The following is a 71,471-nucleotide window of genomic DNA, read 5'->3' on the forward strand; positions in this document are numbered from 1 at the left end:
CCCCGTCATACTGCAAAACAGGTTAAGCAGTTCCTTCAAGCTAAGAATATTGAAAGCCCAGAGTCCAGATCTAAACCCAGAAGAGAATCTCTGGAAAATTCTCTGCAACAAAGTAATGTCTAAGGAACCCACTACAGTTACTGAACTGTGGAAGAGACTGAAGAAGAATGAACCAAGATCAAACCAGAGCAGTGTGAGAAATGAGTGATGTCCTGTAGGCGCAGATGTGCTGAAGTCATTCAAAACAAAGACCTTTACACTTCCTATTATTTTTTAATCCTATAGCCCCAAGAAAACATTGTTTAAATAGTCTCCTCTGACACAATGATTATTGTTCTCCAATTGTGCTCACTGTTTTTTTCACATAATTAAGGTTTTGTTTGTCTTGGTTATTTAAAAAAAAAAACATGCTAGTCCAGCAGCGTTAGAGCCACAGTGGATATTCTATCATATGCTGGACAATAAAAAAAACACAACAGTATTTCAGAATTAATCAAGTATTAAAGAGTTGTTCTGTAATGTTTTTAAAGATTATTTTTTGGCAGTTTTTCAAAACTTATTTTATAGGATAGACAGGAAATTGGGTGAGAGAGGGGGGGGGGCATACAGCAAAGGGCTGCAGGTCAGAGTCGAACTCGTAGCCACTTCCTCGAGGACCATCAGCCTCTCTACATTGGGCAACTTCTCTAGCCACTGTGCCACCGGCCACCCCTGAGTTGTTCTCTGATTTTGATCTCCACTGTATTTAGGGAGGTAGGGATGACATGAAGAGTTCAAGGATATTCCCACTGGAGTGTAGACACTGATGGTGATGAAGAGAGGTGAAGGTCGGATGAAGATCTGGATGATGGGGTGGGGATTTAAAGATTTAAAGTCATGGGAGGCCGTTGCAAAATCTGGTTGGTTTAACATGAGTGAAAGCCCATATTCAGCTGATGGAGAAGAAGCCAGAGAGCAGGAGAGAGAAAGACTGTGAATGGAAAAGAGAACTTGTTTATTGAACTTTGGCTGAACCTCAGCGAATGCAAGACAAGAGATAAAAATACATTTAAGCTGCACAACCAGCAAGGACTGCATGAAGCATAAAGGAGAAGTTGTAGCAGTCCTTGACCTTGTCTTCTTATTCTTTCTCCATCAGACTCTCGAGGGTTGCTGTGAGATTTACAACCTTAATTTATTCAGTCTAGGCAGTTGCATGTTTCAGAGAGGGGTATTGTTTAGGTGCAATCAATATAAAACCCCGGTGGATGTAAATGACACGTCAGTCCTACACTCTGGCCTCAACTCTTTCCATTTCCATAATGAGTCCTCCAACGGTGCAGTGAATCTGTCACCTTACACCACTCCAGTCAGCTCACTGAACTCGGGTACTGTTGCAGACTGCAAAGAGCCTGTTGCTGGTGATGCTAATGGGCGACACACAGCGTGGAGACCATTGAGACTCTTTGAAGAGCCTGAAAATGTTTTCCATTTACAGTCAAGAGGGGTGGAATAATTTTGTTTCAGAAATTCAATTCGCATCAAGTTTTCAGTAAGTAGTACATGGAAAATGGCTGTATCACTTTTGTAGTCGTTTCAACACCTGCATACCTTCTGTAAATGTGAATTCAAGATTGAGCTTTCCCGCAGGCTCCACAGCACCTCAGACATCGTGTCCAGTCAAGGACCAGAGTATCAAGATGTGTCTTGAATTACCTCATTCTTAATCAGCTTATAGAGAAGCCTGTAAGTGGGGCTCCGTCTACGTGCTGTTACTGCCTTAAGTATATGGTTGAGTGCTTTAATTAAAAACCCTGTAATCCACATTCATTTTTAACGGTTTACTAAAAGGTGTTTTTCTGATACTAAATAAACTAAAAAAATAACGACAAAACACATACACAAAAATAGCTTAGGCGGTCAAAAACTAGTGTCTTTCAACTACAAATAGAACATGCACTGGTAGACTGATTCACTTAACCAGTCAGAAGCCAGGGCCAGTTTCAGCCACAAAAGGTTCTAACTCAGCACACTGTAGTAAAACTACTTGCCTATCTTAAGCAAACCACACACTCATCTTCAACCTCTTACCGAGGATCGGGTCGCAGGGGCAGCAGCTCTAGCAGGGGACCCCAAACTTCCCTTTCCCGGGACACATTAACCAGCTCTGACTGAGGCATCCTGAGGCGTTCCCAGGCCAGTGTGGAGATATCTCTCCACCTAGCAAACCAAGCACCCAAAAATGTGAATTATACAGTTATTTTATCTCAAAATGGCTCCAACAGGCTCATTGTAAACTGGTCAGTATCTAAAAGGGATCAACCAGCTATGACGAAAGGAAGAGCAACATGGCAAAGCAATGGAAGGCCGGATAAATAAATGAACAAGGATGAGTCAAACAGTTACTTTATTTATGTTCAGGTAAAAACATGAACCTGATGCAGTAAATTATTGCAGATCTTAGAAACCAGCACATGAACGATTGGGCCAGGAGAACATACAGTGGCGCCCTCCCCTGGCCACTGACTGCAGGTGCACACCACGGTTTGTTCCAAGCCAGCAGTGCAAAGAAAAAAATAATAATCAACTACAGCAAGAAATAAAGACAATATAGAAAATTAAAATTAAAAAAAGGTAAAGCAGACATTCTCACCTCAAACAGGGTGTGAAACTGCATATAAACTTTATTCCATAAATGAACTTGAAATGCTATCTGGCCATGAAACAATAAAATGAGACCAGCCAAATTTTGTGCCCAGCTACATCATGTGTTGAGGGTTGCTCAGAGCTTGGACTACCAAGATAACCTTACACATCAGGTAGGGCTCAACAGAAAGACACTAACTCTATCAAAATAAGAGCAAAGACAAAATTTACCTGATCAACACATTGGTTACACCTCTTCATTTGAGCTGAAGCTCTCTATAATAAAGGAGGCCAGAACACAATCTCAACTTGGGTAGAGGGGAGAGAAAAAAAAGATAATATGCGATCATCACTACCCGCATTCAACCAACTGCAACTCTCGTTTTCCACAACTTGAAGCAAAGACACACGGAGGGGGGGAAGCCGAACCAAAATGCAACACACAAACTGGGGCCAATATAATAAGAACAAAATGCGAACAGACGAACTGAGGGGAAGAGACGTGAGAACAAAGAGCTATTCTATCAAATGTGTAGAATGAGCAAAGTCTGCAAATTTGTCTGTACAAATGATCTTTGGAGCTAAAGTAAACCTAGCTTGCTCAATGGACCCCCTGTCCCCCACCCTCCCTCCCCATCCTCCCCGACACCCAGTGATGTTGTCCACCACTCAGGAGAGGAGACATCCCTTTTTTAAATATCACATAGCAATGCAATTTAAAATGTCACCCAGATGTTTTCATCTTTTTTTTAACATTACTCAACTACTGATATAAGTTTTACTCTCTCTTTTTTTATATTTTAAGTTCTGTGAGTCATGGAACACTTCCATTTTTTTTAACTTTTTTTTTTGAGAGACCGGGGCAGCAAATATATATTTAAAGTCTTATTTTTTTCTGCAAGCTGCTTTCTCTAACAAGAAGGCTGTACATGTAGCCTTAATGTATGTGGTTACAAAAAAACTAAGAAGGAAGTCATGATTTCATCAGTCGCTGTAGAAGGCATTTGAATGTGAGATGTGGAGAGATCAGGAAAGGTGGAAAGACTGCTGGCCCTCACGGGCCGCAATCAACAGTTTCTCTCGCATTATCTCAATGCTGGAGTAGTCAGGCAGCTTCAGGTAGTTGACACAGGTCATAACTGATGGGAGGAAGTCATCCGGGTTCTCTGTCGACTCAAATGTCTTCCTCACAATCGTCAGAGGGGGGTTCAGGCTCCGGAAACCTAGAGAGACACAAGAGCAGCACAAGGTTTCAGGCGCAGATAGACACGGTTTCACATTTTATACATTCAAATAAGCTCAGAAAATATCTATTCTGGCTAAAGCGTGATGATATTAAGCCAGGGATCTCATTGTGTGTTTAGACATGGCTGTTTAGCAATTTGACCTTCTTTGATGCATTTGTGTTTGTGTGCGTGAGGTGACTCACCACCGACAGGCAGTCTGGGGCTTCCTGTGACAAACTGTAGAAAGAGTCTCTGCTGCTCGGCATCGAAGCTGCTCAACACCTCAAACAGGAACCGGACGGCACGACTGCAAACACATTAGAGGAAAAATACACATCAAACACGTTTTTTTGAGGCGCACGTTTACTAACACCAATAATGTGTTATTAGGGAGTCAGAAAAGGGAGCCTGAACATTTCACAACATTACGAAGGAAGCAACTCCAGGTCCATGGACCTCAGCTAAGTTACAGCTAGCTGGCTAACATTAGCTTGCTTGCTAGGTTAGCTCACTGAAACCTAAGCTGGCTGTGCGGCAAGAACCTGCCGTCGGTTGGTCTGTGGCGTTCGCTGATGCTACCGTTGTTGTAAATAGGATTGTAACTAATTTTACAGCGTTCTACCAAGATGGTGCCGGTCACCAATTCAGTATCCACCCAAATGTCTCCCCCTCGGTTCCTGAGTTATGTTGTTGAATAATAGACAGAAACATGATGTCACAGTGAAGCTGCCATTTAACCTTTGGGTATAAAATGTCATCACTTCATTATTTTGTCCTTTTAGATATTTGTGTGAAGTTATGTCAAAATCAGTGGAGGAGTTCTGGAGCTATGGCCAAAAATGCATTTTGTAAAGTCACAGTGACCTTTGACGTCAAAGTTAAATCTGTGCCCTGCAGGGATTATCGTGCGTGTCCACAAAAACGGGACGGAGGGGAACTTTCACTGGTGCGGAGACATAATAAAATGGAGTTTGGTCTCACCTGTCATGTGTGTAGCCATGGTCCGGTCGACAGCACTCCATCAGCGTCTTGACGTCCCACGTCTCAGATTTACTACCACAAAGCAACTGGTCAAGCTATGGGAGGAAAAGAGAGACAAGGGAAAAAAAACAAAGAATCAGACTTTGCTGGGGCAGGAGATGCAACCCTAAAAAAAATGCCTACTCGTTTACCAGCAAAAACATGGTGGTTAAATGCTACTGACTTGTGAATCAGATATTTCTATTGAATTTAGAGTGATTATTCAAAACTTCATGAAGTTGTAAATGTTTTATTGACATGCATCATATAGTCAATTGCCATGAAGGACTTGGAGGAACGAACATAAAATGTGCTTACCTCCTCTGGATAGAAATACTGCAGGTGGTGCAAGGGGAAGACTGACTCAAATCCCTCCCTAAATGACTCAAACTGTCTGGACACTCCTTCATTTAGAGTCCAGTACACGACCAACTGGGGGGGAGGAGAAAAAGATTAATCTTAAGAAGAACAATATTAAGACAAACAAAGTATGAAACGGAGTGTGAGCTGTGAGAACAATTTCACATACCCTGAGGTACTCCTCCAGGTTGTAGATTGTGACTGCGAAGTCTTTGCCGCCCTTTTTCAGCTCAATGTTGGGGAATCCGGGCAGGGTGAAGTCCAGACCCAGGTCCTCCACTGAGCACCCGTTCATGTTGAGGCTCTCCAGAGCCTGCTGTAGGGTCTCCCTCGTCTGTTAACAAAGAGACAGAGGGCGAAACATTGGGACAGTATTAGGGGAATATATTGAGCTACAACTAAGCCCTATGTCATTACATGATTGCTGTTGCTGCTCATGGCAGAGATGTTTGGTCTCTGGTTTTTACCTACTCTATTGTGTAAATGTCTTGAGATACCATATTGTTATGATTTAGCACTATAAATAACATTTAATTGCATTGAATTGAGTGGCTTTTTAATTTGTGATGTGTAGAGGACTACAATGGAGACTGATGATGGACTTTGTCGGAGTGCATTAAAGCAGAAGTCCTCTGTGCTGTGCTTCACCTGTGATCGGTCCTGTTCCAGCCTCTTTTTCTGGCGGATAATATCCTCCAAGTGTTGGATGGACTTCGCCACACTGGGGTCAATGTTCACCAGGTCATGGGAGCTTATAGACATCTCGTGCCGCAGCATCCACTTATAAAATGGCAGCCCAAGGGGCAGGTCCAGCTGGGAAAAGGAGCAGGTGGAAAAGTGGTTCAGAAAGTCAGTTAAAATAAAACACATTTGGCAACACATGTACATTAAAAGGTATGTGATGTTTAATGCTGCATGTGTCAGATGTCAAGGACCAATATTTGAAATATCAACAATGTGTTTACAACTTGATGATGCCTAAAAGCTATTACTGCAGCAGGTCTAATAAGAATATTTCACCACTGGCAGAAGAGAATTCCTAAATGCCAAGGCTCTTTTGAAAACGTTTTAAAAAAAAATAATATAAAAATCAAGGTTGTTACCAATCTGAAGTCCATAATGGCTTTGGCCATCAGCTTTCCCAAGAAACGGAACTTCATTTTGATTTTGGCTATGTGTGCTGGTTTGGTTGTCCTGCCAAAGGGAACAGCAAACAGTCCTCTGGAGCTGAACATGTACTTAGTTGCCTCTTGGCTTCCTGTTGGGGAAGAGACAAGTAAAATTACTACATATACTTTCACACAAGCATTCATTTTAACATTCAGTGCAATCTTATTTAGAGTGGAAATTGTCTAATCATGGGCCCATCAATGAGGTAATCCCTGAATTAAAAATGTCTAACCAAATAGTGTGGGAAAAATAATACTTTTAGTTAATTTTACTGTGGCAGTGTCATGTTGTAAAAAGTCATCAAATACTGCTTCTCATATTCTGTGTGTGTGTCTCTGGGGTTTATACCTTTAGGATTGGCCAGCGTGACCTCTTCACCCCTCCACAGGCCAAGATCAGCCCGTTGGAGCTCCTGAGACACCAGAGCGTAGAACTCCAGAGTGGGGCCAAGACCTGTGCCAACCTGGAAAAAGATTAAAATTAGATCACCTCTGTACCATCTTTGTATTTAATTAGTTTATATTCTTAGGTGAAAGAGCTGTTGCAAATCGGTGGACCAACACATTTGCTGAACAGAGAGTTGGGTCGCACAACACAGATTTCTTTGAGGGGGAGAAGAGTGGCACAGCATGGTTTGGATCCATTGCTAAGCAGCAGCCTGTGTAACTTCCTGTCAGCTGATGTCATTCACATACACTGCTACAGGAAATAAACACGGACTGTTTTGGAACGTTTATGTTTACATCTTTGAAAAGGTCCATTAGAGACGCTACAGGTACCTCGTTTTCATACTGGATCTCCAGCATTGCCCTGGAGCTACCGAGGTCCTGCATCACAGACTCAGCTTGTTTTAGCAGCTCATCACGGTTTATCGTCCTCTGAAAACACAAGACAAGAGGGGAGAGAAATGAGGTTTAAGCCAGGTATGGGGAAAAAAAGCTTATGGAGCTATTCTTAAAAACAAAAATCTGCACCAAAATATGAACATTTCAAAAAGAAAAAAACTATTCTATTACCAACAATTATAATAATTCTACTTCCATTCAGATACACTGTGTGTACAGGTGATGGAATTCCATAAGATGCGACAGAATAAGTACATGTCAAATATGGCAACACAATGTACCTTCTTCCTGTCAAGACGTGGTGCAACTCTACTGTCCTGAGAATCTGATTGGTTGATCTCAGGGTTTGTGTCCAGTAGGCGTTGCATTGCTCTGTCACGATCAAAGGCAGTTACGTAGAATAACATCTGCCGGGTGTCGAAGGGAAAGAAGAAAGGACTGTAGAGAGAGAGTAATGTGTGAGAACCAAGTCGTATCAGCCAAAAACTAACATACAAATACAGGTGAAATATCAAATTCTAATTCTTCGTTTTTGGTTTAAAGTTTAAAAAATTTACCAAGTCTTTCCAAGCTCAATGAGCCAAGTAGGGATGTTCCCCGTCATGATGACCAGCGGGTCTTGTAGCTGACGGTTAGCTTTGGCTGTCAGCTTACTGTTTATGAACTCACTGGTAGGGATGATTTCCTTACACGCAGCATTCTGCAAAATAACCAAAAACACTCATGTTACTTTTATTTCTATAAATATACACACACTTGTGAAGAACTGACTACAAGCCACTGCCATCTCATTGTTATTGTTTAGGAAGGAGACTTACATCATACAAGTAGAACCAGTATCTACTGATAGAGTGCAGGACCCTCAGCAGCAGGTTGACCTCTAAAGAAGGGTCATCAAAGGTTATGGTCTCTGGTGGCTCCGAAGTGAGGTATGTCTCTAAGGGATTAATGACACTGGGACACACGCCATCTGGAAGTGACAGGAATAAACAGTAGTAATGAAGTTGACTGTACAGATTCAGACGTGGAAGAAATAGATGATGTTTGACTAAAACAATGATCACATGCTTGTTTACTTGACCTGGTCACTGAACTACTGCTTTTTGATTCGGAAATCAAACTCAAAACCATTACTAGGAATTCCCCAGTTAAAAATATAAAGTTATTAAAACAGTTTATGTAAAGCACCAACAGTTGTAATGTTTCAGAGCTAGTTAGCAATCTTGAACTTCGTTTGAGAAATCCTCCGCTATGAGATATTTTAGATTCTCACCATGCCACAGCTCATCCTGCTTCTTGGCGTTGCGAGGTGAGGTTTTGGTGGGAGCAGTCTGGGCTCGGCCCCTCTTTCCACCCACAGCGTCTTTGCTGCCGTCCTCATCCTCTCTCACAGGCTTATACCTGTCAGGAAAGAAGGCGGGCCATTTTGTCTCTGTATGCTTTGATGAGCATGTACATATCAGTGTTTACACCATAAACAACGCCTCGTTTCAATTCTTCACCTTTGTGACAAGACTCTGGGTACCTGGACATTTTATGGAGTAACTGCACTAAGGCAATTCAACTATGGGTGTGTACATGTGTGTAATTCACTGTAGAGTATATCTAAAAACATAGCAAATAAATCTGCATGGCTAGGCACTGCTAGTGTAAATGAGGAGACTGCTTTTCTTTTACATATCTGACATTTCAAGGTCTGGCTAATGAGATTCAAACACCCAAAAATGTTGCTCCTGAAGGGGCAGCGGAGGTTAAGGAAGTTGCAAAATGTAGAACAAACTAATTTTTAGACACAAGACATCTTCTGTAGTATACCACAGGGCTCCAGACTGCGACCAAATGGTCGCATTTTGCAACCAAAATGTTGTGTGACTAATGTAATTGGCTAGTGGGGTTATACTTTACCGTAGGGCCTAAGGCCATGGCTAAAACAAGTACTATGCAAAGACACCTGCAGTACCACCACATCTCTCTGCTAAAATTAACCCCCCTGTAATGAAAAAACTGACATTTTAAAATAGTGCTTAAAATCTCGTCTCGTCTTGTGAACAAAGGGTCTCGTCACACCCCTTATCTGAATGTAGGTTTTTTTTTTAAATATATTGTACTGTAATGACAGCGATGGCTCTGTCGGTTTTCCTTCTATGTTGCATCTTCAAAAGTACACAATAAAAATATGACACTGAATTTGAAACAGCACATTGTAATTTCTTAATCTACAATTGATTTACCGTGTGTGCCCCTAAAACTTTCAGTTGGGGGCCACAGTGCTCCTAGTGAAAAGTCTGGTGCCTTGTAACATACAGAACCAGTTAAAAAACTTAACATAGCAGTTACCATATCGTGTGCGTTTTGGTCCAGATGCCAGCTCGCCCAAGTGGGTTTGCTTCATCGTCTGTTGACTCCCTTTCTTCTTCTGCCTGAAGACTGTACTGCCGTACGGCCTGGTATACGGTCATGTTGTATGGTAACAGGTGGTCACCAATGTAGAACTGTAGTCTGTGACGCACACTGCCAGAGTTCAGGAACTGCGCCGCCTGGGTAACAAATGAATGTCATATATGGTTTTTGTTGATAGTACAGAAGTGATGGCAGAATCCAGCTCTCAATACAGATGATAAAGTGTGTATAGATTTCAGAACTAGCCTTATTTGGCACAAACAATATCACATACCAATGACTCATCGATTTCATCGTCTGAACCATCGTCATCACTGTCTTCATCCTCTTCTCTGATTCGGCCGTACCCTGTACAAACAAGATTTTTAAGTTAGCAAACCAATTAAAGAAAGACTATATCCCATATCCCGATTTAAAAGCGGTTAAAAATGCCAAAAGTCGTCATTTGGTCAGAAAAAAACAAGTGCCATAGGAGAATTCCTTGTTAATAAAGCTACTGGTGGCCGCATCTGTATTAAAGGAGGCACATGGTAGTCTGAGACAGTCCCCCACCTCTGACAACAAGATATCTCTCAATGGCTTGCACCAGGGCCAGCGGGTCTATCTTCACAGGGCCGCCTTTCCACTGTTTAACATTAGTGCAATCTGGGTGTCTCTGCAGCTGACACTTGAGCTGATGTGTGTTGAAGAACTTCAGTGCCTGAGAGCCCCTGGAAAGAGGCATTTAAAAACACAATTTTAAACACATATAAAACCGTACAGTTTCATAACTGATCATAAACGTTTAAATATAAAATTAGGTTAATAAAAACATGAACAATAAAAGCTACAGACCTGCTGCCATTGCCGTTGCCACTGGGGAAATCATGTACTTTGACGGGGAACTGCTCCATTTGGCTCAGGCAGCTGTTCATTTTGTGCACCAGTGCCAGGTATGGACCATTCTCTGTTGGGTCCAGACGACCTACAGGCTCCAATCCTGGAACCTGCTTACAGGAAGAAAAATATATTAAGACTGCCAAAGTCATACATTCTTTGACAATGGTAATATAACATGTTCTAGTCACTCACCGGACAGCCAGCGAACACATGGAAGAACCTCTTAAGTCGCACGTCGCGGCTGAGCAAGTCCCTGTCGGTGTTGGAGGTCAGGTAAACAAGGAGCTGTTTCACCAGCCCACTGTGCTGGATCTCAAAAGACGACACATCAGACTCTGATACAATGCTGGAGATCTCCACCAGACACTCCATACCACCGTCCACCTGGGAAACGGGCACACGAACACATCATCTTCACAACAACTTCTACAACAATTTCAACTTTAAGGACAACATTTAAAGCAACAGTATGTTGTTATGCTAAGCTTGCTGTTCAATAATGGGGGGGTGGATGTTTTACCTGCAGGCTGAGCTGCTCGGTGGCTGTGCAAAGTCTCTGGAGTACATTCAGTGCAGGGTTGCTGCCATCCACATTTTCAGAGTTGAAGTAGCGCTCCACAAACTTACTTGCCTGTTCTTTGATCCAGGCTTTTATTTTGTCTCTATAAACCAATAGCAAAAAAACACTTTGCATCAATCACAAGAAAGAGAGGGCTGATGTGGATAGTAAAGGGGTGAAAGACAGTAGACGTTCATCATTAACTCTCATCATCGTACCTGTTATTTGAAATTGAGTCCTTGGGAGGTGCCCTTGCGAGGCCACTCACCCCTGCTGTGCGTGAGGGCTCTGAGTTAGCATTGTTGGTCTGGGCACCCAGTTTGCCCCAGGTCTTCGGATTAAGACTGGCCAAGAAGGATGATTTGGGTGACTGAGTACTTGTAGGGCTCTTGGCTATAAAGAACCCAAAAGGTAGATGAGGACAATTATCTATGGGTTAGGAAAATTATATCCACAACCACAAAACCTGGTAGAATTACAAACGTACATCTAAATAGTAGGCCATGTGCATTTTTCATGTCTCAAAAGGCGTCTACTTACCCTGATTGTCTACTTTATCGTCATCTCTTGGGGGAGAGTATTTGGGTCTTCTGGGCCCTCTTTTAGGTAGTCGTTTCCTCTTTAGGACATCACTTAACCGTCTTGATGGAGGAGAAAAAAATTATTATAATAATGCTCTTGGGTGCGTAAAGAAAATGATGTCTGCCCATCAATTACAATAACAACTGACAAGCATACATACACCAGTATACAGTGATCAAATTAGAAGTTGTTAGTGGTTTATTAAGCAATTCGTGTATGCTAACATTTATCAGTTTCTAAGAATTTGTAAAGCTAGTTGTCAGGCCCACAATAAGCTGTTTTTAGGTGATTCAACACAGGATGCAAGGGCAATTTGTTTTTATGAGGATAATTTCCTGTGTGACACTAGCGCCGGGCCTGTTTTAGAAACATATTTTTAAAATGTGTCTGTAAACAGCCAAACCAAAGCCACACATGGCCACATACTCACCCCTGTGGGCTGAGGTCCAGTGAGTCGTCCATGCTGTGCTGGAAGCTGGGTGAGCCCAGATCAGGAGTTGCATTATTAGCCAATGTTGTAGATGCAGTGCTGATGGTGGTAGTGCACAAACTGGCAGTACCACTAGGGCAAGCCTTTGGGGGACTAGTGACTAGAAAGCTCTCAGACTCGGAGAGGTTCTTAACTTGGTGCATCACACCTGGAATAGAAAGGAGAAAGATGGGCATTAGAAATTTCCTTCAAAAATAGCACAATACCCAGCAACGTCTTGCCAGTTAGAGTTTCTGCCAAGAATTACACAGCTTCAACAGCGCCTCAAGACAGACATATTGGCAGAAGCATACGGCAGAGCCGCAACCGGGGAACACAAACTTGCTGCTTAACTGCAAACAGCTCAGTTCAGTTCCGACTTAAAAAAGACAATATGGCTGTCAGACTTGGACAGTATATGCGTTACAAACCGCTCTAGTGGAGTGTGAGAGGGTGTAAAAAGAAGTATGATTATTCACTTCTTACCTTCTCTTCTGAAATAGACACTGAAGACATCAGGCAGCTTCTGCATGAGGATCTCAGCCATTTGCAGAGAACCCACTACAATCTTCAGGTCCTGGCTGGATAGCATGGAGGCAATGTGACTGAAAAAAAAGATAGGTCAAATTACTTTCAAATCATGCTTTTGAATTACTATATCTTTTTAAAATAAGCTATTAAACTTCTTTAAAGAAACCTTCCAATCCTGCTTTAATGTCAATGTAAAAAGTAGGCCACAGCGCGGGCACTGATACCTGGACACAGAATGATTCCTCAGCACATCCTTCAGCAGCTCTGCATCAGCAAAGTAAATGATCCTGAGGATGGCTCTAAGGCACTTGTGTCTGACAGCAGGGCCGGCCGATGAGCTGTACACCTCATACAAGACCCCAAACAGAGTTTTGATAAAGCACTTTGCCAGCTCAGGGTCCTCCTTCATCAACTGGGCACGTGCATCTTCTCGACGAACCTCCTGGTGACTCCCTGGAGACAGACAGTAAAAAGGTCAGGTTTATTTTCTCAGCCACGCTTCGTCTGTCACAGCTCAGCTGTCAGATTCTGGAGAAGCCATGTTACACACATCAGGTAGACACATGCACACTATTGGAAAGACACAGAAATACAACCTACTGCAGCTTGCTGCTGACTTCTCTATCTTAGATATAATCAGCTGTAATTCTGCTTTAACACAGAAAAAACTGACATCAACTTATCAAAGTGGGAGAAATGGGCAAATTAGCAAGAATCTGGGTGACTGTCCATCGACTTGCACTTAGTAAATATATAGCAGTAAAAATACCAACAAAATACTGCAGCTAAAAAATTTTTTTTTTTTTTTTTCCATGGAACCAGGTCACTGTTGGAGTGGTAACTGATTCCAAGCCGATTACAGCTGCCATTCCACTCATTCAGTTACCATTTAAGGCATCAGCCACAGAGTGCTTCTGGTTTCTCATTAGTTTTAAGATAAAATACAATACAATACACTGTCATCTTCACACAAATCTCTGTAATTTGAAAATATCTGCATTACCTGTATTAGGGTTGGCAAGAGGATTTGGTTTCCTCTGGATACCACGTGCTGTTCCTGTGTCTTCATTTATCTGCTGCATAGAGTTAAAGTCAATTGTGTACACACGGCCCAGGGTTGACAAGCTGATCTCATCCTCCCCGTTCTGGTGTGCTGTCTGCAGGGCAAGATAATCACCAGATACGCCCAACATCAGTATCTCATATGGATAAGCCCCGCATATTGGTGTGTGTAAATGTATTGAGTGATGCTAACACAATGTAAATAGACTGGATGTTGTCAAGTAATGTGATGCAACATTTTAATAGATTAAGTCCATTGTTCATATTTCAAATGGTTATCTTGTAGTGTGACAAGAGGTCCAGAATGACTGATCTGAATACGTTTTAATAATTTAACACTGATTATATGCATTGGGAAATAACCCATCCTGGTGCATACCTCCAGCAGTGACACATTTTGAGATTTCAACGATACAGAAAGCAGGTGATAAATACATACCTCAATGATGCGGCTGTCAATGCGGTTGTAAGGATGCCACAGTCCCCGGTCATCCCTCCACTGCCAGATTGCTCCCTCTGTCGTCTGGGCACTGCCCTTCTTCAGCATTACATCAACTGCAAAGATGCCCTCTCTAGGCAGACAGGGCATCAGCTCACTGAAAGAAGAAGAGTGGTTTGAGAATGCTAAAAAGATGTTTGATGTAAATTCAGTTTACCTGTCATCAAGTGAGATGGGTTTGAGAGGTCTTTAAATAATTTTACTCAAATCACAATTATCATTGTCAGTTGACTACTGTGGAAAAACAATTGTAACTGTGGTTCAAGGTCTGAGAGAAGTAAGAGAAAAATTTGACACTGATATGATGGAACATTTTGTAGATCTCCAAGTCTTTTCATAAGTCAGCTATTAGAATTTTCTATCTTCCTCAGTTTTTAAAAAAAATAACCCTGTTAACTGTAGCCAGCAAAATGTACAGGGTTATGCCCCCAAACCCCAAAAACCTTAATATTTTCAGCGTATTCAGGATATTGTCCAGTTTGTTCTTAACCCAAACCATAGAGAAAAGAAGTCAGGCAAATAGATGTTACCATATGAGGGAGGTCAGTTCATAGAGCTCCTGGGGGCTCCGGGGTACCAGTTCAATCTGCTCCTGGCAGCTGCCATTTGACGCACCACACAAGAGGAAACGCAGAGTTTCTGCTATGTCTGTTTAGAAAAGGTAACAAAAATATTTCTGCTGTCAGCTGCCCTGTTGTAACACATTATATAATTTCACTACTCCTAAAAGTCCGTTCAGAATGAATACAAAACACATTTTAGAGGCAGTCAATGAGATGCAAGTTGATGTGAACAGAAATGGATTTAGTCTAGATGGTTAAAACAAAGGCAAAGGTCTGCTCAATATACAGCATGTCTCAACTATAGCATGTGTACCTGCAGACAAAAATCACAAATACACACAGTTGGGTGGGTGTAGTTTGCTAGCTACAAGCTAAATGTTGTACTGTCACAGATCCTCATCAGTCCACACGTTTGCCTAGAAATTGCTACAAAATGCATTTTATTAGAATTGTGAAGATGTAAAATCTTAGCTCACACCAGGGCTCAACTGATCAGTGTACTTTATATCAAATTAGACAATGTCACTGACATCTCTGTAATGCCTAATTTCCCCTAAGGGAGAATGGGACACATCCAAAAGTAATGCTCGAGTGTTGCTTGGGTTGCAGTAACACACAACAAGGGGTTACAACCGAGTGTGGTAGTTGATTGACAGGAGATAAGAGCTGTTCGTGTCCAAAGCTTATTTAATCAGTGAGACCAGGTTCCTGTAGTGGAAGTCTCAGATATATATTGGTAAACAAAATGTTGTTGTGTCTGAATTAATAACATCACCTGGAGAAACATACAGCTGTGAATTTCACTGCCTATATGAAGTAACATTACGCCTAGATGAGTGCTGGTTCCAATGCTGAGGTACAGTTTTTGCTGTGATTTAATTGCAATAAATGGATAGAAAGCATGCTGAAAAAACAGGTTTGTATCGACTTTTAAATTGTTGTTTTCTGAATTTAGTTGGGATCAAACATCACATCAATTTCAGAATTTACAGGGTGCAGGTCATAAGTGAGTGGCAAGGCTATGACCTATGGGTGGGTGTGTGTGTGTGTGTGTGTGTGTGTGTGTGTGTGTGTGTGTTACTCACTCTGTTTCATAAGCTGGACTGCCAGGCAGGGACAGTTAGAGCACATCAGGGAAAACATGCGCACAACCATGATAAACATCCCCGAACTGAGCACAGGTGGGGTCACTACCAGCAGCTGCTGAATGTTGGTCAACAGGTCCCGTGATGCCACCTCCTGCAGCAGGTTCTGTTGATTTAAAGATACACATTATCTGGGAAGTTGGATATCAAATTGAGAAGACAATAGCAATATGTCAAACACAAAAATGGCAAACATGGTGTTAATTCTTAAAAACAGTTGAGGTACAAACCTCCTCATGTTGAAAGTTGTCCACCAGTCTGGCGAAACAGAGGCAAGTGCTCTCGACTGATTTTTTATCCTGAAAGAGAGGTTAATGAATACAGCTATTAGTTTAGCAAATGTTACAATGATAGAAATTCAAAAATATTTGAAGAAACAGTATATGGAAGTTATGAAATAGTGAACTCTACATGGCAAAACTACTATTTTGTGCCTACAAAACTCATTATTAGGCTGTTGCAACCACTACTGCTATGCACGTGCCGGGGGCATGCCCATTGTGTGAGTCTAGTCTCCAAACTGGAGCACTTTCTCTGATATCTAGTAGCACAGCAGATGGGTTTACAGTTGAAAGCCTGGTGTGTTTGAAACCAAACACCGAGGGCCGTGACAACGCAGCCAGAAGAGGTGGCTTCTTCTCCGGCCAGGAGCTAGGCTTCACCTTGCTGCTTCGCCGGCCCCTGGGGCAGTAAAGTTCCTATTACTGCAGGCACCCCCTCTCTCTGGTTTCACGTCAGCCCATATCTTTCGCTCTCACTGGCTCTTGGAGTCCCCAACAGCGCCAGATATTTAGCCTGCTTCGTAATGTTGTTGATGTGAGGCACCAGCGAGACGCTCAGCTCTTTGTAAAGTTCACACATCACAGAGCCAGTGAGCTCCAAAAGTGGTCAGCGAGCGAAAAAATGGGGCCAAAATAATGTAGTGGGCACTTGGCAACCAAACTGTAACTGCCACAGAAATACACCAACGATGAGAAGAAGTGACAGGAGAGCCGCTGTTGCATAGAATCATAATACAAACACCGGTGACTTTCTTGCCCAATCTGGCGACTTCCCAAATCCTCATCCATCCTATAGAGAAATCTGTCGACTGTTTCTGGTGTTATTGGAGACTTTTGTGGTGTTTCGGACACTGATACACGAGACACTGTATCGTCATCGAGCGGTGGGTGCTACTGTGAGCCCCACCCCTGTCCCAAAGCACTCACAGGTGGGCACTGTCTCGCTACTTTTTGCGACCTTCTTGGCAACATTATTTATAAAAAGCTACTAGTGACCAATTTAGCGACTTATTCAGAACATCAGGGAAAAGGGAGAAATATATGGTCGGCCTAATTCATTCACGTGCGGTCACTCATAGTATAGTTCAATATACAGTCTGTGGGTCTGTGTCTCTCTCCACGCAGCAGCACTGTTATTTGACATCACGGGGGTTAGTGATCCGAGGTGGGGAGATGACGGAAAAGTATGCGGTCTCGCCGTCCAGACGACAACGCCACGGGATACGTTCTCAAATATTCCCATTCTGGTACCTGGTTACAAAAAAGACAGTTTTCAGGCTCCAAAAACACCGGCTGCGTGTGGATGGTCGGCCTCACCGAGACTAAAGATGTGCGGTTACAGGAAAACACGTCCTTGTGTGGACAGGCCCTCAGACACACCATGGATTATTGCCTGATTTGGCATCTTAATGTAACAGGTCTATTTCCATGTAAATAGAGTTGCTGTGGCTTGGCAGCACAGACGTGACTTGGGCGGAGGTGTCGATGACGAGAACTGCCGTGCAACCCACAGCCGGGAGTTTAAAAAGCAGGAAACGGCTGATCACAGAAACGAGAGACATCTAAATATCGCCCGTCATGATGAGCAACTGGAAAGCCTGTGAAATCTGTGAGATCCTGACCATCACAGGAGAGAAAGTGCTAACTTTCGACCACAGGGCTAACTTCTTCCGGCAGATTGTGTTGTACGTCTCTGTAAGCCTGAACTTTATGTTTCACGTCACGTCTATCCCAGAAAGCCGTATTTTGGGAAAGGAGGAATTTGCCTGGCCGTAAATGTGACGGGAGTAACGCACCTGGTGTGTGAGTCTCTGAGTCAGGAGTGGCAGAGAATCAGCAACAAAGTGAAATTCATCTGGAGTAATGCTCTGACAGCAGTTGGCTGCAATGGCCAAGGCATTCCTCTGAGCATTGATGCTGAAGAACTCTAGGTAGAGGAGGCAGTCAGCGAGCCCACCCTGTGAGGGATAAAATGATAACATTATTGTTATGTATAATTGTAGCTAATAGAGACGGGACGATTTAAGAAAAAGAAAATACACCTACAGCCTGCAAAATGGCTTTGCTGTGTCGCCTTGACAACATCTCCAGTGCAGTCAGGGCCTGCTCTGCTACGTCAATGAACTGGATCACCTGAAGCTGCAGACAAGAAAGTGAAACAATAGATAAGCATATCAAAAAGCCACCACAGAGAATGAAGAAGAGATTAAGGACAGATAGAGTACACACCTTCTCCAGGAAGACAGGAATAGCATCGACCACCACAGCAGAGGATCGAGGGAGTGCCTCCATCATATATGTGAGTGCACGGGAGGCATGATTCATCTGTGTGCATGGATCAAAGGCATGAAAAAAAGCAGTGGCATTACAAAAATGAATGACTCAAACTAAAGACAACTACATTTACAGAAATAAAAGTTCATCATACTCACAATATCAAAGTTATGCTCCATTTGTAACAGTGTAATCTGGGAAAGAAAGTATTCATATGAAATCAGAATGGTGGTAGTCAAAGATCACAATGTTCAGCAAAAATAATTTTCATTCTCTATAAATTTGATTTGATTTTCATGTTGCACAAAACAATATATGCATACTCAGCAAATTAATGTGTAGGCAAGGCATAAAACATACACAACAGTCAAGCACACTGGAGAGGTTAATGACCAAACAAAATAAGACTAACCAAAGCGGGCACCACACTCTTGACCGGGAATCCACCAAGGGTTTCCTCATTGCCCATCACCAGCAGCTGGCACATCTCAATTGCAGCTTGGAGCTGCTGAGACTCGTCACCTGTGGCCTGCAGGCCCTGTAGTAGCTGCTGAGCCTTGGAGCCTGGAAATAGACAGGCAGAATTTTTCAAACATTATTTAAAGCTTAGAAAAAAAAAAAGAAGAACAGTGATGTAAGCGTAAGATGGTTGTACTCACTCGCGCCACTGCCAATGGTTCTGTGAAACAGCTGTGACATGCGGGGTCCAAGTGGCCCAAAAAGATGTGGGGGGAGACCCCTGGCCTCCAGTAGGGCTATATGGATAAAAACAGCAAGGTTTACAGAGTAATATATAAAACTATACAAAATATACAAAACTATTTAATTATAGAAAAAGTAAAACTAAACTAAACAAAAGGTAAAACTGAGATAACTGTTTGTGAAGTCTTTATACTCGAAGCTATAGCATTAAAAAAACAGGGATGTGTACATTTATTTATTCTCTAAAATATCGTGACAGTCTACAAATGCTGAATCTTTGCAGGGATTAAGTGGACAATCTGGCAGGGTGTATTAATGTACCTTGAAGCCTTCCCATTTCAGAGTCATCAGACTCACTCTCTCCAGAGGTGGTCATGCCCACAGCTCCAGCAACTGAGCTTGAAGCTGGACACAGAAACAATATTAAAATCAGAATTCACAGTAAAAGCTAAAACGGTAAAGAAAGAAAGTGAACGTTTAAAAACCCTTGTGGGTCTGAAGGTTTAATTCCCAAACAAATGTAGTAAAGAAAATTCTTGATCATCCATAGATTTAAAAGCATATAAAAGTAGCACGCCAGGTACCTGAAGCCCCTTGTGATGCCTCATCAGTGCGAGCTGCTGATGAGTTGGCCCCATCCTGGTTGTTGTCCGAGTCGGCCATTTTCTCCTGTCGGCGAGCGTCGGCTGCCCCGCGCTTGCCCAGGCCTGAGCCCCGCCGACTGTGATAGGAGTAAAAACAGATTGTCAGTATGAGTGCCAGCAGACTAATCACAAAGTATAATGCATTCTATAGCCCATTCCACACAAAGCAAACAGCGTTACAATAAAGTTACACCATAAAATCGGCTTTGTTAGACGAAGCTATGGGGATATAATGCCGCCCCAGTACGTGATTTCACATAGCAACTGGGATTTCAGAAGCAACGGTTAATCAACCACTCAATCTTGACCTGACTTGCACAACGTTACGGTGTGTCGTTCTGTCCTGTCAGCTGTCTCGTTCACACAGATGTCGTTTGCCGCTGCTGTTGCTCTGTGAATATCTCCACTGCTAGCTCAGAGGTGCAACAGATTCCTGTTCCCGGTCCATCATCGTACCGTACAAAGCCATGGTTCCCTTTTTATATATCTATTTTTATGCTAGGTATCAATGATAACTATCGTAAATTTGGTCATACAGAAGGGTGAATAAGGAATCAAAACAGTAAATACAAAATCCAGGTTTTACGGTTAAGCCTGAAAAGCCCATTTATAGTCTAGTGCATCTCCATAAAGAAGATACCCTCACTTTATTGGGTGCACCTGTCCAACTGCTTGTTGTTTTTCTAATTTTCTAATTTCTAATTAGCCAATCGCATAGCAGCAACTCAATGCATTTAGGCATGTAAACATGGTCAAGACGATCTGCTGCAGTTCAAACAGAGCATCAGAATGGGGAAGAAAGGTGATTTAAGTGACTTTGAACGTGGCATGGTTGTTGGTGCCAGACGGGCTGGTGTGAGTATTTCAAAAATTGCTGATCTACTGGGATTTTCAGGCACAATCATCTCTAGGGTTTACAGACAATGGGTCAGAGGAGAATGGCCAGACTGGTTCGAGCTGATAGAAAGCAAACAGCAACTCAAATTACCACTCGTTACAACCAAGGTATGCAGAAGAGCATCTCTGAACACACAACACGTCGAACCTTGAGGCGGATGGGCTACAGCAGCAGAAGACCACACCTGTCAGCTAAGAAGAGGAAACTGAGGCTACAATTTGCACAGGCTCACCAATAGAAGATCGGAAAAACGTTGCCTGGTCTGATGAGTCTCAGAATTTGGCATCAACAACATGAAAGCATGGATCCATCCTGCCTTGTATAAACAGTTCAGGCTGGTGGTGGTGGTATAATGGTGTGGGGGATATTTTCTTGGCACACTTTGGGCCCATTATTACCAATTGAGAATCGTGTCAACACCACAGCCTACCTGAGTATTTTTTCTGACCATGTCCATCCCTTTATGACCACAGCGTGCCCATCTTCTGATGGTTACTTCCAGCAGGATAACGCGCCATGTCATAAAGCGCAAATAATCTCAACTGGTTTCTTGAACATGACAATAAGTTCACTGTACTCAAATGGCCTCCATAGTCACCAGATCTCAACAGAGCACCTTTGGGATGGTGGAACGGGAGATTCGCATCATGGATGCCTGGATCATGGATTATGGACCAAACTCTCTGAGGAATGTTTCCAGTACCTTGTTGAATCTATGCCACGGAGGATTAAAGCAGTTCTGAAGGCAAAAGGTGCTCAAACCCTGCACTAGCAAGATGTAGCCAATAAAGTGGCTGGTGAGTGTATGTTCAATTAAGGATTCTACTTTACATACAACGATCATGACAGCTGGGTGCTCTCCCCAGGAGTTTGATGTTAGCTAGGTAAACCTAGCTAAAACTAAAACAGTCCTAATACAATACGCGTTAATATATCCAACTTTCATCAAGGTTATAATGTTCAGTGTGTTCATGGTCATTTTGGAATGCTAAAGTTTGTGGAGCTGCTGAATACTGAATTTTACAGAGTTTTTTGCTTTCTTTTAGGCATCAATATTTACACTAGTCTACATTGAGTCATCACAGCGACATGTACCTGGTGCTGGCACAGGAGCCCGTGGTCTTCTGGCGTGTGCTCCGCCGAAAGCTGGGGAGCTCTGCTGGAGGAGACTCGCTGCGCTTCTTAGTGGATTTTCTCAAACCTATGATGAAAAAAGCAATTTATGACTCACCTTTGGACTATGCAGCAACACTGATATCCAATTCTTTTGATAAATATTCAACAATGTAAATCAAAATCAGTGTGATATGTGTGGTTTATAGGACAGATAATATGAAACATTTGTCATTTAGATACAATAACCACCACAGGCATCCACAACAAGTTTCAGAGAATACTCCGGTTGAATTAACCAACACAATAGCATTAAAGAATCTTATGTTGGCCATGGTACCACAATAGAAAACATCCTTCCTTATGATAATTGCTCTCGTCTGTGAAACTGAGCAAAGACCGATGAGATTAGTGTTACTTCTTAATGTAGTAAAAGCTGTAGTGTTGCCCGTTTAGAGACCTCTACCACTGACTAGATGGGTATTAATAGTAACCAAACCCATGGCCCTATGACAGGACAACCTTCATGCTGGATCTGTGACTCATAATTCTGTAGTACAAAAATAAACATTGCGAAAGTTTAGACCAAATTAGTTAAAGATATAAGAACTATAATTTCATTTTGTTCTACTTAATTTGATCTTACTTTTGAATAATACTAAAACAATAAAACAATTCCTCACACAAATCACAAATTCCCCTGGGATTCTTAATAAATCTAAAACTATCAACTCAATGCAACCACATATATTTTCCTATCGTTTAGGTGGCAGTAACAATACTAATTCAACATAATCAAAAAGATGTGATACAATGTAAAACCACACAGAATCACTGGAACACAAGCAGACTGCATTGTATAGGGCTACTCACCATTGCATCTGAAATAAGTCAAAATCTATGCATCTTAAAAGATGTTAAAGGCTGACATATGAAAATATGGAGAGACAGATGAAGTTCTTTCCTCTTGACAGAAGCAGCTTATGAATCCGTCCCTGCCCTCAAACATACCCCTAGTCAGCTGGCAGGCCAACAAGCTAAGCCAACTTAGGAGGGGTCTCTCCATTTGGGCCATTGGCCCATGGCACAGTGCCTACCTCAGTTTCTATCCGTTCACCCACCTAAAACAGCCTGACCAGACACTGACCTAGATGGCTTACACTCACTTCACCATACACACCACATTCCTACTGTAATCTCTCTATGTATCTGACTGATCTTAACTGTGCAGCAAATTTCCACTACTCATTAGGGGTGGGTATCAAACCTCAATACTTCTTAAGTAGTGACTAAATATCAGGTACCAAAAGTTAGTTATGTTTTTTTTGGTCAGATATCGCCTTACTGAAATCCGTTTTAAGTTGATTGTCTACAGATTCAAGAAGTTTTATTCATCCCGAGGGAAATTACTGAATGCAGTACTAGATATAGGTTTTATTTAAAGTTCTTGTATGGCATTTTGTGTTGCTGATGCATTTTTGTCATATATATATATTTTTTTGTATGTTTTTACAGAGCCATGTATGGTATCCTACAAATTAACCTTGGTACTGGTACTAGAGCTTGACTAATTCATATGTTAATATGGTAATTCAAGGTGTTTTCACACTTCGTCAGTTCGTATGAGTTGATAGACATCTCTCCAGGGTCAAACATTACTATGTCTTCTCTGCTCACAGAGACTTCCCTCTTGCCTCTCTGTCTGTGTCCGTCTCCAATTTTATCGGCAGCTGATTTGCGCAGTACATCTGGTAGTTGGGTCAGATCACGTTCTCACCACAAACAAAAAGTACCAAAGCATACCAGAGTTAGCTTGTAACCAGTTGAGTTGTTTTGGTCCGCACCAGATTGCGATTGTTGCATTCACACCTGCCCAAAGGATGCGCACCAATGGGGTAAACGCGACAGGGGTTGATTCAACCAAACTAAACAAGTCAGGTGTGAAAAAGCCCTCGGAGACACTATTGACATGACAGTCTGGCCAACTGAGACTACTGGAAAAAAGGTAAGATTCCCTAATCTCTGCATTAATAACTTAATAAAAAAAACCTGTATTAATCTGCTCTTAATTGGTACCAAGCCTCAGCTGTCACACTGTCGCAGTTGTTGAAAAAGTAGATACTAAAAACTGCATAGACTGCTAACCTACCAACCTAGCTACTAGCATAATCCCACAAAGCCAGAATACATATTAGATCAAAATGCTACCTCAACACTTGAAAGCATCAAAAGAAACAAAATGCAAAGATAAAAACATTTTACTAAAAAGTATTTCTGAATTGGTCTACTCTAGCTGAAAAATAATACATTTGCTCCACACTGACAATTCAGCGACCAGCAGTATTTATGAATTTAGCCATTCTCCAGTTTCAGGCTAATGGTACTTAAGTCTGAAATCTGAGCCAGCTCACCATCTCAGTGAAGCCCACAGTCACTCATGAAAACGAGATATGCTAGTCAACACACACAAATACTCTTTATTTTATGCAGTATGTCAATTACTGTATTTTTATACAATGCCTGTACATCATAAGCTACACAGATGTCTGGATAAAAGACTTTGGCTGCATCCAAAATCATTCCCCATTTACTATATAGTGAACTATAGCTTCAGTCCGCCATTTTATTTGAGTGTCCGAAATTTAAGTGTGCTGAGGCTCAGAAGGTAGAGCGTGTTGGCCTTTAATCAGATGGTTTGCTCCTCCTGTCTGCATGTCAAAGTATCATTGAGCAAGAAACTGAACCCCAAGCGGGTTCCACTAATGTATGAATGTGTGTGTGTGAATGGTTGAATGGGAGGCAAGTTGTAAAGCACTTTGAACAGTAAGGTTTAAGGATGCTAATAAGATGTAAAAACTACACTGCAGTTGAGCGGTTATCTGGATTACGTCTGTGGCAGTTGTGTGCTGGAAGGTGTCTCAACTGGGCAGTAGTTACACCTAAAAGAGTGAGCCTTTGTCAATGATGCTGTGATGCTGCTTAGATCACCGGCTGTGACATTTAATCTGAGAGGTGTAAAGACCATCGAAGCACATGAGAATAATGTGTTGACCCTCTACAAACCAATCAGAAACCTGTTTAAACCCCCCCCAAAAATGCTTGCAGATACTACTCTCATCATACGCCGTAAAAGACAGATTATCTCAGACTGTGGATTAAAGTTAGCATTTCTATTACGAACAGAGAGTATCCATACACAGCTGATGTGACTCACTTGCTAGTTTAGCTTGCAATCCAGATGGCCCAGGTTTGGAAGTCTCAGTTTTGGAGGATCCGGGCAAGGACAGTTTGGGTTTTGGCAGGTTGACTTTGGGGTTGAAGCGTGCTGCCCACTCAAACTTTGAAGAGCTGGCGGTTTTGGCCTGCTCCTTGTCGCGGGTACTACGGCGTGGGGAGGGGCTTGAGGCTGAGCGAGAGCGCCGTGCCTTGGTCTGATCTTTTCCCTGTTTGACTCGAGCACCCTGCGTAGTGCCGCTGTTGGTGCCTGTGGTGGAGGAAGAGGAAGAGGTGGAAGCAGAGGACGAGGAGTCTGTCACGTTGCTACACCCAGCTTTGGCTGAGGCGGCTGATTTAGACGCCAGCTTGGTGGGTTTTGCAGTTCTGCCCTCGGTACGATTGGGGAGGGACCCAGCGGTGCTACTTAGACCGGGTAGGGAGTCCGCTTTCTTCCGTTTCTGGATTGGTGAGGCCCCAGCGGCCCCGCTCTTCTTGCTCTGGCCTCGACCTGACGATGCAGGTGGTTCTGTAGCAAGTGATCTCTTCTTGGACTTAGCTGGGCTTTTCTTGGTCTCTGAGGTATTGTCTCTGGGTGGTGGGAGCGATTTGGGCTTCTTGGCAGGGGTCGGTCCAAAGGTACTAATTAGGTCAGGAGCTTCGCTTCGCTTCAGCCCTCGAGTGCCTTCACTCTTTGACTGGTGGCCTGATCGCTCTTGTTCAGATGTCCCTGCAGCCTCAGGCTCGTCTTGCAACACAAATGAAGCCACGGACAAAGTAAGACCGCTTCTGCCAAGGAGCAAGAGGGACAACAAAACACAATCTTATGAAGCCCCTCAAACTGTAAAAATGTGTAACTGTAATGCAACATTAATTGTACTCATTCATATTTAGAACAAAACTCAAAAGGTGTGCAATACTGTTACGTTCTTTTTATTGTGAATTTTACTTAGTATGACACTATTGGATAGTACAAACCCTACATACACACATGCACACACAATAAGCACCAAGTAGAGAGGAAGGGTACCTTCTTGAGCTGTGCCCTCTGGACTGGCCAGTGGCTGAGCTGGCTGTGGCTTTGGAAGCCTTAGAATTAAGTCTTCTACTTTCAGGTGGGGAATTTGCTTTATGTTTTACCTGCTCTGACTGCAACCTGTAAGGTTGAAAATTAAAGAGCAAGTTTGGGTACATGTAATCAAGCCACATAAAAAAAAGATCAATCCCTCAATCATTTTTGACTGACTGTCATTGACACCTCTGGAGTAGCAAGAAAAACTGCTATAACAGAGTTAATCAGCAAATGACAATGATCAAAGAACACAAGATAAGCTCCTTTGATCAAAGAGGCCAATATAACAATTTAGCATCAAGTTAACATTCCAATTAACTGCAGACATAATCCCTTAACTAAGTACAAATATCTTCTAAACCCCCCCCCCAATTGAGTCTCTATTCTTAAAGGAACCCAACTAATTTTCCCCACAAACCATGATAACTACCTCTTAATGGATTGAGATTTTAATTTAAACTGGGAAATTAAGTGAGATGGTAGACTCACCTTCCTGCGACTGTGTGGTCTTGTGGCTGGGCCGCAGCAGTGTTCCTCTGTGAACGGCGCAGTGACCCCCCTGGATTGGAATTAGGCCGGTTGGACATTGGCACCTCTCTCCTGAAGGGACATACCCTTTCTAGACACTACCATTCACTGCAATAAAAGAGAGAAAGAAACCTTGTAAGAATACTGACAAAATGCAATGACTTGTATTTATACTTTTCAACTACCACTAGGTTGTCTAGTGCATGGTTTAAAATGGTTACTTTACTTAATGTGAATGCAGATGGAGCATTTGCATCATTAATCTCAAGATCACATCTCTAGCTCATTTGAAATGATCAGGGAACGACTGTCTCACCAAGTTCCTAAGATTGTATATCACAGGAAGATACAAACTCACACCAGAAAACAGCAGACAAATCCCATTACTGACACTACCTATCGTGTAGGGGCAAAACAGGCTACCAGAAAGATCATGACCTAGGAACTAAACAATTCACATACAATAAAAACTGAGGGGATTACAGATAATTGTATAAACTATATGTACAGTAGATTTGTATAATGAAAAATATTTCATCATCCTTAAAAAACAAGTTTGTGTGTTTGGCCCATTAACAGGAGGGACAACTGGCATTAATTAACCCAATAATAAGAAGAAGAATATCACTTTACATTATTAATACAACCCTCAATTTATTCTAGTAATAATTAGAATGGTCACAGACAGAAATAAACCTAACATTGGGCAAACTGTAAGCCAAATGTACCACACAAAAACATTTTAAAGAATATTAACAGTAACTGATTTTTTTTTTTTTTTTAATGGCAATAAAATATATTTACCTGACCAACAGAGTTTGGTGTTGGGGTAAGTTGTAGTAATAATTTCAGTCATGAATGATAAAAGGATGGATTGAGAGAACACACACACACACACACACACACACACACACACACACACACACACACACACACACACACACACACACACACACACACACACACACACACACACACACACACACACACACACACACACACACACACACACACACACACACACACACACACACACACACACACACACACACACACACACACTTTTTTTGCCATTTAGAAAATAAAGATTATGAATCAACCGATTTAGTTTTTGTTGTTTTATCATGATATCACTAATAATAAAAATACGCCACATTTGGCAAGCTCATAGGGCCATTTTAGGCCTGCACTGACAGTACATCCTAGTCTTTGTTTATTCGTCCATTCTGACAACTGGTGCACCACACTCGCGTATAATGTGATTAGTTTAGCACATGAGATGATCGGCCGCTTGAAACATTCGCCGGCACTAAATTTCTTATACTACAACATTAAAACAAGTACGTCAGTGTTCACATTTTTATACCCATGATTTTAGAGAGGCCTGTATTTCTGACGTAGTTCCCTACCACCACCGACTAACGTTAGCATATCCTAGCCAGTACCATACATTTTGACAGTAAGATACGTATCTGTATAAAAACAACTCCACAACATCACAAAAGCGAAGCTAATAACCGCTGTATATCGAATATCACAGGAAGAAAACCCTTAAAAGGATAGTAATTACATACCGGAGACTCGTTCGTTAAAGTTACGTCTGCTATCGTAGCAATGGTTACATGGAAATGCGTAGTTGGCGTACCGGTGTGTCAACCTCTTTAGCTCCCTGAGTAAACGCACTGTCGCACAGTTACCTTGTTTGCATCTTGTTGTGCTATGAAACGGCGATTTATTTTTACTGAAGGGCCAACACGAGCCCTCTTGAGTGGCAAATAACGATTAAGTTCACACCAATATCAGCTATTACACGTCGAAAATGGCAGCATCGGCAGTTGGACCGTCTTTCACAAGTGGTTTAATGTAATATAACGTTAGCTTAGCAGCAGGCTACCTAGGTTTTAGCGTGAGCTAACTTGGTATTGAGGCTGCCATGATGACATACTTGGTCTGTGCCTGACGCTCAAGTTTAAAGAAAAAACACATACATGTCTAACACGCAAAGATAGCTCACCTTCCATAACTGTTTGATGAACAAATCAAAAATACACAACTGTCAAAGTCGAAATGTAACAGATCCAAATAACGCTCTTAGCAACAGTCAACGCAAATGTTGAGTAAACAAGTATTAGCTAACTAACCGCTAGCTAAGGGAATCACTAAGTTGATGTTTTCTAAGCTGACTTAAGGCCAATGTGGCTAGCGTTTTGTTAGCCAAGTTAGCCAGACAGAAAACAAGATGTCTAATAATGTTACCACCATCAAGCAACGTGTCAACAAAGTAACGTTATATATACTTCATATTTCAGGTTTAAGGGTAACCAAATAACGTCAGCAGCCTATTTAGCTCAGTATTTTAACAAGAATAACAAATGCTAATTGTTAGCATGCTAATGCTAACTCAGCCAAATAGGACAGTGGATGTTTCATCAATGACACAAATAAACACTTGGCCGTTTAGCTACATAATGGTATGCTGTTGTTACCAGTTGGTGTTAGTTAAGCTGTAGTTTATGTCGACAACAAAATACAATAAATCACTGACCTTAACAATACCGAGTTATCAACTGCAGGGCAGTCACGTAGATGACGTTAAGCGTTGTCAAATCAAACGAGCGTTACAGCTATTAGCAGCTAACCTTAGCATGCGAGCTAATTAATATTAGCGAGCCCTGTTGTCGCTGGATAACGCTTTTGCCAGCTCGACAACCTGACGGTAATGGGATTTTTTTTGACAAACAATTTACAGCTTCGTTACATCTCACGGAGTCAGCAAACTGGGAAACAGTTTTGTTAAGTTATTATATGAACAAGTTAGCAGATAGCACGGTTTACGCTAGCCTAGCAAAAAAGAAATGGCCTCTTGATACCTTTTTAGACACAAAAAAACAGGAAAGCAGGAATCGAGGTATTTTCGCAACACTGACTCTTAATTTATCCGATGTATTTTTCGATACTGAATATAATCTTGAAAGGTCCAACGATACTTGTTGTTTGGCTGAGATGTCACTGAAAAAAATGTCTATCTTTTTGTATAATGTTGTTACCTATTTGTTCCAGTGTTGTAGTTGTAACAGACAGTGCACCAGCTCCTCTTTTCTCTCTCTACCCCTGCTGGTTTCACATCAGCTGAGGGGAGCTACAACTGCAATATACATCCGCGTGATTCATCCGCGCAGGGGACTAGTTAATGCTTACTTCTGATTGTTACGCTTTCGGCATTATTTTAGCCATTTTTTATGTTTTGCTCTCTTCATTAACGATTATAAAGTCCTAAAATGAAAACGCTGCATTGGTCAACATGTAAAGATAATCACCGCAACACTGAAGTCATTGCTAACATGGGCTTATCACAAATATGAAGTATTAATCCGCTGGGTCGTGACCCCCCCCCCCCCTTTTTTTCCTTTTTTACACAGACATTAACATAAATATAAAATAATTGTCCGACATTACCTCTTATCATTATCACATCAGCATCGGTGTAACATATAACATCTATCAAACGGTTTTTTTTGTTGTTAAGTAAATACTGTTATTTCAGATGATTTTCAGTTGTCATGGTTACAATCAATTCTGCGTCCAAAATGGCGACTTTGCTTGGGGAGCATCTATTTCAAATTAGTGGTCAGGGTCCACCTCCTCTAAAAGACTTTTTCCAACTTCTTATTACCAAAAATGAGGTTGAGTATTTGTATGAGTTTCTATTTATAAAGCCTAGTCTCAGAGAACAACTTAGAGTTGGTGAAAAAAACACTTAATTTTTGTCTACAGAGCTAGCTATGCTAGCTAGCTAGTTTTAAATATCTTGCCTGGGTGTTATTTTACCAGCCACGAGAGTGATGCTGGTATTGTTTTTACATTGTGAGCATGTGTTTCCTGAAAATGGGAGTATTGTAAAATAATTACTGCCAGTCGGTTGAAATTCGTCATGTCTCAGGTCATTTAATATGACCTAAATTGTATTTTGGATTCACAATGCACCACAAGTTTCTCCTGGAATTAAAAGTTAGATATGTCAAATCTTCATTAAACGCTTAATTTAAAAAAAATAATACATCCACGTGGCATTTTGAGAATGAAAGTATTACAACAACAAAACACGTGCCGAAATGGCTACGTTTCTTCTCGGTCTGTAAGCTAATTTTCATGTTTACTTAGCAGTAACGGCTAACGATAACTGTCAGTCAAACTCCTCTGCAATAATTGCTTTTATGGTGCGATTTGCCAGAGGGGATGGGTTCAAACAGATTCTGATCTCCTGTAGACTACTGGGCCGGTTAGACGAACCTGTCAACCTGAGGGCTGGAATTATTTTCTGTTGTTGCAACTATGACCTTGAGACACTAGATGGCGGTCTTCGGATCATTCTCCATATTCAACCTTTAATATCTTCATTCAGTCCTCACTGTTTCTTTCTAACTTTAGGTAATATGGAGATCATGGAAGATTTCTGTGCGACTTGACTGCCGGGGCGCTGCACCCAAAGAGCTGAAGACATCCCATCAGGATTTCCTACATCACAAAACGCTACAGCGTAGGGGTTCTTTGTCTGAATAGAAACTAAATCACTGCCTCACTGCCCAGTAGTGTTACATTATGTCTGTGATACTGAAAATCTTTTTTTACCTGTTCTTAATTTTGTTTGGTGAAATGTTGCAGTAACCTGCTAGGGCTCAGCATTTGCTTGAATGGAAATCTATCATTTGACATCAAGGCTGTGCTTTCCATCCCTCATCTGTAGAACAAGTTGGTGCTGTTTTCGGGCAGAGGATCCTGGAATACACAAAATCACTATGTCAAGGAAAGTTTGATTACCTGGAGCGCTTACCTGATGACGTATTGCTCCAAATCATGTCCTACTTAGAGCTGAAAGATACAACACTGCTGGCACAGGCTTCACAGAAATTCAGAAAGGTGAGAGCCTCTTAAAATAATACCTTTAGTACAGGCTATACTGTAATATAGATGACGCAGATATGGTGTGTTATTCTCTATTTTGCTCTCTCTTTGGCATGTGCCTTTGCTCATATGTATTTGTACGCTGATAAACACACCTGTAACTCTGCATGTGTTTTGTTAACTTGTGCTCTGTACCAGCTCTGCAACTCTGAGAAGTTTTGGGAGCATACTGTGAGAAACCGCTGTGCAGAGTTTACCAGTGAAATGGAGGGCATAGCGAATGCCATGGGCTGGAGAAAGTTTTATTTTACCTTTTTCCACACCAGTGGCAGTGAAGACAAACAGTGAAGCAACTTAAACAACCGCAACATAAATGTCATCACAATAGATGGATTGTCTGTATTGATTTTGTACTTTGTGAAACACAAGACAGTGTTTTCAGTTTGGTGAGTGTTCTTAAGTTTAAAATTTACTGTTGATCTACAAAAATATCCATTCCATATTCCAAGTGCCAAATATTCTTCGATGCAAATCTTTATGTATGTTTTGTTGTTTTATTTCTTGTGTCACAACTGATGACAAATATAACCTCCAGTATTCAATGAAAAACAAATGAAAAGATCTGTTACTTGCATGTTATGTATGTTGCAAAGAGTTTGTGTTAAATTACTGGTAAAATAAAAGTAGCATACTGTGTAATACAGCAGTGTCCTTTTATGTTTCCTAAATGATTAACTGGTAAAACAATCTAAAAATGCTTATAAAAAATATATGTAAACGACTGAAGTCCTGCAGACGTCATATCATGATCAATGGTCGATTTCAGCATATACTTCCTGTTTACATTTGACAGGGAACTGCTCTTGCGCCCTCTGCTGAAACTCGGCATTCAATGCTGTCTCTGCTTACAGCCAACCTGGGTTTGCATAATGGTCTCTACTGAGTTCACTCATGCAGCCAGCAGAGGGAGCAACTTGGCAATGAAAACTAGAGTCAGATGATGGGAGGAGGAGGATCAAGTAAATAAACCCTTGGGTAGCGTGTGCAAAACAAGTGCTGTAATTCTGGTTACCATATCCAGGCCTAAAGACCACACCACACTTTTTTTCTGGATTGAAAACCTTGTACAAAACATCTGTAGGGGCATCTGCCACACCGGTCCTACCTCACCTGAAACCTGTACAAGCAAGCTGCAGTAACATAAGACAAAGGTATGCACAGCTTTTTTTTAAATGTTTCTAACAGGGATCTTAGTGGATCAGACAGAACATAGTACAATGAAAGTTGGCAAAATGGCTTCATACCGAAATACTGTCCTTGTTTCTTACTGTAACAAACGGATGAGAAAATAGAAAACAAAAATAATCAATGACATTGTCCTTTGTTAAGGCAAGAGCAAAATGTTGTTTTCCCAAATGTTATTTTAAAACTTCCCTCAGTATTATTACATTCTTGCATCCAAATGATAGCTGGGTGTTGGAATGATCTGACATAACTGCATACAGGCTTGACTGGGAGCTACTATGGCCTATTATTAGCCACTGAACACTGGATACCGCCTTCTCAGCTGAGTCTGGTCTAGGAGACAAATATTCATTACGTAACAATAAAGGATCTGTCTCCCAGATCCACTTCCTGAATACCGCAGCAGCAACTAGGCCCCAAACTGAGGCAGAGCGGAAGCCTCATCCATTTGTTTGCTAGAGCAGTGTAAAGCGGTGCCGGTTGTTTCCTGCTTATCCCTTGCCTCCACACATTCACCACGCCACCCCTCCTTCACAGCTCCTCTTTGTGGGTCAGTGATGCAGCGGGAGTGACGCAGCAGTGGCAGCAGCCTCCAGAAGACAACTTTACACAGCAGGAACAAGGAACCTCTGCCAGAACCATAGTCCACAGGAAACTTCCAGACAGCAGCGAAGAGGGAAGATGGTGAAGGCCTAATCTAGGCTAAAGGAGAACAGGAGCCGGGTAGTCACTGTCCTTTCCTCCTCCTTAACAAACACCAGAGAGACTTCCACAGTGGCAGAGACAGGCCCAGCAAGACCTTCCGCATAGAGACATTTTGGTAGGCAACTCAAAGTATGAGTGCGGCAGTAACATAAGTGCTACCAGGGATGAGTGTCTTCGTATACTAAGAGTGTGAATGCTTTAAGAATGAGGATGAGGCCTACTCAGCCTTGTAGGGCGGTCTGTGTCTCCCTGCCGATCAGCGTCCCTACAGGCCGCAGCTGAGCTTACTGAGCATCAGAGGCCTGTATATTTTGTCCTAGGGATTTGAACACTTATTATTAGCTGTGATAGCGTGTGGGTGACAATGTGCTGTTTACAATATATTTCATATGATCCACCACGCAGATCACTATGTAAGCGCTTTCAGTAAGGGCAGTGAATTATTGGTTCTTTTGATCCAATTTAGCTTGAGATCTATTGTGAATGTGAATTTATAAAAAGGAAAGGTCCCTTATTATTCAGTTAGAATAAATAATGGTTCCCAATCCTGTAAACCACAAAACATGTTTGCCGGATTATGGAAAATATTAAGGATGGTGTTGGTAGTTAAAAATTCGATGGTTGAAAGGGTCGCTATGATTTGGAGTTAAAAAATCATTAAAAAATATTTATTTTATTGGCTTCACACAAGTGCATGCCAGCCTACACGTATTAATAAGGTATACAACATACTGTACATACAAATTAGGGGTGGTTTTATGTAAGAAGGATGAAAGGAAGACTAGGATGTGGAGTGGATGGCACAATGAACCAATGCTTTAGAAATGTTAGTCTGCCTACCATCAAAACCTGCATTCACTTATATTGAAGTAATTGAAGTTACTGAGAACACCAAAAACTTAAAATGTTAAAACGAGTGACCATGTTTATTCTTTTTAAATGCCAGAGAGAAAAAGAAAACCTCAAGCCCACAAGGATTTAGGGTCTTATTAGGGAATGTGACTTCTTCTAATGTGGGTCTTTGCTGTGAACTTGTGTTAAGTGGATATTTTTGACTGACAGCAGACTATTTAAATCAGCTGTGGTGGTTGCTGCAAACTTATCCCACAACTCCAGCAGGCTCCCCTCAGTTTCCCAAATTTAGATTTTATGGCTCCAGTTATAGAGAGTATGCACCGAAGCCACCTTTGCCTCATCACTTGAATTGTTATCGCTTTTTTTATTTTTAGCTGTCACACAAACATGCCCCAGTGTGACAGACGTCTTTAGGTCTACCTGCATGACGAGCTGGTACATTGGCTACTTCACAGGCTAAAGTAGGGCTCTTCAAGGACGCATGTCTTGCCGTCAGCACCAAAACTAGAAGACTGAGCCTGTGGTTAATTGTGTATTTATGAAATCAACATAGCATGATGTACTGAACTCAGAAAAGCAAGAGGACAACCCACAGGAGCTAAGAATTAGGGTGATCATTGACTGTAATTTAGGAGACTAAGGCAGTCATATGAGTTCACTCAGTCATGTAAATTAAAGAGCTGCTTCCGTCCTCAGAAGCTAGCAAGAGGCTCACAGTGCCTTGTTGGGTTTAGCTTCCTCCCCTCCCCCTCGTCTGCAGTGCTGACGCATCTGCTGCTTTTGCATCAATCAGCAGCCTCTATATAGGTATGGCGAGAGTCCCCGCTGATAGCTGAACTATCTTTTTTCCCTTTAGCCTTGCTTTCAGTTTGCACGCTCACTGAGATAGTGAGAAAAAGCATTTCTAAACATCTGTCCTATGACTGCTGTGATACACAATAGGACAGCATTCACTGCCATCTTCTCTCGGGGTTCTGCATTACCTAACCACAGTGACTGCGTAAGCACAGGCGAAAGGATTTGGTTTAATATATTGCTGCACAGAGTATGTGTACACAAGCATGAAACAGATGGTGAAGCATTATGCATTCAAGGTGCATGTTGTTTCTGTGTGGGCTACAGATCATTTCTGTTTCATGCAAAGGACATTTTTCCTTTTGGTCAACATCGATTCATCAGGCTCTAGCTGGTGTGGTACTGGGGAGATTTAATACGGCATCTGCTGTACAGCAGAGTACTGCTCACTCTACGCTGCTACCAGCAATGCAGCTGAGCGTTTTTCTCAGGCTGTAGCATCGAGCACAGAGCTGGAAGCAGACAGCATCTCTCCGCTCTCCCCACAGCCCTCTGCCACGCTTAATAAAAGTTGCTGCTTCCTGCTCAGTGGCTCCAGAACGAACGCTTCAGTTGCCTTGCTAGCACAATGGCAGACCCATACTCTGGTTTAGCTAGATGATGTATAAACTGTGAGTTAATCCTATAGCTGTGGTAGGACAGTCAGAGGAGGGCAGGGCAGATCTAGCCCAGGACATGAGCTGCATGGATAGAGGCGAAGGACGTTGGAGCTGGAGTCATCAGCACGCGGAGAGGGAGGGAGAGGAAGAAATACGTCAGAAAAAGATCCGCTTCTGACAACACCACTGTTCAGCGACCATCACTGAAAAAAAAAACTACTTTCGCCTTCCTCTCACACAACTGTTTTTCATGTATGGTTTGGTATATTGAGGGCTGTAGAAAAGGGATACTGCATGACACTGTTTCCTGTTCGTCCTGCATCATTCTCTCTGATTTACTAAGGTATGTTTTGCATGGTTTACCTCAATTCATAACCTGTTTGTTTTTGCAGAAGAACGCTTTGCAGAGATGTGTAATGTGACTTTTGCTTTGACATTTCGCTCTTTGTTTGACAAGACTGCGTCCATGTGCTATACTGTCATTTCTTGGTTTGTGGTTTGGTATGTGGGGATTTTTATTTTACAGGTTGAGATGTAAAAAATAATATCACATGAGCTTTGAAAGTAAAGTAAGGTTGGGTGTGGCAAAACCATAAGAACTGATGACAATTTCAAAATTTCCGCTCAGCATGTGATGCCAATAAATAACAACCATTTGTATAAATTGGGGTAAATGAAAGTGGTAAAGTAAAATAGCAACCCAGAAGATAACACTGTTTCTGTTTCTGTGAACAGCACAAACTGAGAAATTAGTACAAAGCCGTGGCAGATCACTTGCTGTTATCGGATGACAAAGTCCTTCGGGTAGCATTTCTGCTGCAGACAAAGACACACAGACCAATACACATACACAAAGTACATTCAAGCAGAAACAAAGGCAAACCTAGATTGCATTGTAGACTGCTGCGTGTAGCAGGTTCTCAGAGAGGGCAGGATGTGTATGGGAAAGAGGGGACCATACCCCGACAGCTAGTCACTTGCAATCTAGCTGAATCCCAATAAGTGCTGCGCCATAGCATGTTGCCATGACAACGGAGGCCTGTCTGAGAACGAAGGCAGGAGGCTGGTTGTGTTCGAGAGGCTTTAAAGAATGGCGGCCATACTGTATTTTTTGCACTAAACAAAAAATTGGAAATGAGTGAAAAAGCAAGCCTAAAATGACATCACTGATAAATTACCTAATCCCCTTTGAAATGTCCAAATGGCACAATTTTGCAAAACACAAAACAACAATAGAACCGCCTGTTTATGTGTAACTTGACACTATCTTCAGTTTAATTCGCACAGAGTACATCTCATATGGATCACAACTAATTCAACTTTTTTTTCTTCTGTTTTTCACTACATGAGCACCCAGTACAAAGAGAAAGTTTGCAACAGAGGGACAATGAATACGACAACCTGATCACCAGAGACAGTAAATCATTGTCTCATGCTAAATTGCACAGTCGCTGTAGGTCTTTTACAGCAGCCCTAAATGAAAAAAATAATAATGTGAAGTACTGCCTAATAATAACCTTGAGGCAGGTGTGATGAGTCATCACTTACCAGGCAAACTGAGTGTGTCTTAGCTACATGAGACATGCTTAATGACTCAGTATAGACTTTAACCACACTAACTCTGTTTTAAGTAGGCCACAGTAAGAACAACATGCTAGGTGACATATCCTCTTTCCAAAGTGAGGATTAATGAACTTTAACTTCCTCTAAGAGATGCAGATCATTTTGGTTTACTGTCAAAATAATCCAAAAAAAGCTGCTTTGACGATACTCAAAAACATCATTCCGCCATTCCCCATCTGACCAGAAATCTGTGCAGTGTGAAGACTAAGATGTATGTGGTTAAGATATAGTATTAATTGCAATATTATTAGCAAGTCAGCTACTTTGAATAGGCCAAAGATGGTTAACGTTTATATTTTTCACAGTAGTGATTGGTGTGCTACCACGCTATATTACATTATATCAGTGACGCTTCCTGGCTGCCATTTGCTTATGAGGCATTCGTTAACTGTTCGCTGTAGTTGTTAAGAATTGACAACAAAATGTATGTGGGACAAGTAAAAGGATGTTTCCACCGTCAACCGACAGACAACAGAAGAAGGGAGCATATGAGTCATCAGTGCGTAGCTGTCTGCGCGTCATTTTCCATTAACGTAGGCCCGACAACTGAACTAGTGCAGAGCTGTGGTAGCACATTGAATGGATTACCACCCAAATTGAATTATCATAAGCAATAAAAATATGGCATATTTTACCAGGCGCAGGCCAGGACTTCACTCAGGTGCTGAGGAAAGACTCTTCTTTCATTTTCTCGTGACTTTGTTCTAGGATTAGTGAATCACTTGGGCTGTTCATCAACAAGAATATTCCATGTATGAAAAACCAAGTCAGCAATGGAACAGAAGTGAAATTATTGGGCAGATGAAAAGTAGTTTCATACTGTATAGGAAGTAATTAAGAACATCATATATTTGGTCACTATATCCAAGACTTTTTAAATCATAATCTTCACAGTTCAATTCTAGATCAGAGGCAACATATTTAGTCATGTCCTTTCACTAAAAATGAATTCTTGCAGTATTTCTAAGTAGCTCCCTGACACACTCCCACTCGGGTGTTTTCTAGTGCTTTAGAAGAGACTGGGGATCTATTGTAAGAATAAGGTTTAATCTTAGTATGTTACCCATTCATTAATTTCAATTTATTTTATTTTAAAGAAACTGAATGGGGATTAGGATGACTTGAGTCACCAGAGCTGTTGACCAGACTGATGACACAGGAGCTCATCTGTCAGGACATCACTGCCATCTAGTGTTAAAAGACAACAACAGCTGAAATATTACAAATACAAAATGTACACACAGTAGTGTGTTTTTGTAAACAATATCAAAACCGTCATATCCACCATTTTGTAATAATCTGATATAATTATTTATTTTTTTCTCTTCTTCTTTTTAGATGACTGTGGTGTCCCCGAGCACTCAGAACCTGATGGATAGTGCTCACCCTCATACTGTGCTCAGTAAGCTCAATGAGCAGCGCTCACAAGGCCTCTTCTGTGATGTTACCATTGTGGTGGAGGATGTTAAGTTTCGGGCCCACAAGAACATCCTAGCAGCCTGCAGTGGGTACTTCAGGAACGCTCTTACAACTCCTGAGACGTGGAGCTCTTGCCAAGTGCTGGAGCTGATGGACCTGAAGTCTGAGGTGTTCGCCAGTATCCTCAACTTTATCTACTGCTCAAAGGTGACATCACCTGATGCAGAGGACACAAGGGGGCTGGTGGCAGCTGGAAAAAGACTTGGAATACCTTTTTTAGAGAAGCTTGCAGAACAAGAGAGGCAGGACGAATGTGTTAAATTCATAGACTCCGGCACATCCCCACTGTCAAAAAAAACTAAGAAGGAAGCTCCCAGGCCTACGGACATTGACAGAGGGCCACGCATCACCAATGCCTTCTCTATAACTGAAGTGTGTCCTGGGAACAATCTTTTCACTCCTCTGGTTCAAACCAAAGTGGAGAGGCAGTCCCCAGATGTGGGACGGCTACCATCAAGTTGCCCCACAACCTCCTGTCTCAACAGGAACAGTGAGACAACCCAAGCTCTCTCAGAGCACTCATATGCCGTCAGCGAATCCACTCTAGGCAAAGACAGCAGTCAGTGGGACAACAAAGTCTGTAAACAAGCAATATCTCAGTCAAAGCAACTTCTCTACAGGAACGCAGGCCCGCTTAAAAAGCGGCACAGGTTGAGAGGCACTTTGTTTCGAAGTATACTTCCAACACCAGCCGAACCACAAACTGTTAATCCAAATACAATAACCCCCAAATTAGCGGACGGTGTTTCTGCAGCGCCTGTTGTAGTCATGACACCACCTCCACTTATTTCAGAGACAGATACAGAAAAAAGTATAGGCCCAGGGCTACATTTAGCCACTGACAATGTTCACATGGATTTAGGTCCACCAACCCTTTCCCCTCACACAGAGGAGAGCATTTCAATCTATGGATGTGACCACTGTCCGGAGATATTCACAAATAAAGCTCTTCTCACCATTCACTCAGAGGTCCATAAAAAGCGTTTTGTCAGTCATTTGTTTTGCACATTTTGTCACAGAAAGTTCATACATCTCAAACGGCTGCGCAACCATGAGCAGGTCTGCCCCAAGGCTGAAAGAGGCTCGACTAAACTGGATACTACTGACAAATCAACCAAAGAGGCGAAACTCCATTCAGACGACATGTCGGACACGGAGAGCATCAAGACACAGCTTCCTTCTGCTGACCTCTCCACCCCCTACACCCCAGAGCCCCTTCAAGTGGATCAATCAGAGCCTCCGCAGGATGAGAAGGAAGTAAGGCCCAGTGGCAGTAAGAGGAGATACAACTGCAGTGTGTGTAAACGGGTCTATGTCACTATATCCAGTCTAAAGCGGCATGAGAACGTACATTCCTGGCAGAGGGCATATCCCTGTCATTATTGTAATAAAGTGTTTGCATTGGCAGAGTACCGTACGAAGCATGAAATCTGGCACACAGGTGAACGCCGCTATCAGTGCATTTTCTGCCTGGAGACATTCATGACATATTATATCTTAAAGAATCATCAGAAGTCTTTTCATGGCATTGATCCCAGTCTTGCTGTTGGGAAAAATTCTGCCAACGGTGGTCTGAAAGCCAGTGTTTATCCAATCAAACTCTACCGGCTTCTACCTATGAAGTTTAGAAAGAGACAATACAAGACGTACAGTGAGACATATTCAGAGAATGATGACAGAGGTGATGAAGCCCCACCAGGCAGCAATTCTCTTATCCCTCCATTTGAGGAAAGCGGTCTGATCGGCCAGCCTGATACTGTTTCAATCCCTCTGACATTCATGGCAACGACAACAATGGTGGCACCCGTCATGCCTCGCATCAGCTTTGGCAAGCCATGCGACCAAGATGTTGAGCAAAGTCCGAACAGTGCTTTGGAAATTCAGAGAGGCACTAGAAAAGAGGCTGGGAACAGACATTCATCCTTCATTGACTATGACAGTACCTCCTCTTTGCCTCCTGGGTCTCTTGCAGATGGTTACAAAGATGATCCTCCTGTACTAAGTAACTCAGAGCACATCAGTCATAATGTGCCATTCTTAAACTCTTTGAACGCTTTTAAAAAGTTAGGCGAGCTATCAGAGTCTGCGAAAAGAGTCGAGGACATGACCAAGGAGATACTTCAATCGAGCACTGAGAATCGGGTGTGTGATAAAAAGATGGGGGCAATGACAGAAACATATATCGCCAAACCTGCATGCCCAGGTCCATCTGTGGATGGTGCCTCTATGCCACTCTGTCAGATAACAGTCAAAATAGGCAATGAAGCCATCATCCGCCGCCGAATCAAAGGATCTAAGCTTTTCCCCAGAAAGAAAAGGAGAATCAGAGAACTGAGTGCAGAGGAGAACCCCAGTCAGTGCCCCCCAACACTGGAGAACTCAGAGAGCCCCAGGCACCGCCTGAGACCAGAAGTCTCTTCTGCCACAGAGCCAGAGACATACGATGATCCCAATGACTGTGACACAGCTGATATGCTTTGGCGTCCTTACTATTCTTACAAAGCTAAAAAGAAAAGGAAGAAGTTAAGATTCAAGCACAGAAAGGCTTTGTTTCACGGTTATCCTGAAACATCTGTAGATAGAACTGCTGCCACTGAGGCTCATCTCGATAAAAGCAGTTGGCTGACAGAAGACAGCATGTCAGGTGGGAGTGGAGAGGTAAAACGGAGCCTCAGCAGGAACTCCAGCCCGAGGGCCACCTACAACTGTGACATCTGTGACAGCTCTTTTATCACAGAGACCGGTCTGAGAGCTCATGTTATTGGTTCCCACCCTTGTTTCTGCCGGACCTGTGGTAAACAAGGTCCCCCGGGTGAGGCCCCCGCCGGTGGTGATTACATCTGCAACAGCTGTATGGAAAACGGCTCCTGCTTTGATAATACACCCAGAAGCCCAAACCCGGAGAAAAAGTATCGCTGCTCCTTCTGTCCACAGCGTTTTCTCTACCTTGCCACCAAGAGAAGCCATGAGAAAAAACACCAGGAGACAAATGAGGAGGGCTATAATTCTGATAACTTCACACCATGTTCTAAATACTCAGCACACCTGAGTGAAGACAATAAACAAGACACCATCAAAACAGAAGACAGTGACAGTCAATCTGACATAAAAAGTGAAAGGGTGGAAGAAGGACATCTTTCTATTGAGAAAATCAGGCCTAAAATTGAGGATACACCTGACTTTATGTCTTTAACTACCTACCAAGACATGTCATATTCCAACATTAAAAGTCCATTATCGCCATGCATTGACCCATTGTTTTCCCTGACACCCTCAAAGGTGAAACATAAAATGTCAAAAAAAAGGAACAACGAACAGCATTCTACGCATCTCGTCTCAAAAAAACAAGCCGGTGACAGAGACAGCGATAGCAACAACAAGGACATTTTGACGGGGCCAACAACAATCAGGCACAATCTTGAGAAGTCCTGTAAACTCTTCAGGAGAAATGACACTGAAACTGAAGGGGCCCACATTGCTTTACACAAGCCAGAGAAATGGATGTGCAAAGAGGAGCCGTTCTTTTAGAGCTTTGAAGAGGAAAAAGCAAAAGTGAATGAACTTCAAGCCACCACTTTTGGTTAGGAAATGTGAGAAAGAGTATTGTCTTTGCAGTTGAGCTCAAAAACATATTTTTGAATGGACAATGCACTCCACATGAGGATCTAACATCAGTGTAGGCTGTAATTTCATCCCTCCTAAACTGAATGACAGTGATTTTTTTTTCACTTTTGTAGAATATATTTTAGGGAGAATATAGGACCTTTCTGACACACACTGTATTATGTCCATTGTCTATGCATATATGGCAGACTGAGATACATGACTGTAAGCAATTTCAGAACAGGGGTTGTGTTGGACAACTGAAAAGGAGGAACAACTGAGGAAAACTATATGAATTTTACAGCTGTCACATTTCTGACGTTTAATTAAATGGTGAGTTGCACTTTATAGTTAGACTATGCTTATCTGTTGATGAAATACTTTGATAATTCAATTCTAAGCACCACTGATATAATTCTTATTTCTAATTAGCACATGGGACCCTTGAGATTAACGTTGCTACTTGTTTGTGTTTAATATGTATAAAACATGTGAAACTATTTAAATAAATGTTGTTGATAATCTAAAGTTTAATCTTTTCCTCCTTGAGACTTGGAGATCCGGTAAATGCTTGACTATCAATTCACAGTTCTTAGTGACCACGGCGCTGACTGATAAGCACACTTACTTACTGATTCTCTGCTGCTGATGGTAAGGGAATAGTTACAGAAACCATAAGCATTATGCAGTTAAAGTGTGGAGTGGAACACTATAAAAGGTAGGATTCAAACAGTCATATTGCTACAAAACCTGTTCCACTGCAAAGATAAAGTCTTGTGGCGTCATATTAGTTATCTGCTCCCACTCCTACTGGTCCTTCAGGGACCTGCAGCCCATCTGAGAAGTCCATTCCCTCGTTCTTCCACACAAACTGCATCTGTATTTAGAGTTGGGCCTCAAGACTAAATTTCCAGATGTTTCTAAATTCCTTGCTTTTAAGACCGGCTTTGTGATGTAACAGATGGATCAAAAGTTTGAGGTTTAAGACACTGATTATGCCATGGAGGCAACATTTTTACATTTCATATTCAAAATACTACAAGCAACAATTTATGCGGTGTTACCGATGCTATTCCAGATTAAATATGAGTGATCGGTGTGTGAATGGATGAATAGCTAATTTCATCATTGATCACTAAGTAAAATAGTAGTGAGGAACATAGGCTTGAAATCACTTCATATACTGCAGAAAAGAAACATGCTTACAAGATTGTACACTAGCTACTACTTTGCTTGAATAAAATATAAAGACAAAATTCAACATAGACTTGATATGATGATGAATCGTTCTTTATATTTTTTGGTGGTGTAAAACACTTCAGATAGATGTTCGTCTCATTTAATAAAAGGTTTCAAATACGACAATTTGTTTTATATGGTCATAACTAAATAACTGTAGTAATTTTTTACATTAAGTCTTGATGTCACAAAACTTTGATAGTAAACAGCAGAGACATTTGTGACATAAAGTGCCATTTAGAAGATAGATTAGATGCTATCAAACTAGTGTGAGCTACATGTTAACAGGAAATACTAGAAACTAACGTAGAGAAACTAATAGAAACTGACTATAAAAGTTATGATGCATACCTGACTTCCCTTTCAGGCTCCAGGCTCCTATCAACAATGACGATTAGACCTGTGTTTTCACTCAACCAGAAGCTGCATCACCTGGAAAGAGAGGACAAGAACACAGGACGTCTGTCATGTTTCCATCTAAAGGAGATATTGGAATGGGACTTTAAAAGAGATTAAGATGAATAAATTATCTTTATTAATCAAAACAAAATATTTTATTTGGGAAATTTGTCCACAACTGTATTGCCTATACAGTCTATTCCACTGAAAATAAGCATTCATAAATGTAAGTAGAAATATCAAGAGCTGCTATTTTCCAAGTAACTATCAAGCTAAAAGCTGTAACCCAAATAAAACACAACCTCAAATCATCAAACAAATCATATATAAAACTCTGTTAAATCAAAAAGAAGAAAGAAAAACATAACAGGATGTACTTTACACAAACATGAAACTGAACTTTGAATGAACACTGACATCCTGTATTAGTAGCACCACAACAGGCACCTACTGTAAATGTCTTACTCTTTGGTTGAAATTGGCCACTTCTTGGCTTTCTAACCGTTCCTGAACAAGTCCTAAACAAATAAAAGACTTATTAGCTGTGGTGCGTGAATGCATAGAGCGTTTGCAGACATTTTAGGGTCACTCTCCATCTAGGCCTACATATCATTTATTTTACATTTCTTCTGATTAATGTTTTCTCAAAAGTTTGTGGGGGGTTCATTTTTGAAATATTGTTCAAAGTAAAAATAACTGTGCCTCAGTAATTAGTTTTAGGGCAGTGGTAATTTACACTGTGGTGGAAAGTAACTGACTGCATTTACTCAAGTACTGTTACTTAAGTTCAATTCTGAGGTACCTGTACTTTACTTGAGTAATTCCATTGTATACTTCTTTAAACTAGCCTACATTTTAAAGGATATTTTGTGCTTTTTACTCCCCTGCATTTATTTGGTCATTTTAGTTACTTGATGACTCTAAAATTGCCCGTAGGTGTGAATGGTTGTTTGTCTCTGTTCGTCTCTATGTGCCCTGCGATAGACTGGCGTCCTGTCCAGGGTGTACCCCGCCTCACGCCCGATGTCAGCTGGGATCGGCTCCAGCACCCCCCGCGACCCCGACCGCGGGATAAACTGTTGAAGATGAATGAATGAATGAATGATAGTTACTTCAGACATTCAGATTATTAATACAAAATATCATCAACACATTAAATAACATATTGTTTTAGATTAAGCTACACAGCGGTACATAAAGTAAATAAAATGAGCCCCACTCTTACCAGCTGTAACATTAAGGTGATATTTACATAAATATATCAATAATTATAATCAAATGATATACTATTCTGAAATGGGTCATTCTGCATTATGAGCAATTTTACTGTTTGTACTTTAAGTACATTTGGATGCTGATACTTTTGTACTTTTACTAAAGTAACATTTTGAATGCAATAGTATTTCTACAGTGTGGTATTGATACTTTTACTTTAGTAAAAGCTCTGAGTACTTCTTCCACCATGTAACACAAGCATGACCATACAGAGTTTAACTACAACAATGTACATCAGCCAGCTAAGCTAATTAGCTCCACAAGCAAATTATCAGCTGGTCGTTAGCATCACACAGTGAGCACCACTAGCGCGAGACCTTAAGTCCTCTTAAACCTCCTACCATCTCCAGACTGAAGTACTGGCCGAAGCACAGGAGCTCCACTTTTTTAAGAAAGCTCCATATTTCCCTAAATGTTTTTTTTCTTCTTCCAACTTTAGTTGGCAGCAGACTACGAAAAAATGTGTGTATAAAAAAAGTATATGTATATATACAGTATATATACTGTATATATACTGTATATATACGTGTATATACACATATTGTATTATTATTTGTATCTTGCATATTTTCATGCTTGTAACCTTTTCAGTGAAACATTTAAAGTGAGTTTATTTTATTTATTTATATATATATATATATATATATATATATATATATATAGTTTTTAAAATTATTATTAATTTTATTGTATTTATTTATTTATCTATTTTGTGCTCTGACAGCATGGTCGAGGCGGGTGGGGGAAGAAAATAAGAACGATATGTATGTTGAATATGATGTGATGATGATGTGATCAATCCTTATTTTCTCAAATAAAAACATGTTAAAAAATAAAGAAGGTGTACTTAAATGCACAACAAAAAATAAAACAATATATTCAAAGTAATTAAATACAAAAACATTCATTAAAAGGTAGGCTATATAATCCCATTTCCCTGAGAAAAATCTGTAGTATATCAGCTGTATAAATACTTTTTCTTATTATTAATAATTCAATTTTGAAGGGATTAAAGGTTAGCCGAGATTCTAAACATGACTTAAGTCTCAATAAATGAATAAATGCACAAATAAATGTAAAAATGATTACACGAATGAATAAATAAATGCACAAAGAGATAAATACAGAAACAAAGAAAAAATGCATGAATAAATGGATAAATAAAGGAATAAATAAATAAATAAATAAATGCTTTACATTATTTTTACATTTTTGTTCACCTACATTTATTTATGTATCCCTGTGTCCATATGATTTTGGGGGTAGAAGTGCCCATATAGTCATGGATTATTAATTATTAAAGATTGAATGTCAACAATGAGCAGAACACCGCCATCTAGTGTCTTCAGATCGTAGTCGCAACAGCAAAATATAATTAAAAGCAGTCGCGTTGCCAGGTTGGTCAGACCCGGCCCAGTAGCCTACAGGAGACCGGAGTCTTTTTGAACCTGTTTGAACCCATCACCTCTGGCAAAGCGTACCATTAAAACAAGTATTGCAGAGGAGTTTGACTGACAGTTACCGTAGTAACTGTAAACATGAAAAGTTAGTTTACGGATAAAGGAGAAATGCAGCCATTTCAGCGTGTATTTTAATGCCGTTGAACTTTTTCATCTCAGTCCATGGAGTGAATGCTTGGCCTATACTGACTCTAGTTTTTGTCCGTCTCCGGTCACTCAGCTGCTGGGACAAATAAGCAGCTGCAGGATTGGTAAACTCCATTTCACCCAGATCCAGCCTACAGTAGCTGCACCTAACAACAGACAACCCTGGCAACCTGCAATGCCTAACGCTATTGGCTGGTACAATGTAAACAGAACATGACAGAAAGTCATTGTCATACCTGTAAAAAAGAAAATGTAAAATATAAATTCAGACAAAATATATTTTTATGGTAAAGCAATACTTTCATTCACTCTGTACCTCTCAAAACGCCCTGTGGGTGTATTGTTTAAGAAGAATATAATTTTTAATGAAGATTCGACATATTTAACCTTTGGGTCTCAATAAATAAATAAATAAATAAATGTATAAATAAATACACAAATTCATAAATAAACGCATGAATGAATGTTTACATAAATGAAAAGGTACAAAAATAAATGCATGAATAAATAAATGCTTTACATTTATTTTTACATTTTTGTTTACCTACATTTATTTATGTATCTCTGTGTCCATGTGTTGATTAGATAGGAGGGCCCTTTTATTCATGCATTAATTAATACATAATTTAACCATTTCTTTATTTAATCCTGTATTTATTTATACATATATTTATTTATTGAGACTGAAGTCATGTTTAGTCCTCCATACACACCAGTGTGTACGGGACCTGTGACGTGACGCGGCAGTGGGGCTGGCTCTCCTCCGCTCTGCCTGCATTCATAAACGGATATGATAAAGCAGCAGCGCTGAACGCACCGGAGCAGCGACAACAGTCAGCTCGGACCATGGCGGAAGAGGACGACGCGAGGATTCGGATTTTACAGAGCCTGCGGGGTAAAATATGTAAGTCTGACTGGAAGAGCCGATGTTTTCCGTCTCTCACAGGTGGGGAGAGAGGTTGGGAGAACGAGCGGAGAGGCGACGCCGGAGGGGCGCGGCGTTGTGCCGTCAACAGTCCTCAGTGTGGGGGCAGAAGCAGTTCATCTGGTCGGTCTGCTGGCTGCTGGTGCTAAACGTCAAGTTAGCCTAGCATGCTAACAGCAGCTAGTAGCTTGTTGTGAATTATTTCATTCATCGAGAGGGGCTCAGAGACCGTCAGATAAGGTCCTCCAGCATACTGGGTGTTTTAAGCGTGTTAAATATGTTATTGTTTTTAAAATGTGGGCGTTTTCAGTGGACTTGAGCTGCCCCTTTAAGCTTAGTTAACGTTGGTGGCTAATGCTACCACCAAGCAACCGCTTCAAGAAATATAAGAAAATGATCCTCACAGGGTACAGGGATGAAGGTATTGATTATCATTGTTTATTTATTTATTTATCCAGCTTGTTATTTATTATTTCTGGATTCCCCTTTCCCCCACTCTAGTTTATTTGTTATGTTTTATTTTAAATTCAGACTGCATTTATATTTTGGATACTAAAATATATCAGTAAGTGTAAAAGTCTTCCATTAAATTAAATAAATATGCAAGACAATTTAAACTATATATTTCAAAGGAATATATGAGAAATCAATTGTATTTTGTAAGAAACTTGTTAAGTAAAGTTAAATAAAAAATGTATCAGAGGAAGCTGTTAATTAACTAACAATGAATTATGGAGAAGGGGCGGGATTAAATAAGTGTTTACTTCCCACTCCTTTTCAGAGATGTAAGAAAAAGTATTTGTTATTAATATATCTGTATAACTTGAAAGCACGTATGCTTGATGTAATATTATTTTTAATTAAAAAATCCCTAACCCATTGAGTTAGTGTTATAACATCCATGTTACTCACTGCAGGCATCTGACAGCCAGGTTATCTAGCTAATGTTACATAATAATTACATTAATTTAAGTGACAATATACAGTTTAAATGTAATGTAACAAATAAGGTCTCAAGCAGCAAAGCAATGGTCCCTTACTCTTTAGAGTCTTACGTTACTCAAGTTTTGACACCGCAGTTCAAAACACGTTTGTATCTAATTTTGAAAGTTAAAGTTTCTTCTAGTCAGACAAGTTAGTTGTATGGTAAGGATGTCCTCTTACCTTTTCTTTTCTTACGTTACTATCCACTATAACCCGCCAACGTGTTATCTTGTCAAGTGCCAATCATTGCACATTGTATTACAGTGGTATGTGGATTGATGGGGTGACATAGCGACCAACCTGACGACTGGAGTTCAAGTCCTGTCTCAACACACAGCAGGTCTCTGAGTCGTCAGTCTTCGTCTCTGACCTGCATGTGGAGGCATTAATCAAGAAACATGTAAATGCATTTATCATGTCTCATCATTTAACACTACAAGGGTGATTAGAGCATCAGTCAGAATTGGTTGGTTGTCTTGCCTGCCGGCTGCAGCAATAGTATAGTAATACATGTATATACATGTGATAAGAGTCCAAATCGGAAACGTTGGCTTTAAAGTCAAATACCTCAGAAGCCAGTTTCTAATCCTCCCTCGCAGGCTTGGCTGGTCCAGTGGAGTACCTGCCAGGAGGCTGTGCATCTGTTTGAATGTGTAAATGTGTTTTTTCGCCAAATTACTCAACTTCAAGATGTGTATGGCTGCTCTTCAAAAGATTGAGCCACTACCAATATTTTTCAAATTCAAATTACACAAGAAGGTACTGGTTCCAATTGTTTACTTTTACTCATGCTCCAGCAGATTTTATTATTCTCAGATTTAACACACATATCCACTTGTCTACACCCACTGTTCCACCATCCTCTGTGTTTGTGTTGGAGATAATTGATTATGGTTAGGATTCAATTTGCCCCAGCGGCATTGCTTCATCTCAACAGGGAAAGTAAAATGATTGTGGTCAGTCTTCAGAAGAAAGCCATTGAAAATAGGCTGGCCCTAGAGCAGAGTTTTTGTTAAATAATAATCATGATTATAATTGTTATTTTAAATATGCTTGACAAAACATCTTTTATATGCACGCATGTGATATTTCTTGTTTCTGAAGTAGGTGTAGACCATATCAGGATTAGCTCTAAATCTGGCTTGACGTGATGCTTGATGTGTTTACTGTAAGGTGAATATAGGCTAACCATTTATGTAAGGTTTGTATGCATTCAGCATACAATAGGAAGACAAATGTTAGTTTCACTACTATGAATTAATGAGAAAATGGTAAGCAGAACAAAATAGAGGAACTATCGTGGCATGTAACTCACTTTGCAGTCTTACGAAACTCGATTCTTCCTCGTTCACACTTTGTCCTTTTTCCTTTAGCCTACATCAATGGAGGTGGCATTCTGTAAACATGTATTTTTATTGCAGTTTTTAGATGGCCAGTGTACTTTAAGACATGCCTTTTTTCGACAGTCAGGAAAAGGCCAGTTCACTCAGCAGTCTTCAGCTAAGACAGATATTGTTTAGGGATATTTTCTGACCTTCAGTCATGGTCTTCACAGGGCAACACGCTTCTGTTTTTAGTGGAAATGTTATTGGAGAGAAGAGATAACTGTAGCGCTGGGTGGCCAAGTATACTGTATCTTCGTGTATATGTGCTTGTGTGCTCTACTCCCACCAGGTCATCCTCGTCCAAGCTTAGTGACAACTTGGCTGTTTTCACTGGCCCTTCCTAAGATTAGCCATACACCATTATTAATAGCCTGTTAAAAAGCTGATCTCACTGGTGGCTTTTCTTAATTCGGCCTCCACCTGTGCTTAGGGTACCTATCCAAAGCCAGAGGACAAATTTAGACTACTGCCCCTCTAATCCACCAGTCTAAATCTGATTAATTGTAAAGTTATTGATAGTGCTGTGTTTGAGTGACTGCCATTTAACTGTTCTGAAGATCCAGGTTTAACTTATCAGGCTTTGATTTGGTGCATTTTTTATGTTTGTGAAATTCACATGGCATCTTATTTGGGTCTGCCTGCGATGTAATGGAAGTGTGTGCATGTGGTGTTTGTTACAAAGGTGTTTGTCATTTGTGAATCAGCGCTGTACCGTCGTCATTGGTTATGCTGAGGAAGTTGATGTTTCATGTTTTTAACCACATATGAGCCTCAAGTCTACTTGAGCTACATCCGCTCTGCAGCTTGCCCCAACAACTGGCAAGAGCCAGTGTCCCCACATGAACATGAATGCAAAAGCATATTTTAAAAGTGTACTGTATGATGCAGTCACATATGCATATATTGATTAAGTTAGCTCGCGGGTCCCCTTAAGTCAACCCTTACTTATGTTATGTCTTTTCCCTTGTTTGATTAAGTAAGGAATTTACTAATCCATTTTTTTTTAGCTTTTCAGAGTGGTCAGACTATAGGACGAGCACCTGTGTATTGCAATGATTATTAACAAAATCCTTTTTTTTTCAAGATTAGAAATCTAAAGGCTTATGTTCTTAGGCCCCTCTTGAAGGTGTGTGTGTATATGTGTGTGTGTGTATGTGTCTGTGTGTATATATATATATATATATATATATATATATATATATCTGTTGACATGTCATTTAGTTTTCAGTCAAGCATACCTGTTATCCCCAGATGGGAATAAGTAGGGAAATGTTATTGAATTGTATGGATGTGTGTTGTCCAAAAACCTGTGTCACTGACTGTGTACATGTACATTTCTTTAACTTGGGAAAGACTATTGTTGTTTTGATGTTAGTCAACTCGAGATAGTAACGATGTTCTTCTCTTGGTGCTGCAGGTGAAGCTAAGAACCTAGGTCCAGTCTCAGGTCCAAATCGACAAAGGGATCTCTGCACCTCATGTACCATAAGTCTGGATCAAGAGGAGGTGTTCCGCACCAAGGTGTTTGAAAAAAGCATCAGGTAAGCAAGGTTGTCTCTGCATCTTCTTACTGTCTGTCTCACACTGTCCGTCCGTACCGTGCCCCGTGCTTTAGGGTACTTGTCCCCCCCTCCCTCTCCCCCCGCTGGCCACGTCCGTTTGTACTCACACTACCTGGGCCTCTGCGGAATGCTTCTTGCCTCATCACGCCGTAACACGTCGCATGCATTGATTGACGTCATCGCGAAGCGTCGCTTTGTTTACAAATCTTTCCATAGACCTCAGAGTTTTTGTGCGTCTTGTCTGACTGTTTTTGAATATTTTCATCTGACCAAATCTGCAGTAAACACTCTATCTCTACATCACACCAACGTGAAAATTTTTCGCTACCATTGTTTTAAATGTCCGTGCATGGTCCCTCTTTTTTTTTTATATATCTCCGAACAGGCGCACATAAAATGACGTCAGAGCCGCTGTAGGCCTCGTGCTCATGCTCATGCTCATACAGGTGCGCACGCTCGTGCTTGTACATGTGCAAACGTGCTTTACAAAAGCCCACTTCTCCCAAACGGTCTGTGGCCGGCAAGTGGGCTGCAGCTAGGCGCGGTACGGTTGCACTCGCACTGGTCAAACGAACTAGGCTTTACCCGTAAAACCTGTTTGGACAAGGTACGGATGGACAGTGTGAGTGCGACCTTAATTCCAGTTGGGGATTCCGTTTTACAGCTCTTAATGTTGTGTTGATTATGATGTTGTAACAGAAAACTTTTAACTTCCAACCGTTACACTTTCACTACATTTCATAAATACCAAGTTACAGTGTGAATACTTTACATGAAATGCCACTGGACTGGCTTAATGATGTGCTTTTTCAAGGTGTTGGATGTCCAAACTGTAAAAAAGGCCTATATTTACACATAAACATTGAGGTGGATATCATCAGTTAAAAAGAAAAACAGAGCACAGCAGTTGAATACATTTGTAGTGGTATTGGTACTCAATGATTTGTTTCCTGGACAGTGTGATACTTGAAGTGACTCAGAACGTGGAAAAATGATTGCAGTTGTGTACAGTGTTTCAGTGTCTTGGTTTTATCACGTCTGGTCGTTGCACACGTCATCTATAGCAAAGCAATGTTGGCTATACAAGAAATCCAAACATCCTTTTGTTTATATGCAGGCGAAGTTTCAGGTTCAGTGTCTTATACTGTACGTTCCTTTTCCTCCTCAGAGGTAATTTGTGAACTAGTAGTGAACCTTTCCTAATGTATTGGATTTGTAGCTTACAATGCAGTCAGTCACCTGAAAATGTCCAACTTTCACAGCTTTGTAAATGTGAATTTGTTGCCTTTCTCTTAATATAAATTATATTCATAGTTTTTGACTGTTCATCTGTTCTTTAGTCCTTTACTGAATAATTGATGGAAATAATCATTTGTTTCAGCTCTAGCTATATTAATCTAGAATGATGTAAATCAGTTAGGGAGGGCTCGAAAAGAACAAGATTACATCAGTTAACTGCAGTTTTTCTGTAAATGTAACCTGCAGCAGTGTTTGTTAAAGTGCCATGATTACTGAAATGAATACCAAGATAACATATAACATGCTGTTTCAATAATGTTGATTAAGTTCTCTGTTATATTATTGTTGCCTGTTATTCTTTGTACAGTTTATGGTTTGCTTTTAAAAATTGAAGTAAAAAAAAAAAAATCTAAAGTAAAACGGAAATAACTTGTTGAGAAAATATTTCACATGGAAACAGTTATACTAAACTCTGATTCGCAGGCCGATCATGTGAAAAATGTCCGGTTATTAAGATGTAATCAAAAGGACTGAATTTCAAACTGTCAATGTAACTGTGTGTGTGCTGGGTACCATTTTAGCTGGGAAACATTAAGTGATTCAGACTGAAATGAGCTATTTTACCAGTGGCTACATGTTCACAATCTGTTCAGAGAACGGTGTGAGAGATGGCCACCAAGAAACCTCTTAGGTTTCTGTCTACATCATTGCACATCTCACTCTAAACATGGACCTGCCTTTTCTAGGTATTTCACAACAGACGTTTTTTTTCTCTCCTGATTTCGGTGCTGTTCAAAAGGATTTTACAGAGGAAGTGTGTCCTCCCACGCTCTCCCCTGTCTTTCTCTCTGTGTCACTCTCAACTACCTTAGCCTCTGTTTAGCACATCTTAATAATCACTCAAATCTGGCCCGCTGTGTTTTTTTATTTGACGGTGCTTGACTCATGCCTGTTGCATGGTCTACTGTTTCTAATGCTTTAAAGGCTGTGGAAGCTATAATTGCAACTAATCCCTTGGATAAAGCAGGCATGTTCAAACAGTCGTGGTCAAGTGGTTCTACCTAGCGTTCTCATATCACTTAGAAGCTAGGATGACAACAGAAAGGAAGGCAGTAAAGTGGGTGTATGTTTGAGTGTGTGCAGAATAGGGAGGTTACAAATTCATAATTCCATGTGATGTTGAGGAGGATGTGTGGGTGTGCACTGGATGTGTTGGCCAAACCCAGTGCGGAAGTGTCAGGCAAGATATTTCACCATCCAATGCATAAATTGCAGAGGGAGGCATCAGTTATGGGATTTAAATGTTACAGGATACTAGCAATCAGTATTTATACATATATGCTTGTTTACAAGGTTATTTTCCAGTTCCTGGTTACATTTTTAGACACTGAGAAAGTGGAACTGTAAAGTATAATTCATCGAGGTGCATGACCAATAAACTCCAGTAATGTTTGACAGGCAAACTCATGTCTGAGTGGCACTCCTTTTAATTTTTTTTTGTTTTGTTTTTTTACATCGGCCCGACCTACAACAAACAAGTGTCTACCAAGTGATTTATATGGCTGCCGCCTTTTTTGATGCTACACTGACGTTTAATTGTTCTACCAAAATGAACAGACCATCAAACTATGTCAAATTAACTGGCCTAAAATGGCATGTAAGTGAAATTGAAAAGACAGTGAGTGCAGTTTTACTTGAGCATATTAACACTTAACCCAGAACAACTGTCTAAGTACTGTTCAGTCTGTTTAGGACAGGTGGTCCATCTGCTGGCAGCACGTACATCAAGGTAGTGCTTAACCTACAATTGGCTGTGTCAGATTAAGCTGTCTAGTGTTTTTGGTCTTGAGGTAGTCATGTTGGCAGGACTGAGGGGCACAGATGCTTGGGCTCTCTGAGATTGTGCCAGTTCCCACAGGGCAGTATGCCCCATGCTGAACTGAAGAGAACTAACCACTTTGCCATTAGGCTAGGTTATAGGGTATTATAGCACATCCTGTTTTAATGATTTAATGATGATTTTTTTTGCCATGCCTGCATGGGTGTCTGCCGAGTGTTACTCCCACAGTACAAAGTCATGCAGGTTAACTGGAGGTGTGAATGTGTTATCTGTGTATGTTCGCTCTGCAGTGAAGTACCAATTTGTCCAGGTTTTACCCGGCTTCTCACACTCTACAGTATTGATCAGAACATTTTTCTGATTGATGTATATCCCAACATGAAAAACATGTCCTAAATTATTTCTAAAAGAATCAAATTGATGTCCAATCATTGTTCCACTATAAATTATATCAGACAAAACCCTTCACAAAACAAAAGTGTCAATAACTAATGCACTTTTGAAATACTCTATCCTTAAAATCATTACTTTTCCAGCCGATTATGATATATCATCACAAAATGAATCTACCGAATAGCGGTTGGATCTATACTATTACTAGTGGAAGGACCCTTTGCCAGTAGAATATAGGCTTTTCTCTGTGTATTGTTTTTCCTTGGTGGCTTTTACATGTATTATCAGACTAATTCCCCAGATGGCACTTATCAGCACTTAAAAAACCTGACTCTGCCCTCTTTCATATTACTTTCTATATTTTTTGTCACCTTCCAGATATTTCACTGGTCCCAGCCCCTACCTTACAGTTTTTATTTTATTTTCCCACTTAATTTGGTGAGGGTAGAGGAATATAACATAAGAGCCTTCAAACGTCATTCTACAGGGTGTGTAAACTGTTTCACTGCATATTAAAGAAATGACAAGAAAGGTTTTGGAGAGAATGGCCAGCAAAAACTGGCAAGATCATTCCCCACAACCCTGATGAGTCATACAGCCCTCCGTGTTGTCCACCTTCTGTTGGGACGGTTCATTTCCTAGGAAATCTTGTGTTTATGATAGTTATACATTACACCTTTAGCACACATTGTCACTCATACTCCCACACACTGCTTTTCTCCCCAAAAGGTGCAGCTGTGTGTGCTAATTCAAACCTCTGTCTTAACCTGCAGCCCTTTCTATGGAGAGGACTTCTACTTTGAGATCCCACGTCCATTTCAGTGTTTATCCTTCTATGTTTATGCCAAGAGCGTTTTCCAAAGGGACCTACCTGTTGGTAAGTCGCATTAAGTAAGGCACTTGCACAAATATATTTTCACATCTGAGTGGACGAGTAGTTCACAGTATGTGTGTTTGTGTGTGTCTTTACAGGCAAGGTGTCAATCCGGAAGGATGACCTGTGTAAATACAGTGGGAAGGAGCACTGGTTTAGCCTTCATCCAGTAGATCCTAACTCAGAAGTCCAGGTAATTTCTAGAAAAGTTCTAAATGATGATTCACAAATGTAATTTTAAAAATGATCATTAGACTGCACCACTGCTTTTACAAGCTGCTGCACAACAGGCAGGACGTTCACTTCATGTCGTCTAAAATTTGCATACAGATAAGATTGTTTCCATGTCACATAAGATTTAATAGTCCAAACTGTCGTGTTTTAACAGTTTAGCAACCTGAAATACTACTACTGTAAATAGATATGTCGCTGTCTTTGTGATGAAAGTCTTAATTTTTGCCACCTGTTCAATTTGTCCAAAACTGATAAGTCTGAACTCTCACGTAATGTTTAGAAAGTATTTGTCTCAACTCATTCCAATCTCGTTATTATCATGCAAATGTGACTGGTCTGTTGCGACTGAAGTTACAGTTAGAATTTGCATACTGCCTACTAATCCTGGTTTAACATTGCCTATTAAACATTGGTTTATACACAGCCCATAGGCTACAGTATGTCAACCTGCCCAAATGAGGGTTGCAAGGTTGACACTACAGTATTGCTCTGAATATTCTTTGATTAGTTTGTGGACAAATTTGTTGTTAAAATTAATATTTTTGGGGTTGAGTTGGTTGTAGCTCTTGCTAATTGCTATAGCTATAGTTTTGACTTATTAGGTGTTTTTGGTCCAGTGTCTTTTTTTTCCCAGGTTGCAGTTCTACTTTCTGTCACATATAGGGCATGCATGTGGCTTGTTCTGTTTCAACTGTACATTTCTTTGATCAGCTTTGCTCTGATAGCTTTTGTGGTCTGGTTGTGTTGGTTGAAACTACAGCACACTACCACTTCTGTCCTACTGCAGCTAACGTGTTGACTCTAGCTGCCATTAGCCCACGCCAGACTATTCTGGGTTTGTGCTGCTACACTGATTCACTCATAAGTAGACACTTTCAACTGCAAAGTTACATCAGCGAGTGATGGAGTTGTTATTGCATTGCTTCTCCGGCTTTGCTGTAGTCAAACAGAGGCTGTGTATGTACCCTGTGTGCAGTGTTAGCTCTTATGCCAGTGAGGAAGTGCAGTGGTAGGGCAGACAATACACAGGTTTTCTGACCAAGTTCATGAAATAGGAGGATAGGTAGTTGTAATGCGTTTGGTAATTTTCTAATGCTCATTTGGATTCTTGCAAAGTAATATGATCAGAAAGAACTTCTCGCCATCTCAGCCAAGTGCTGAATTACTGAGACAGTGTGCAAGTGTGTGGGCGTTTTGTTTAGCTTCCCCTCTCTCTCTCTCCCTCTCTCTCCCTCCCTCTCTCTCCCTCCCTCTCTTTCTGACACTTCCGAAGGCGAGACCGTCAGCCTTCACCACATCCGACCCGTAAAGATTTTTTGAGTGATGACAGAATTCACAGCTGCTGTGGCACTTTTCACACACGATCCCTCAATTAACCTAAAACGACATGAAACTTGAGGTTGAGCTGGGCCACGTGTAGGAGACAGAAATGGACACCTTGTTCCAAAGTGCAATGAAAATATTTTACATATATTTATAATGTTAGTGATTAGTTAAAGGCGTTTGATGTGTTAATTTTCTAATAAGCCCGTTCTACAGCCATACTACGTTTTTACCTTATTTTACAAGCCACATACTGTATTGACTCAGCAGTTGACTTGAAACTTTTTGTGCAGCTTGTACCCCAGTGTAAGACTGAGACCTTTATAACTTCTCACCGGTCACTCTCCTCTCCTCATGTTCTGCAGGGTAAGGTTCACTTGGAGATGCGATTGAATGAAGTGATAACAGAGAACGGCTCAGTAGGTCAACACTTACTAGTCCGGTGAGTACAAAGATTCCCTTGTCAGTCAAGTATTACCGTCTTATTAACCGAGAATGTTTGCAGGGAATTATATATCAATAAAGAAATATTAAAAGCCAAATTAGGTGTTTATCTATTTTTTTAAATGGTGCTGTTTTGCTTTACATAAGAGGATCAGGTAAACATACATTCACATGATGTACACAACTGCATACAAACACACACAGAAAGCAAAGGCTACATTCACATCATTTATCATAATAAAAAGGGAAAAGCAAAGGAAGGGGAAATTAAAGAGGCAAATCAGACATTGTTTGAGCCCTTCCAAGGCCACAATTATATAAAATGCATAGATACAATCATGAATCAGATAAACACAGAATCATGTGGGATAATTATCAGGTTTTTAAGTTTCCCAGATTAATTTCTTTTAGGTCGTTTTCACACTTTTAGTCAAGTTAAATCCAAGACCTTTTGAGTAGGTAGTCTTGGTCTCTGCAACTTTGACTTAAATTGCTCCTGTAGCCAGGTGTGAGTTGCATTTTGGGATGCAGCAGAGCTTGCAAACTGTAGCAGCTTGCATAGTAGTACCATCTAGCCGGAGAATTACATAACAATGTTTCTCTCGCAGGAATGTGCATTTATCCAGAACACCGGACCTTCTTCCTTTATTTATTTACTTTCTTGCTCCTGCTCCAGACCCATCTTTGACCAATAAGCAGAATGAACGTTCTCAATTGGTTGGTAGTGATGCATGTTGGTTTGCTTGGCTTTTTTCTGTGTGAAAAGATACACACTTTCTCTTGCCATCAGAGCTTCAGTGACTACAGCCAGTCAAATTATTAATATAATGTATGAGTTTAAAACATCTAATTTCCAAAAATATGACTTCAAAACCAGAAATACTCTGTGTTGCTTTGCCTGATAGTGTAGCCAAAAAGGAAACTTTTTTTTTTCAAGCAGAGTTATATGAGAAAGAAATGTTAAAATAATTATCAAACGGAGTCATCATTGATAAAATCATATGACTTGTTAATCTTAGCTTTCAGTGGGTTGGTTTAGGTTTCTGTATGTCACAATATTACTTTATCTATCACTTTTACTTCCCAACTGTACGTTTGACATCAAAAAGTCGTCACTGTTACCAGATAATGAAACGTCGCATACAAGTATATACGTGAGCGTGTCAGACCTCATGCTGTTTACGCGTGTTGTTTTGCATCCCTCATTCATACTTGGAGAGCAGGGTAATGAGGTGGAAGTGATGGCATCTGAGCAGGAAGCCTGCACTTCTCACACTGCAACCGCTGTGGTTTTCTGCTGCCGTCATTCACTGTCTTTCAGATTGTTTGCTTGCCACCTGCTCAGCTCTCGTCATATGTGCATAGATAATCATACTTTTTACCTTTCTACATTAGCCTGACCAGGCAAGGTAGCAAAGTTAAAATCAAAGGTGTCTAGCTTATCTTATCTTAGCTGTTGCAGTGTGATTAGTCACCAGAGATGGTCGGAGAACAGAGAGATGGGTTGAGTTACGAGATGCAAAGGAGACTATAGGGAATATTGTCATGACACTGTGGAAGATTATACACAAACATCCTGACATTTGCTCTGCTTGGCTTCTCCCTCTGGTCTCACTTAGTGACGGGCTGAATTCATTCTTATTCTCCTGCTTAGCAGCCACATCCTGTTTAGGGTGCCTTCAGTGTCTGTTTGTTGTTACCTGAAAAAGCAGTAGTCCCTGTGTGACACGAGCCAAGCATGAGGGCAAAGCACTGCTTCTAAATGAAGACCGTAACGCCACTTTATGAATGCACAGTGCAGTTTTATATTGTTGACAAAATGTCTGTGTTGAGAATTGAGGACTTACTTGGCAGCAATGTCATCTTGACAATTGATGCCAGATTGAGCGAGCCAGAGACAAAAATGAAACAGAGAAAATAATTTTGAATTGCAACCAACTTCACAGCAATATGTTTGCCTTCTGTGGTCAGTGTTGCTTCCCAGGCATCATTTAACCTTTTTTTGCAACCACATACAACACTATGATACATTAATCAGGGCTGCATCGTATAAATACAGACATTTTACTGCACGATGTTTTAAATTTAAATGAAAAATAGTACAACATCAGTAGCTGTGTTTTAGTGTTGTTCTAAGTATATTTTTGTATTATATGCTTGATTTGATCCTGATTTTACTTTACTAAAAAGTAATTAATGTACTATATTAGTTACATTTAACATAATGTTACGGACTCGTTGGGTTTAGGGGTTTAAAGCTATGGCTGTTATCACTAGTCTTAACCTGGAGTGAGTTGAAGAAGTTGAAAATGAGGAAAACAGACATAAGAGCTGCTTTCAGACACCAGAGAGGATGAGGTTGAGGTAGGTTCGCTTAATAGGTTCTAGGCCCATTGCTGGGTTAGCGGTTAGCTGATTTCAATGCTGAGGGCCCGCCAGCGCTGGTCTCGCCTTTTGTGAGTAGCGAGCTCTGTTCTTTTACTTCAGTTCAGTTAAGGTTGTTGTTGTACGGGTCCTAAAAACAATAGTGCAGGTGTCCATTAAACATGCACAGATCCAGTTTATTCTGATCCAATCCGATACCTGGGCTGAGCGTATCGGCCGATACCCAATCTGATACTAATGTTGAATGTATGAATGTATATGTATGTGTGAGATTAGGTCAGATGGTATGTAGATGTCCAATGCCATCAGTGTGAATGGGTGAATGTGATAAGTAGTGTGAAAGCGCATTGAGTAGTCAGAAGACTAGAAAGGCGCTATATAAGTACAATCAGGCCAGACATAAACATTTAGATTAAAATATTAACACAGATATAAATGTATTTAATATTATTTATTAACAAATAACCAAGTGTACATTAGCAGCAAAAATAAATAACACTTCCATGTAAAGTAAACTGCAATTGGAAGTGCACTGGATCGGAATGCTGGATCAGCCTGAAACAATTAAAAGGTGTATAAAAATATATTCGAATCTAAGAATAAATAGCTATATACATGGGAAAAGAAGAGAATGGAGGGGAGTGGTTACATTTTGATATTAATAGTTATGTTAAAGATAATTACTTTTGCACTTCTAATGATAATATGTAATGATAATTTCACATTATAAACATTATTTATGTTTGGAATCATCCATTGTTTCTGAAATAGTTTATAGTGGTAAGTGTAATATAGTGGTTCCACATGGTTGATTGTTCATAACTGTACTATTTTATATAGTGCCGTGATAATGTAGACTGTGGAGGGTTAATAGCAATAGCATTACTGAACTGGTGCAAACTATGTAAATGAACAGTTATAAAATTGTGCCCATGTTGTGTCTCTGTGCAGTAATTTTATTAATTGTGTCCCTCCCTGTTTCCTTGACCTCCTCCAGGATAATAGAGTGCCAGGGACTGCCTTTGATCAGTGGGCAGAACTGTGACCCTTACGCCACCGTGTCACTCGTTGGACCTGCCAGGTAACTCTGTGAATGCCACACTTACACCAAATGGAGCTAGGTTTTGCAGCATACACACCTGGTGATATTCTTTGCATGTTTTAAGTATGGAAACAGCATGCTCCTGTTTTTGATTTGATGATTTTACATTATTAATAATAATGAATAAATAAGGGAATCATAAGTTTCCTCAAACATTATAAAGTTGTTTTTCTGAACTAAACGTGAAGAGACAAAAAGCAAGAGGAAAATGTTCAGAAAAACTAAACCTAACAAAAAAGACACTTGGCAGTGTAACAAAGGGCAGACCATGAGGTCCCTTAAATGTCAAAGCAGCTATAAACGATATTTTTATAACAATGTGTCAAATGACAATATGAAAGGGGTCGCTCGTAGTGAAAACTCATCATCATCGGACTCTGTAGCTCCCCTCAACTTTACAGGGCTTTATAGTGAGTTTCAGCTCATTGTGTAGCTGTCTTGCAGCAACTGTACTGTTTTGGTTCACACTCGCTGCTCTCACAGTGTCGTCAGTGCTCTCATAGAGCTGTTTTTAGGGGAAAATCTCTAAAAACCCATTAAACACTACCTGCTCAGCACAAAACAGTAGACAGAAACAGTTAGTGACTAGCAGGTGAACATAATGGAGCATTTATCAGCCAAAGAGTCCTTTCCCTCAGATGTTGGTAAGGACTAAAAACAGCTAAAAGAGGTGGACAGAAACATAACTCTAAATGAATGATAATATTCCTAATGTCTTCTTTATGTAATTAGGCAACTTGAAGATTCAAACTATAACAATGCTGTTGATTGATATTTATCTAGTGATCTAAAGAGTTTTGTAAATGGTTGTAAACGCTTTTCAGAAATAAAGCGATGGTAACCACATATGAATAATAGTAGTTAATGTATCTCCTCAGGTCTGACCAAAAGAAAACAAAAGTAAAGAAGAAAACCAGCAACCCTCATTTTGAAGAGACCTTCTTCTTTGAGGTAAATTCTATGAGGCTTACTTAACACTATTTGTACAAGTAATCCTGTAAATAAGCCTTGACATGTTCACTCTCAGGTCACACGGTCCAGTAGTTACTCTAAAAAGTCTCATTTCCAAGTGGAGGAAGAGGACATTGAAAAACTCGAGATCAAGTGAGTTGTTTTTTCTTTCATCTGTGCGTTTCACTTTCTGTGACTCTCTCGTTTCCCCCTCTGTAGTCTTGACAGAAGAAAAAAATATTTCTTAACAACTTGAGGACAAAAAAAGTAAATTTAGATCTGGTGTGTTCTGACTACTGATAGAGAGCCTTGGTTTCTGGTTAAGGATATGTGGGGCTTCCTTCACAGTGGACTCATAGCTCACTGGGTAAGACTAGACACAGTCAAAGGTAAACACTCCTGCATGGTTTTGAGGTTTGGATTTGAGGTGGTGTCGTTGCACGGATAATGTATTAGCTTTTATGCACCAAGCAGGTAAGCACCACTCCAGTAGTGATATTTATTTTGTCCCTTTTTTGCCATATTGGAATTGGGTGGATACACAGAGTAACAAAAAGTGTGTCTTACTTGATGTATGCGTAGTTTAATGTCATACATAGATGAATTGAAATACTTGTCTCACTTCCTGTCCTCTACCTTTGCAGAGTTGATTTGTGGAACAATGAGAATCTGGCTCAGGATGTGTTTCTGGGGGAGACGCGGGTCCCTGTCAAGATCCTGCGAAATGACCACATCCACAAAGCCTGGTAAGGACTAACAGAAGAAAATCTCTTTTTAGTTTCAACATTATTATCAACTAGGGATGTAAGCTAATACAGATGCATTAAAATGCTCTAAACACATCCGAAAAGCATCCATATTCCTTCATTTAAAATAAAAGAAAAGAAAAATTCTCCTATAACAAGATTCACACAATTTGATACATCTGCTGAACTCACTCTTTACTGTGGTGATTTAGAAATCAAAGACAAAAGGTGTGCCTAATGACTCATGACAATGACAAAGTAGTTTCAATGAGCTCTTCTGACTTTTATTTTCCCAAACCTCCAATTTTGTTTCCTTTGTTTGTTTTTTTGAAGATGGGGTTCAAATAAAATTGTGCTTTATTATCTGATTAATTTAGGTACATCATTAAAGTATGTTATTTGAATATTTTGTGAGCAGCTAAATGACAGTAGAAAACAAATCAATACGGAAAATGAAGCAGTCTAGACGATGTTTAACCACTCCTGGGGGAAGACCGCACTAACCCCAGTATAAAGACGAATATAGTCATAAAGATATTTTTGTGAATTAAACAGATACAGATGTACGATCACACCTCTCTTATCTACTTTCTATCATCTTTCTTTCCATTGATAAAACCGATGTTTAAAAATAAATGGAGCAGAACCACATATTTTATATATACATATTTTCCATACACCTCCATAATTCAAGCACCTCCGTAATCTGCCACACTCTCTTCAAATGATCGTCAGCTACATGTGATCAGATGTTCTCACATACAAGGGCCAGTCGTTTTCCTTGAAGGCGTTTGTGTGCTCCCATGGCTGAAAATGAGTAGGCCAATTTTAGATTTCCAGGCAATCATAATGTGTGCAGCATACATTTTACTGATTTTCTGTGTCTGTTTGTCTTTTATTTATTTCTTAGGTCAAACAGGAGTAGCTTGTCTCATTGGTAGAGTTTATTTAACTGTAGAAACATCAGAGCAATCAATGACGTTATTGTTCTTTCCCTGCCAACGTCTGATGTGTTTCCTGATGAGTGTATTAGACTGTTTTTCAAATAAACAGAACCAAGTCAGACACTGTCATTCTACATTATGGCTCGGTCACTTGCTTTTTTAAACTAGATCAGATCTCTGCACTCAAACTCTGAAGGTTTCCGTGCCATTATAAGGTGATTTCAAAAATGTCTGTCTTCAGCAGTTTTTCTATTGCGTGGGTGTCCTAGCTTTGCGTCAGTGTAGGTGATATGGGATTACGCCAGATAGCAATCTGTTAGTACATGAGGGCTTTGAGTCGAGCGTGTGGGTGGCTTTTTTTCATGGTGGCAGTACCTCATGTTCTGTGTTTATGCTGGAAACCGTCCATGTTTCACACATCAAGACGGTTCAGCTTCATGAAATCAGTACAGGTGATCTGGTGGCTTATTTGGAGAAGCATCTCTGTACCTGTGTACCACGATAGCAGATCAAGCGACTTATGGACAAGCCTACTGAATGTAGCTGCAGCTTTTGAAGCACTGCAGATCAACCCTGCATTTAATCATTTTGTGTTTTGCTCCACCTGTTGGCTTTTAAGGAGACGTGCATGCAGCAGAAATATGACCAATATTATCTTTAATAAAGTTAACTATTTAAGAAATCCTGTGATTTTTAAGTGGAAGTTATCCTGTTCACCAGGAGCATTAAAACAGCTGTAAAATAATAAAGACAAATGACAAAGACAGCTGTCATTGGCTTTTTTGAGTTTTACTTTGAACCCCCTTAGGAGGAGTTTAAGCTGCTTTCATCTTGGTGACACTTGGTGACAGCAACAGTAGCTGAAGTAAAACATCCTCTAGGTGTGTTAATGTATCCACAATAGTCTATGGAATACACATAGACCTTGTCATCGTGGGCAGCACTAAGCCCTGGATGCAGAGGCAGTGCCCTTGTGAAATGAAATAGATAGTGCAGATGGGGAAAGGCCTGAAATAGGCGGCCAATGGCAGGCTTATACCAACAGTCATCATCGGGTGAGTCAGACTGGTTTCTGATGTATTGAGCAGGTGGTTTCTGGTCAGCAGGATCAACCAACCCATCAGCCATTATTTTATTTTCTGAACAGGGGTAGGGAACTTCAAATGACTTGGTCCATGTGTCTTTTTAGCTAGGCTGTTTTTGGGTTTGTAAGTCTTAGGTTTTCTTAGGTTAGGAGATTGCTTATTCATGACATCAGAGCTTAGTAATATGTTCTGTCTTCTCGCGGTGTAACAGGTATCTCCTCCAGCCCAAAGGGAACGGCAGCAAGTCCAAGTCTGATGATTTGGGATCCTTGCGTTTGAAGCTGACCTACATAGAAGACACGGTGCTGCCATCTGCCTGCTACACACCGCTCTGCAACCTGCTGCTCAAATCCCCAGATGTGAAGGTAAGACAGTAGCTCATGTTATAGTAGGAAGAAGGGAAAACCTCTGAAAGAATGCACACAATTGTACATTTCTAGTTAAAGGCAATCACAGAATCTAGGCCAGTTTACAGCTGCCATTCTGGGGCTCGTTCAGGAGACTAATGCTCTTAATAGATAATTCATGGGGGCGTAGCGTTCCTTTTGTGTGGCCCACTCACCTCAGTTTCCTAACTATATTGAAAAATAATCATGGAAATTATCAGTTGCATATTGTTTTCTTTCTCCATTTCCTTCCTCCTTGCTTTCATCTCTCAATGCCATCAATTTACTACTCCTTTCCAAATCTAACCTTCCACCCTTTTCTCTCTGCCTCCATCAGCCCATCTCGGCGTCTGCAGCACACATCTTGGGGGACATCTGCAGAGAGCGATACGAGGCAGTTCTGCCCACGGTTCGACTGCTGCTCCACCACAATCGCTTTGTGCCTTTTGTGTCTGCTGTGGCAGCACTAGAGCTGGACAACACTCAGTGAGTACTTATACATGCGTACCTACAGTACAAAACAAGTCTACGGTGGCACGAAGATACTTTGACACATGCATACAGATAAATGTCATAGCCCACACTGTTACAAAGTTCCTTTTTTGACAATGTGTTTTATAGTGTTTACCATCTTTCCCTAGTGCTATGATAATTTAACCAAAGTTAAATTTGAAATACAATAAACATTTAAAGGGGAAGTCTGGATAATTGTCATGTTACTTTTATTTTAATAAACTTGTAAAGCCGTCAATCATGCCCAATTGTGGTTGCCCAATAGATGCCCAACCACAAAGAGTGCTTCATTAAGGATCAGTGCAAAACTAATAGTAATATAGACAAATGTTGTCTCTTGTCAAGAAGTATGGTCTGACTTGGGTGTAATCTGTAGTTGATGTTGGTGGAATATGTCTGTCCATACAGGGAGGCTAACACTATATTCCGTGGCAACTCACTGGCAACCCGCTGCATTGATGACATGATGAAGATTGTGGGAAAGAATTACCTGGCAGTTACCCTGAAGCCTGTAATAGATGAGGTACGAGTAACAAGGTGACACACACATTCAGTATAGATGGCAGGATGGTCAATATGGAAAACTCCCCTTGAACAGCCGCCTTTCCACAGATGTTATTTGTATACTTGAAGTTCTTACAGAGTACATTGACTGCTTCTTTTTGAAACCCATCTTCTATCGTTTCCTCTCGATGGCTAGCATTAAAATAAAAATTCACCATTTGTTTATCAATTACTCACAGTGTCTTGCGGTTTTAGTGAAAAACGCATGTTTTGTAAGCACTGAGCAAACGTCTGGATAAATTAGATGTGAATTATACTGCACGAGTTGTGTGAGAGTTTGTAAAGGGATGTTTTGATGCAGTTTAGCTGTTGTTGAACGTGGACCACTATTTCTAAAGTGCATCAAGACTTTTCTCTGTTTTTGGATTCTTTGTCCACTGTGGAATTTAACAAAAACATCAAGGCAACAATCTGAGTAATTAATATACAAATGGTCCTTTTCAGTAAGTATCCCTTTAATGATGAAAATTAGAAATTGTATTGTAGTTGTATCTTTTTTTTCACTTATTCATCTGTGGCTTTTTGGTACTGGTCTACCTGCATCTGTCAAATGTACCATTTTACTGTTCCTATTTTGTCTTTTATCTGTGACTTAATATTGCTGGCATATTGAATAGTAATTGTAGTTCCTTGACAAAATATCTTCTGTGCTCTTAGTTATCATCTCTTTCTTATTTCAAGAAAATAGTAATAATCCCACATCTCCACACAACACAAAATCCCAGTCTCTGTTCATTGCTCCTTAATACTTCAGGCCTGACTGTTTGTTTTTGCTTTTTAACCTTTCATAGATTTGTGAATCCAACAAAACATGTGAGATAGACCCTGTTAAACTAAAGGAAGGTGACAATGTGGAGGTCAACAAGGTATGTGCACACCTTTACAGATCTGTCCACAGACAAGCAGTAAACAGTGTCACAAAACTAATTTTCTTGCCACGTTTCTACTTCACCTGACTCTGCATTTTGTCATTGATATAATTGTTCATTTTCAGTGGCCTTTGCCTTCAAAATGTTCATTTTCCTTTCTTTTATGAAGCAATACTGATGATTGTGTTCCCTCTGCAGGAGAACCTTCAGGGTTTTGTCCAGAAAGTCTTTTCCTCCATCACCCAGTCAAGCTCGAGCTGTCCCCCACTTATGTGTGATGTCTTCAGGTCATTGAGACACTTGGCCTGCAAACGCTTCCCAGGTAAATACAAGAGGCTGTAGTGTATTTTGCAGCCACAGGGTCAGAGAAATTATCATTTAGACAACTAAAAGATACCCATTCAGAACGCCACAGACATGTGGATGTGAGGATCAGTATTAATCTGTCGGTGTTGTTTCTTAAATTCTTCTGAAATTCTGAAGCAGTTCAGCAGGACGCTAGTTTGTTGTTTCAAAGGAACCTAATGTGTTGGCGTTCCCCAGCACCAACCTTGATTATTTTACAATTTATTTCTATATATTTTTTCAAATTATTAATTTCACTATGTGCTGTAAGATTTATTTAATTTGGTAGCACATGGAGTTCACATAATCACCCCATGGAAGAGTTACAGGATAGATTTTCTTTCCTTCAAAGTAAAAAAAAATATATATATATAAATATTAGTAGCTTGGTGCACCATCACAGTGAAACAAGAGTGGGTTAGATTAATGCCAAAAGTAACAGATCAAATAGTCAAGCGTTTGCAGTGTGTAAAAGATTTTGCTCTACCTTAGGGTATAAATGTATATAGCGTTTAATCCTTAAGTAGCTATATTTAATCCACTCCGTGTATATACGTGCTTGACAAATTCAATGTCGATAAGTGTTAGTTAAATGTTGTTTTTCCTGATGTGTTGTAAGGCTTGGTCACTGATTGAATGAGCTTGTGTTGGGAAACCAGAATAAGTTGTTACAATGTTCTTTCTCTCTACAGCTGACCCACACGTTCAATACTCGGCCGTTAGCAGCTTTGTTTTCCTGCGGTTCTTTGCTGTTGCTGTTCTTTCGCCACACTCTTTTCAGCTACGTTCCCACCATCCCGTGAGTGCATGGCCCTGACAACGTTTGATAAATATACTGCAGAGCAAATTCACATATGGCCTGTACAGTATATTGTTGTCATTTTACATTTTTCTTTAATTCTAGGATCCTGAGATTTCCCGCACACTCACACTCATCTCAAAAACAATCCAGACGCTGGGCAGCTGGGGTAGTTTGTCAAAAAAACTGGTAAGATTAACAGTAAGGATAAGAAATTCTGTTCAGCAAGTTAAAGTGAGGGGAACGGTAGAGCTGCTTAAACTGTAATTCGGCCTGAGTTAGAGGAACACTGAATAGCTTTAAAGGTCCCAGATTGTAAAAGGGAGATTTCCATATTGCTACAGTGCCTGTGCAGTTATTCTCCGACTGCAATGACAGTACAGAGATGCCAAGAGTGTAAGACCTGGAATCTCTGCCCGACCAGAGCACAATGGGCTTAAAGACACTTAAACACATTAAAACGACATTAAAACAGAGCGTTTCAGACAGAGGGTGAATACAGGTATATTCTGATGTGTTTTTTTAACATTAAATCGTATAAATGTGTTCTGGTAGAAATCCAAAATACAAGAAAATGTTGCAGAATATGGGATCTTTAAATATAGTCTACTATATAGTGAATTGTCAATATGATGGTGTCGCTGTCATCACACATTATCAAATGCATTATTATAATATCTCATGTCTCATTTAAGCCTTTATTTGTGTTCATTGTAGTCCAGTTTCAAGGAAACCTACATGTACGACTTCTTCAAATCATTCCAAGAAGACAAGTGTATCGAAAAAGTGAAAAAGGTATTTTCTTAACATACTCAAAGGTTCTTATGTGAATGTTTGTTTATCTTTTCAAATGATTAACACTGAAATCATTGTCAATTTTTTTTTTTTTTTTTTTATCAAGTTTCTTGATGAGATCTCCTCGAACGTCAGCAAGGAGTCGAGTGGGCTGGAGGACGCAGTGGTTCTCAAGGAGGGGTGAGAGTTCCTTATGAGCCCGGATCAGCAGGAAAGAGATTAAGAGTCGCTGCGGGTTCTTTTTTTTTTCACTCGTCTCTACAAATTTTAAATGGTCTGTTTGGAGAAAGAAAAATAGTCGCTGGCATCGATAAAGAAAGCTTTAGCAACTTTGAGATAAAATCCTTTCCTCGTTTGTCAATGGAAACATTTAATTGTGCAGCAGTTTCAGAATCAGTAGGAAGTCCACATTAAAAACAGTAGTAAAACAAAGTATACAAAAAAATCATAAACAAATCAAAACATAAATATTGTTTTGTATTTTAACTCCTAATAATTCGACTTCTGTGACCTCTTTAATAAGATCACTGCCATTATGTTAAGTACCACGGCTCCAATTTCATCCTCTTTCACTGCAGTACATTTCATCATGTTTTTTCTTTTATTTACATTTAATACCAATTCATTGCTTTCCTCTCATTTGGTAACATATTTGAAATGATTTGATAAATATTCATGCAACTGAGTTTTTTGAATATGCTGCTGCAGTGATGGTTTTATCATCAGGAAACACTTAGGGGAGATCAATCCTGTATATAATAAACAACTGTTGAACAAGATGCTACAGGGAGTCATACATGGGGAAGAAGAGGAGAAATTTGTATTTTTTTAATCCAGTAGGACAGTCTAATTCACTTTAAATTGAAAAAAACTGAAAATGATTAGAGATTTAGATTTTAAACCTCAGTCTTGTGTGTGTCCTTGTAGGGAAGTACAGAAACGTGCCCAGGGGAGAAAACGCCTTGGCAAGAAAAACTTTAAAAAGAGATGGCTCAGAGTGACCAACAGGGAGCTCTCCTACCACAAACATAAAGGTGAGACCAATTTCTACAACTAGAACTTGTAGCATCATACCAGATAAAACTAACAAGAGGGGAGTTTCTATCACAGTATCGTTCTTAATCGTACCACAAGGAGGCGACAAAGTACTAACCTTTGTGATCCTGCACATCGTGGAAGTGCCAAAAGTTGAGATGTTAAAGAGCAGAACATATAATTTGGTGTCTTTACTTTGCCTTAACTGGTTGAAGGTATTGTCATTTTCACACACATTATCACATACTTTAGTTTGAGGGCTTTTTTAAAGTCAGTACTATCTTCTCAGGGGATTTAAGCAAAGGGTCAAGAGCATTCTGCTATAGCATTATTCATTAGAAAGGGAGGATGTGGTGATAGATTAATAATAATAATAATTGCCTTTATCTTACTAAACTCGTGTCACTATTTGACTACTTACAATAAACACAAACAAATCTAGTGGAGATAAAGAATTTATATAAATAACTGAAATCAGTTTGTGGTGCACGAGGGTCTGACCAAACCCATTTTGACTTCTCCATCACAGTGGGGTGATTTGTCTCTACAAATTTAGGTATTAAGAGCAGCAACTGTGTTTGAACTTGCATTTGGTTTTGTTTGCATGTTTCTGAAAGGTTATATAGACACTGCAGCTATAGAGCTAGAGCTAAAGTTAGCACTTAAGCAGTTAAATTAAGGATCGTGTATTTAATGTTTGAAT

The 71,471-nt window shown here is 40.5% G+C and overlaps 4 protein-coding genes across 5 annotated transcripts in view; 3 read left to right on the plus strand and 1 right to left on the minus strand.

Moving 5' to 3' along the window:
* Positions 1 to 2,369: 2,369 nt before the first annotated feature.
* On the minus strand, positions 2,370 to 29,776 carry trip12 (thyroid hormone receptor interactor 12). 2 transcript variants are annotated; one of them, XM_083913690.1, is made up of 42 exons: positions 29,708 to 29,776; positions 26,622 to 26,768; positions 26,091 to 26,216; positions 25,062 to 25,849; positions 21,830 to 21,935; positions 19,777 to 19,913; positions 19,514 to 19,597; positions 19,150 to 19,245; positions 18,903 to 19,054; positions 18,649 to 18,684; positions 18,446 to 18,541; positions 18,263 to 18,355; positions 18,013 to 18,174; positions 16,166 to 16,234; positions 15,876 to 16,041; positions 14,758 to 14,875; positions 14,168 to 14,324; positions 13,670 to 13,742; positions 12,891 to 13,119; positions 12,622 to 12,740; positions 12,097 to 12,304; positions 11,625 to 11,725; positions 11,303 to 11,477; positions 11,046 to 11,187; positions 10,718 to 10,909; positions 10,481 to 10,632; positions 10,199 to 10,356; positions 9,921 to 9,994; positions 9,584 to 9,783; positions 8,520 to 8,647; positions 8,065 to 8,216; positions 7,804 to 7,946; positions 7,528 to 7,684; positions 7,181 to 7,279; positions 6,750 to 6,864; positions 6,335 to 6,489; positions 5,880 to 6,044; positions 5,401 to 5,565; positions 5,190 to 5,303; positions 4,833 to 4,927; positions 4,055 to 4,158; positions 2,370 to 3,848 (listed from the first exon to the last, which is right to left on the minus strand). In XM_083913690.1, the coding sequence occupies exons 2-42, from the start codon at positions 26,717 to 26,719 to the stop codon at positions 3,652 to 3,654; spliced, it is 6,096 nt and encodes a 2,031-aa protein (XP_083769816.1). In that variant the 5' UTR covers positions 26,720 to 26,768; positions 29,708 to 29,776; the 3' UTR covers positions 2,370 to 3,651. The 2 variants fall into 2 exon arrangements, with proteins under 2 accessions (XP_083769816.1, XP_083769815.1); XM_083913689.1 differs by having other exon boundaries at positions 13,670 to 13,823.
* A 471-nt stretch (positions 29,777 to 30,247) lies between these two features.
* On the plus strand, positions 30,248 to 31,910 carry fbxo36a (F-box protein 36a; the record flags this gene model as incomplete). The annotated part of the gene is made up of 4 exons (XM_083914189.1): positions 30,248 to 30,343; positions 31,089 to 31,197; positions 31,405 to 31,577; positions 31,761 to 31,910. The coding sequence occupies 4 exons, from the start codon at positions 30,248 to 30,250 to the stop codon at positions 31,908 to 31,910; spliced, it is 528 nt and encodes a 175-aa protein (XP_083770315.1).
* Positions 31,911 to 32,635: 725 nt separating this feature from the next.
* zbtb38 (zinc finger and BTB domain containing 38) lies at positions 32,636 to 42,961 on the plus strand. The gene is made up of 3 exons (XM_083913440.1): positions 32,636 to 32,773; positions 33,345 to 33,627; positions 38,783 to 42,961. Exon 3 carries the CDS (start codon positions 38,783 to 38,785, stop codon positions 42,449 to 42,451), a length of 3,669 nt encoding a protein of 1,222 aa, XP_083769566.1. The 5' UTR covers positions 32,636 to 32,773; positions 33,345 to 33,627; the 3' UTR covers positions 42,452 to 42,961.
* A 4,882-nt stretch (positions 42,962 to 47,843) lies between these two features.
* rasa2 (RAS p21 protein activator 2) overlaps positions 47,844 to 71,471 on the plus strand; it is a 29,885-nt gene continuing 6,257 nt past the window's right edge. The window contains exons 1-19 of the mRNA XM_083914599.1: positions 47,844 to 47,950; positions 51,758 to 51,881; positions 56,148 to 56,251; positions 56,347 to 56,441; positions 58,171 to 58,247; positions 61,632 to 61,715; positions 62,615 to 62,687; positions 62,764 to 62,840; positions 63,332 to 63,433; positions 65,674 to 65,827; positions 66,186 to 66,334; positions 66,770 to 66,884; positions 67,717 to 67,791; positions 67,993 to 68,116; positions 68,832 to 68,938; positions 69,044 to 69,127; positions 69,656 to 69,733; positions 69,840 to 69,913; positions 70,661 to 70,767. Of these exons, the coding sequence (XP_083770725.1) occupies positions 47,893 to 47,950; positions 51,758 to 51,881; positions 56,148 to 56,251; positions 56,347 to 56,441; positions 58,171 to 58,247; positions 61,632 to 61,715; positions 62,615 to 62,687; positions 62,764 to 62,840; positions 63,332 to 63,433; positions 65,674 to 65,827; positions 66,186 to 66,334; positions 66,770 to 66,884; positions 67,717 to 67,791; positions 67,993 to 68,116; positions 68,832 to 68,938; positions 69,044 to 69,127; positions 69,656 to 69,733; positions 69,840 to 69,913; positions 70,661 to 70,767 (1,861 nt within the window). The 5' untranslated portion in view covers positions 47,844 to 47,892. The remainder of the gene's footprint in view (positions 47,951 to 51,757; positions 51,882 to 56,147; positions 56,252 to 56,346; positions 56,442 to 58,170; positions 58,248 to 61,631; positions 61,716 to 62,614; positions 62,688 to 62,763; positions 62,841 to 63,331; positions 63,434 to 65,673; positions 65,828 to 66,185; positions 66,335 to 66,769; positions 66,885 to 67,716; positions 67,792 to 67,992; positions 68,117 to 68,831; positions 68,939 to 69,043; positions 69,128 to 69,655; positions 69,734 to 69,839; positions 69,914 to 70,660; positions 70,768 to 71,471) is intronic.

This window comes from Echiichthys vipera (genome assembly GCF_963691815.1).
Source record: "Echiichthys vipera genome assembly, chromosome: 5".
Taxonomy (NCBI): Eukaryota; Metazoa; Chordata; class Actinopteri; order Perciformes; family Trachinidae; genus Echiichthys; species Echiichthys vipera.

Excerpts from the sequence above, each read along its gene's own strand:
- zbtb38 (XM_083913440.1), top strand. The coding sequence starts at position 38,783 with ATGACTGTGGTGTCCCCGAGCACTCAGAACCTGATGGATAGTGCTCAC.
- trip12 (XM_083913689.1), bottom strand. The coding sequence starts at position 26,719 with ATGTCCAACCGGCCTAATTCCAATCCAGGGGGGTCACTGCGCCGTTCA. Across the intron at positions 19,914-21,829 it reads GGCTCCTGTGCCAGCACCAG|TCGGCGGGGCTCAGGCCTGG; the intron begins GTACATGTCGCT and ends CTCCTATCACAG. Across the intron at positions 9,995-10,198 it reads GAGATATCTTGTTGTCAGAG|GGTACGGCCGAATCAGAGAA; the intron begins GTGGGGGACTGT and ends TTGTTTGTACAG.